Consider the following 72,089-nt stretch of genomic DNA (forward strand, 5'->3'; position numbering starts at 1 on the left):
GAAAAACCCACAGCTAACATCTTGTTTAATGGTAAAAGATTAAATATTTTCTCCCTAAACTCAGGAACAAGACACTCTGCTTCTTTTGAACATTTTACTATAGATTCTACCCAGGGGAATTCAGCAAGTAAAAGAAGTAAAACCTATCCAGATTAGAAAGAAAAAAGCAAACCTATTTCCTTTCGCAGATGAAATGTTATTTAGAAAATCCCAAGGAAGCCAGAGAATGTGCAAAATAGACAAATTCCTAGTGATGGAGGGAAGAATAATGTTTACCAGCACATGGAGGCAGTGTGACCTGGGGCTTTCTGCAAATGGGCATGAGGTTGTTTGGGGGGAAGGTGATGAAAATGCTATGGAATTAGACAGTGTTGACGGTTACACAACTCTGTGAATACACTGAGACCCACTGAAATATACACTGTAAAAAAGTTGCATTTTGTGATATGTTAAATACAGCCAAATAAAGTTGCTACTAAAAATTCCCAACATCAGGACAAGTAAGAAGACTAATTGTGATTCATGCCTATATCTGGAGCTAGCATCAGTCAAAAGCCTGCTCTTCCTATTACATGGTAGATGTTAAGAGGAAGGCATTATCGTCAATATTGGGAAGGAATGGTACTAATAAAAACAATGCTTAAAAGACCTGGCCAAATTTGCAAACAGAAAAGCTAGTAAAGGATGTCTGAAATGAGATCTTCCTGGATTAACAAAATCTGGCTACTTCCCTAAGTGACTATGCTGAAAAAAAGATTTAAGAGAACAGAATCTGAATTTTTATCAGTTAATATAATTTTACACATAGCATTCTTAGCACTCAGCACAGAATTTATTGGAACAAGCAATTGTCAGTGATAATTCTCTGGTAAAATTAAATCTGACTTTTTACTTTTCCATTACTTACATTTTTATAGCAATGTTCTATCTATTTTTACTTCTTTAATTCATCCATTCAGTATTTACATATTGAGCACCTACTACATGCCAGGAATTATTCTGGGCACTGGGCAAAAATGAAGTAATTTACCTTTATTTCCTCTTTCTCAAATGTTTCTAGAATCCAGTTATTATTTATGGCCTTTGCCACTTTTTCATTTTAATGATAGCAGTAGAGAGGTCTTACTATTGCACATTCTCAAATATTTTTTGGAATGTTAATACACTGTAGAAAAATATGGTACAAAGTAGCAGAACCATTAAAGAGAGATTCATTTTTAACTTTGAGAAGACTTCAACCATAGGCAGGTTTTATAAAATTAACATATGTACACAGAACACATATATACACACACAACTACAACCAAATTAAAATCAACCCCAAAACATTTAATTTCATATATTTCTTGAATCTGGAATTATTTCTTTTTTGATTAATTGTTCAGGGTAGAAGCCATACTCTCCTGGTTTCTTCATTACTCAATCTTGATTCAGCTTCATTTCCTTATAAGGTTCGTTGCAATTAATGATGTACTCCATTTAGCACAACAAAATAATTCTAATTCTCTGTATATATAGCTTGGTCTCTTGTGAATTAGCACTCCTTGGGTAACTAGACTACCATAAAATATGCTAGCTTTTGTTTGACAACACAAAAGCCCAAGGAAAGGTCATACTAAGATTACTTTGAACAGGTTATTAGATAAATACATTTTCTAGAGAGTTTAATCTCATCGTTACATGTCAGGGTTCTTTAAGAACAGTCTTTCAATATGTAAATCACTTCTCAATTATCTTTGCTAAAGGAAAGTAGCAGTGGTGTGTATAATGCAAATGGGTGAAAATACATACATATTTGATTTAGAATACCTCTATGTCATAAGCTCTAAGAATAAGCAAAATTCATACCAAACCATGATGTTGAGTTAGAAAAACTGAGCCTAATATGCTGTCTGTATTTGCCATTGCATAGTCCATTGATCTGCTACCCTTCTAACCATATTCTCTATTGCACTCTGATAGTAAACACTGTCATCTTTCAGATTTAAATAAAGAATACTAGCAAAAGCAAACGAGTAAATAGACTTCTTTGAATTTTCTATCCAAATGGTTTGTGCTTCTCCTTGAACAGGAGATAGAGAATAAACTTAGGCTGTAAGAAGTTTTTCATTACATTTGCTGAGCAGAGTACAAGCAGTGAAGCCTCCCAGAAAATCAGAATAAAGGTATAAGAACTGGATATTTTATTAAGAGCCTACTAAGGACTACCCACTGTGTTAAGGACTAATTAATTCCAAAACATCGATTGACTCCTACTATGTGCAAGACATTGTGCTAGGAGCTAAGTGTTCTATGGAGAGCTTAATGTGTGGTGGGAAAGACCCATATCAAATGAGTAATCATGAGTGTATTAAAAAAAGGGAAGTATTAGATTTATGGAAACATATAAAGGAGTATTTGCCTGGTATATACTGAAGAGAGATCAGGGAAGACCTCTGAATAAGTAATAGTTCACTTGTGAAAAGAAATACTTAACAAAATGAAAAAAAAAAGTAGAATAAATTGGGTATGGGGGATGGTGACACAGGAAATAACTTTCAGTGAAAGCCCAGAGACAGGATTGTAGGGCATCTTTGATCAATTCAAAGTTTTCTTTTAACATTAGCTTTCAGCAGAAGCAAACTGAAGGCCAAGCTGATAAAAATTTAGATTTAGGGCTCTTCACTTCCAGGTTCAACGTGAGTGCCCTCTATGCCTGGGTGTGCTATTCCAGGCCAGAAGAGGAAGCCCAGGTTGCAACCTAGGAGCACTTCAGTGTCTTTCTTGGGTTTTCCAAAATTTCCTTAAGAGATCTGAAAGGAGAAGAATCTATATCTCCAAGTCTCCTGTAATTTGTGATTTCTTTTCTCCTACTAATAAGTATTGACTTTGTCACCTAACTGTATGCATACTTATGTCTTTTTTAAAATTAAAGAGTACTTCTTTTATAAGCTGCAGATTCCACAAACCTATATATCTGCCCTGGCTTTAGTTAAGTAGAGTGTAAGTTGAAAACAAGATATTACAGCAATGAAGAATCAGTGTGGTGATATTTGAGACATAGATAGATAGATAGATAGATAGATAGATAGATAGATAGATAGATAGATAGATAGATAGACATAGATATAGACATACACACATATATATGGGTTTTTTTTTATCTTTCCAAAATTTAAAAATACTAAGAATAGTAATAAGCATGTTTAATTTTTCTCCAGGGTGAGAATTGTTGTAGTCCTTGTTACCTTTAAAATGAATGTACAGAACCAACAATGATACAGTTTCAAAGGTAACAAATATGGTTCTATTATCTAAAGAGAACACCAGGATTTAAAATATGCTTATCTCTTTGGAAAGATCTTACTCATTTTGCAAAGTTCTGAATAGTCTCCAGAATTCTATGGGTTGCAAAGTATAGAAAGATTAATTCAAGATGATCATAGGGCTTTAGAAGAGCAACAATTAAAAAAATGAGCAGACATCCATTAAAAAAAGAAAAACATTAACTATTTTGGAATCTTACTTATTTGGCTTATTTTGGGTAATAAAAAATAGATCAAATACTGTTATGGATGCAAAGAAAGCATGCCTCAATTGTGTTTTACCAAGTCTATTAAAATGTTTTTCATTAAGATACTTTTTTGGGTACCTCTCTCAATAAGTACAACATAGTCAAATTCAAAATGGGAAATGGACCTAAATTTGAGGAAGACAGTGCAACATTGTCATTAAGACTGTGAGTTCTAGAGCTACAGGGCTTGGGCTTAAATCAGAATCAACATTGTTCCTAACCTTGAACAATTTCCAATTTCCCAGTAAATAAAATGGGTGTAATAATAACAACTACCTATAGGGTTGTTGAGAGAATTGAGATCTTTCATGCAAGTTTTATATCTTCTAGAAAGTAGCAAGAACCCAATAAAAGAAAACTGCAGCTAGGTAAGTGAACAATTTGCAGAAAATAGCATATTAGACTTACTAGTATTCTACTATAGAATCATTGTGACTCTAGTGATGGAAGAAATTATATCATTGATGTGGAGACAGTGGCCAAGGAAGTTGCTGAAGTCAGGGAGCGGGGAAATGAGGTGTGATATGGGGGCATTTTTGGGACTTGGAGTTGTCTTGAATGATATTGCAGGGACATGCAGGACATCATATATCCTGCTATAACCCACTGAATGGCCTGGGAGAGAGTGTAAACTACAATGTAAACTACAATCTATGCTTTGTTGCAGCGCTTCAAAATGTATTCATCGAATGCAATGAATATACTGTACTAATGAAAGAAGTGGTTGATGTGGGAAAAGTGGGGGTGTGGGGAATGGGGTATATGGGAATCTCCTATATTTTTTAATGTAACATTTTGTGTGATCTACATATCTTCTCTGATAAAGTACTTAATCAATCACCAAAAATATCAGTATTTTGCACAGTATAAGAGGTCTTACTTCAGGGGGAAAAAACAAAATCCAGTAACACCTAAAATAGATAGTGCCCTAAAAGTACATGGATGTCTGTATTAATAGTTTTATTCTTTCTTTCAACAAGTTGGTCCCTACTATATGTCAGGCACTGTTACCAAGAGAATCCAGCCTACAATCCTTCCCTTATGGAGCTTATCCTTTTTATTGGTGGAGAGGTGGCCCAAGGATTGCTGGCAGCCAACACCAGAATGTTACAGTTCCCAGGGAAAAAGCAAGCCTTACCAATATCTTGATTTTAGACTTCTTTGATCTCAAAACCATGAGCCAATAAATTCCTGTTGTTAAGCCAAACCATAGTGTAGTATTTGTGATAGCAGCTCAGGCTATTTTAGGCAGTGGAAGAGAAGAGACAGATATAAAAGATACTTCAGTTACTCCTGAAAACAGAGCCTGAGACAAAGATTTAATGAAGTTAGCTTATTTGGGAGGAACAAAGAATGATAGAATAGAGAGGATGTAGTGTGGGAGTAGTAAAACCCAGTAAAGTGTGGAATATTGAGGTTGCTACTATAAGCAAGAGAGGCTTGACACCACAAAGCTTTCCAGAAAGCCAATGGACAAGCTTCCTGAAATGCCAGACAAAAGAGAAGGAGATTGGTTCATATGTCTACTGCTTAGCTGTTTGAGAAACAACCAGGAGACATATGGGCAGGCTTAAGGTGGAAGTATCCCAAAGATGATCTGAGGGAATGTAATAGCAGAGCCCCAAAAGCATCTGCTATGTGCTTGAAGCACATTTCCTTCCCCAGCTTAGCAGAAAGTTATCTCAACCTTTGCTCAGTGGAAGAATGGGACTGAGGATTGCCTACTAAGCTACCATGCTGTGGCCATTGGTGACCTGATAAGAACAAAGGGAAAGGGAGAAGTAAAAGCTTGGTTGGAGTAGGTTCAAATGGGAATGTGGAAAAAGAGAAAATGTAATTGACATCAAGGTGGTTTTGTTGATATAGAGATCAAAGAAAGAATTGCTGAAGTATTGTACCTGAGGAGGCAATGCATAAGGTATGCTGGTGAAATTTATCTGTTGAGTAGGGGGATTATGCAGTTCAAAGATTTGCCAGGTAGAAATCACAATCTGGTAGGAAAGGTGGTTTGGGTCTCATATTGAATCGGCATTGATATAGCACAAAAGGAGATTTTGTTTAATGTTTCAAGTTTCCTAATTATTATGGAGTGCTAAATTTCCCATAAGATACACCTTGATGCCACCACTGAACTCTGTGAACTCTTTTTGTACAAGAATAATATAATTGATATTCAAATTCTATTAGTCAGTAAATAACCAAATAAGAGTAAATTGAATTACGTCTTTTCTGGAAGTACACAAAGTTATGGTTTTCTATTTTATGACATCTTATGCTGTTTATGAAATATATACACAGTTAATTATAATAAAGAGTTACTGTGGAATACATGGGAAATGACTGTGTGTCATCTTAGTAGGTGGAAATAAATGACATTTTAAAAAATTTCATTGTTAAAATAAATACTTTTTATTTTAGATAAATATACTTCAGCAAATTCATTTTTCATTTTTCTCTAATTATCTTTAGTTTCTCTTTCACATTTCATAGTACCACATTTATAGATACAATATAATAGGTTTTAAAGGTCACAGTTATTTTAAACCAAAACGAGGACCTATAGAAATGTGCTAACCACTGTCTAACTCACAACAGATTGACAAATAATTATTGAAAACATAAATTTTCATATTAATATTTGAAAGCTTTATTTATTTATTCCACAAATATTACTTTTTACAATTTACTATGTGACAGATACTACATTCAGTCTAAAAGTTCCAGCCCCATTCTCTTTCCTTAATTAGCTTAACATATTAAGTGTGTGTTGAGGAGCTGGTGTGGATGAGGAGGATTTGGACATATGGAAACACTTAAGTTGAAATTGAAGAATAGAGTAAAAGGAAGTAGGAAAAATTCTATAGACTGTGATCTCTGACAAGAGTTTGTTCATATTTTAAGTGGAATTTTGATATCCACTTTATTTTTTCACCTGCTCCATTTATACTGAGGCATATCATTAAGCAGTGCCAATAATACAGAAAAAAAAAACCAGAAATATTTATATAAATCAGGCTTTGCTGATTAATCATGGTACTTGCAGGTTAATGTTATAATAGTAATCACAGAGTTCAATATTTTAATTTTCTTGAAAAACAAACTCTTATTCAGTACCATGCAACTATCTAAGAAAACATTTAAGTGTCAACAGAGATTAATGCATTTTTGCACTGATAAAAAGGCCATAGATAACTAGATATATTATAGGATCATAAAATTTATTTCTGCTTATAAACACCTATATGCAATAGCATCAGAATTTATTTATATGAGCTATACCATAAATAATTTCTTCAATATTATTATGTGCCACTCTCTAAAAATCATGTGGAATAAATAAGAGATTACTTAGCTCCTCATTATAAATTACTAGGGTGAATCTTATCTGATCATGTTTTAAAATTAAGTTGCATATTACTTTAGGTTTTCTAAGGCATTCTTTCTATTGTAAACTCTGGAATTTTACTTTATTCCACTGTAGTGAGTTCTAGAATGAAGAATGTTTCTCTTTTCTGGTAGGCATAATTGTCTAAAATCGATTTAATATGGGTAGAACTTGCAAAAAGATAATAAGATAAAGTTAAGGTAATATGGCAAGATCTAAGTGAGGACAGTTAAGGAAAGAATATTATACATGAAATATTGTGGGAAAAATCACTGTTTGGGAGGCTGTGTTAATTTGAGCATTAGTGCTTTAAAGTTTGAAGAAGGAGAAAAGTTTTAAGCAGTGTATTATAGTTCTTCCAAAGCTTAAACTTCTGAAATATGAAATGTCTAGTAATTCTGAGGTTCAAGTATTAGCAAAAATATCTAAAGTGTTTAGACATCTAAAATTAGAGTTCTTTTTTCTTGTATTCTGGTCTTTGGCTGTCACAGACTCAAAACTGATCATCTTATGCACCATGATCGCTAATATGTTTCTAGTTGGGAGTAGGTCACAGATGTGAAGTTCTCCTTAACCCCAAAATAATGTATGGTGCTATTTAAGAAGTTACCCCAAAGCCCTAACTAAGTAACTTTTCAGACAGCACAGGCTTCCACCTTAGCTGTAGACTTTTTAAAAATGAAGTTAGAAGAGTCTAATTCCAGGTATGGGCCTGGTGATTTAAACCTAGTTCTGGTGCTTAATTTGTGTCTAAACCTTTCAGGCACAGCCAGGGAACCAGGGGTTGACATGGGATCATATGTTAGCCCTAGAGTTTTCCACTTTTCCTGGCATTTATGCTAATGTTTCCCTCTGATTTCCTAAATCATATGTGAAATACAACCACCAAGCATGTAAGAACAAAAATGCATGCAAAAGAGTACTGCACACGGGACTGTGTGGAGCATATCAAAGCAGGATTAGTCACCCTTGGCTTTTGTTCTGGCTTTCCTCAGATCTTCTTTACATAGAAAGTTGAAATATTAACAGTTTTTCTTGTGGAGAAAGTTGGCAAAAAGAGACCTCACATATTACCAAATCAAGATTAAACTCTCAGTTTAATTTAGAAAGCAAAATAAATTTATCAGAGTAAGATGGCCATACAGGGCAGGAGCAAATGGGACATATTTCTGTGCATCTATTCTATGTTCTCTGAAGCACCTGATGGACATATGAACCTGCTAGAAAGTCCCACTGAGCCTAGGTTTGCATGGTTCTCTCTTTCCTCCAATGTACTTCTCTGCATATACTGTTCCTTTTGGTTCTCTTAAATCACCATTTATTGTTTTTTGTAATTGGTGACTATATCTCCCTAGTTTCCAAAATATACTCATTTTGTTGAGAAATAAAAAGCATAACCTTGCAAAAATATCTAACAAGCCACTCCTGCCCCCGCTTCTGTAAATCAACCTGTGAGAACATGGCCTTGCTGGAGAATATCTAATGAACAACCCCTGTCCCCCACTTCTATAATCTAACAAGCCACTCCTTGCAGGAGAATATCAAATGAAAGACTCCTGTCCCCCACTGCTATAATCTAACAAGCCACTCCTACCCCTCGCTTCTGTAAATCAGCCTGCAAAAGCACAACCTTGCACCTGCCTTCTGCTTCTGTAACCCCACTTGCAAAATTTCATCTAGCAACATGTTAGCCAATGAGCAAAAGTCATGCTGATTCCACATAAAATCCTGCATAAACCTATGAAAACTGAAAAATGGGGCTCAGAATTTGGAGACTGACTCTCCTCTGGGCCTGTGTGTAATAAATCTGTTCCTCCTCCTCTTTGAGTGCCGTTTGGGTTTTTCTGTCATTCAGAACTCTTGGCTTTGCTGCAACATTTGGTTCTAATTGGGAAACCCAACCATGCTGGCCCTTTGGGCCTCTGGTTTGGGATTGGTGGGTGCAGCCAGCAGAGATCTCCACATGAACAAGGCAGCGCCACCTGTCCTCTTGACGGGGCCTCCTTCAGGGGAAAGATCCCTGTGCACCGCATCTTCCACCCTGGCTTGACTTGGTGGAGAGGTGGATTGAACAATATCAGAAGATGCCAGAAAGGTAAGACCCCAGGGTTCTCAGTCCAGGTTATGCCCATCTCCAGACAAAAGGGGAGACTGATCACCTCCCCAAATCTCAAGATTAGAGATTCCAGGATAGGGTAGTCCCTTGGGTGGGACTGTGTAACCTTTGAGTGATTGAGAGAATGAATGGGGACTGAAAAAGCCTAAAAAGCCTCTGGGAAATTTTTATGAGCGACTCTGCAAAGCCTTCAAGATTTATAACCCCTTTAACCCAGAAGCCCCAGAAAGCCAGAGAATAGTCAATGCAGCTTTCATCACCCAGCCAGTGCCATCAAATGGAAACTTCAGAGGCTAAACGGGTTGGCAGAGATAAACATCTCCCAGCTTCTCAAAGTCACATACAAACTATTCATTAATTGGGTCAAAACTGCTGAAAGGGAAGCAAAAGTAAATAAAACAGCAAGTCTTCTTGTTAGCAGCAGCCTTAAAAAATTCAGACCCAACCAATTGAAGGGGGCCACCCCTAAAAGGGGGGAATATTTCACCCTGAAACACTCCACTGCTGCCAGTAAAGAGCCTAACAGGACCCCTGGTTCCTAACCCAGATATCTTAATGGGGTAGTTACTGCCTGGGGCCGCCTAGTTTATGTGTCTGGATTTAAAGAATGCTTTTTTCTGTCTGCAGGTAGCTCCCCCAGAGCCAATCTCTATTTGCTTTTGAGCAGGAAAATCCCAGGACTCAAGAAAAGACTCAACTTGAACTCAACTCCACAGGGCTTCAAAAACCCCTCCACCCTTTTCAGAGAAGCCCTGGCAGTGGATCTGGCTTCCTGCCCATGGGAAAACTTAAATTGTACTCTCCTCCAATATGTAGATAACTTCTTGCTGGCTAGCAAAACAGAAGAAGTGGATATCAGTCGCCCCAACCTCCAGGACAGGCCTCTTCTTTGCCCAGATTAAACTCTGTTCACAGATGGCAGCAGTTTTATCAGAGATGGAGAGAGGTTTGCTGGATATGTAGTCACCATAGCTAAATAAGTAGTGGAAGCAGCTCCTCTACCTAAAGACTCCAGAGTTCAGGAAAAGTAAAACACATAAATCAAACCCCCAAAACCACCCTAGCCAAGTTCTGTAAAAAAAACAAAAACAAAAAACTGGCCTCCCATGAGTAAATCTGCTTCCATTAGCTTTCCTTAAAGTCAGATATACCCCCTGGACCCTCAGACTATTCACCTTTTGAAATTCTGTTTAAACAACCACCCCCAATTATTCAAACCTTATAAGAGAATTCTCAGGCCCTTAGGAAAAACTACCAGGATTCTACCCTCCAACACTTAGGAAAACCCTGGCCCAAATACACAAAATTGTCCTGTCTTGGGATCCTATCCCATTAGGGTACCCAGTTCACCCACATTAACCCAGAGACCTAGTTTAGGTAAAAAACTGGAAGAAGGAGCCCCTCCAGCCCACCTGGATGGGCCCAGATACTGTTATCCTTGTAAACCCCACTGCTCTCAAAGTTTCAGGTATTACCCCTTGGGTTCATCATACTATAGTTAAAAGGGCACACTCCAAAGAAAAACAAGATGACTGGACGACTCACCCTGTACCTGACTCTCCCTTGAAAATCCAAATTGCCTGGAGCCACCAAGAATTGCCATCACCTGACTAGATGGACTCCTGCTTTCTGTGGTTCCTGCTCCTCTTTGGATGGCTTGGCTTACTGTTTGGGACTAGATTGGCAGCTACAGCTCCCAGAGACTGGAGTGTAGTTGAAAGGATACTGATCTTAATAATGTACTTGTGTCTTGTAGGATGCTTTGCTACCTTAAGTTGTTTTTCTTCACTTGGCTTGGGGCCACCACCAACCCCTACCCCTGCTGTACCAGGTGCTATAAGGCCATCATATCCACTGCTATACAGAGGCTAAAGTAGCTCAAGGGACAATGGTCTCCAGTCCCTGTCTTTAATTATTACGCCTATGTGCCAGCAAGATGTTATGATATCCAAACTATTATCCTATGTTCAAAAAACAGGCAAAAGTTCTGGACAGGCACAATGAAACACTGGGGCAACTGCAAAACCTGGGGTAACCCAAGGGAAGCTATATACTGGGCCTATCTCCCATGACTACCCCATGTCCAATGGGGGAGAGGTCCAGGACCAAGCTCAGGAAAAAGTCTTAGAACAGGTCCATGCCAAACTTGTCCAACTAGCTGAAGGTCCCAAATACCAGTGGGTAAACCTCACAGGACTCCACCAACCTACTCAGCTCAGAGTCCCAATTTGGCAGGTAGAGCCGCTAGTCAACACCACTTATACCCTCTTCCTTAACGCTTGCCCAGATGTCAACATCTGTTGGTTGTGCTTGCCCTTCTTGAGGAAAACCTTTATAGGCACCCCATCTCCTCTGGGGTGGCCCCCAACCAAACTAAAATTAAAATGAAGTCACTCCAATTGGCCCCACTGCCCTCAACATCTGGCTAGTTCTCTCAGAAGACAATAAAAACAATATAACCTGCTATCTGGGTAAAAACTAACTGGGTAAAAATCTAACATCAGAATTGGTCAGGACCATCCCTGCAAACTTATGTACTGCCAATAAAACCCTAGGAAACAACCTGACCCAGTGTAGCCTCCTAGGATTGTTCGTCCTGTTCGGAAGCACTGCATATAGAAGCTTAGAAGCCAATTGGACAGGGAGTGGCATCATGGTGTTCTTAACACCAGAAGTGTCAGTATACACAAAAAATGAGCTAGAGCAAACCCTAAACCTGCACCAAGAGTGTGCCAAATGAGCTGTGCTCACCACTGCCCTTATAGGAGCAGGTATAGTCATGGGAGTAGGAACTGGTCTGAGAGGATTGGATTCTTCCTTCAACTTTTATTACAAACTCTCCCAAGAATTAAATGAGGACATAGAATGAGTTGCTGACTTCCTAATTTCCCTCCAGAGCCAAGTCATTTCAGTAGCTGCAGTAGCCCTGCAAAAGAGGAAAGTCCTAGACCTATTGACAGCAGAAAAAGGAGGAACATGCATCTTCCTTGGGGAAGAAAGTTATTACTACATTAACCAATCAGGAATAGTTTATACCAAAGTAAAAGAGCTGAGAGACTGGACACAGAAAAGAAAAAGGAAACTAGAGGAGTCATGGAGCTGGAATCTGGGACAATCATCCTCTTCGCTCCTGCCCCTGGCAGTTCCTCAAATCACTTTACTCATGTTAGTCACATTTGGCCCCTGCATAGTCAATGCCCTTATCAGGTTCACTGAAACAACAGTAACACAGAGAGCAATAGCAAGAATTCTGGCCCTAAGAAAATATAAGCCACTTAGCATGAGTGATGCCCTATAAAAAATTTAAGGGCATCAAAGGGGGGAATTCTTGAGACATAAAAAACATAACCTTGCAAAAATATCTAATGAGCCACTCCTGCCCCTGCTTCTGTAAATCAGCCTGTGAGAACATGGCCTTGCAGGAGAATATCAAATGAACAAGTCCTGTTCCCTGCTTCTGTAATCTAACAAACCACTCCTGCCCCTGCTTCTGTAAATCAGCCTGCAAAAGCACAACCTTGCACCTGTCTTCTGCTTCTGTAACCCTGCTTGCAAAATTTCACCTAGCAACATGTTAGCCAATGAGCAAAAGTCATGCAGATCCCACATAAAATCCTATATAAACTTATGAAAACTGAAAAACAGGGCTCAGAATTTGGAGATTGACTCTCCTCTGGGCCTGTGTGTAATAAATCTGTTCCTTCACCTCTCTGAGTGCCATTTGGGTTTTTCTGCCATTCAGAACTCTGGCTTTGCTGCAACAATTTTATGCAGTTTGCCCTTTTTTCCTGCACAGTCTTCCTTTTTTTATTCTTAAAATTGATGCATAAAAATATTGGAAGTCCTTTCCCACATCCATCATGCAATATCAGGTATATAATCTCTCTTCCTCTCATGATAGTAGGCAGAAGAAATAAGACCAAATATATTCATCTTTTATGCAAATGAGATAGATTTATTTGCTGCCCTCTAATTAAAATTCAAAGACTTTTAGATTGAATTTAAAAATACCACCATAAATTCTTTACTTGAAATGACATAAAATAAATTCCCTTTATCTTCTGCCTCCTATACTATTTTATTTTGTTGAATTTTTTAATTTTCTTCAGGAACTTTAGAAGACTTTAGTCCTACTAAATGAAACCTTATCTTTTGAATCCCTCAATCCCTCTATGTGCACATTTTTAAATAGAAAGTTTTGCTCTCACAGGGCTCAACAGCTTTATTTTTCTCCAAACATGTCCTTCAAATATCCTTTGTAGATTTAGTTTTCACTCTATTACCTTTTGTTGATGTCATTAGTGTTTACTTTCAGGTTTAATGAAGTCCATATCAGACCAATTAAAAATTTTGTTGCCTGCATAGTTCTTTCTCAATAATAATTGTTGGATTTCTTCTTTCTATTATGGCAAGCATTCAAATCCTGGCTCTTTTACAAGCCACGTTTGTACATTCTTTGGAATCCCCATGTGTATCACTGTACCATGTTTTTGTCTGAACTAGATGATAAAACAGGGTGGCCTTTTGGGAAATTTACTTTATTTTGGTCATCAGAAGCTTGTGGCCTTTTAGAAGGGCCCCCATAAGGAAGCAAATGTCAGTCTCCATTCAATGTGAGCCAATGGACACTGACACCTCCTGGTTATGCCAAAGAGTTCAAGTACAAGCTACTCTCCCTGCTGCCTTCTCTCTTCACAGTCATTGTTAGACTGCTCCAGCCATTTTTCACTTTCATAATTTTTTCAGCAGAAAGCAGGCATCCTTTGAGAGCATCTCTTTATTCACCTACGTCCAAATTCCCGGTGACAGATCCTGAGGCAAAAACCATTTCACCACACTCTGCTTCACCACACCAGGAGAGACTTCTGAATATCTGAAGCATAATACTCTTCCCACCTTCTACTCAAAAAAATGTATAACATTAATTTGGATATCCTTTTTTTCCCCCTTGGACTCTATTTATTTTGCTTATAGTAGGATGGAGATTTCAAAGGAGCACCTCTGAGTTAATAACACATGACTCAGAAAAGTCTCCTCTTTCATTTAATTCGCTAGAAATTCTTTTATTTAGTTTTTATATGTAGACTGATTAGGGAATAGGGAAAAAGCCATCTCTTCATTTACTTTTTACTGTTTGAAGTCCACATTGCCTATTGTCCTCAGCTTGAAGCTCTAGCTGCATTCCTGAGACAATAAACAATCCAATTAAAAATACTGTGGTAAACACATTTCTCAGTTTTTGTGTGGTTATTGAACAGATTTCTCAGTTTTACTTCAGTCTGCATTTCCATGACCAACAAATAGCAGGCTTTCATTTAGTGTTCTGATCTACTCCACTACCTCCCTTTTCTGCTTCCTGCTCCCCAATTCTCTCTGAAACTGGGAATGGATAAAGAACATGAAATGTGCAGTCTTGTCATCTGCAAAGTCTCCTTTACTACTTCCTCTCTCATCAGCTGCCTTCCAAGATCTGGGTTAAAAATATATATCATTATTAGTCTTTGCAGTTTTCAAATTAGCACAGATAGGTCTGATCCATTTCCCAGAGATTCTGGTAATGAGTTAATGACAACAATTTGACAGTTTTAAATATTCTATCTACCTTCAATTATACACCATTGTTTTCTATATATTACAGCCCATGCCAACCAACACAAGCAATTAACTTTTCTAGTGATTTTCAAACACCTTAAAAACTTCCCTGCATGCTTTCTAATCCTTTCATCTCTCCCTCTTCATTAACAGAAGGGATTTTCTGGCTTCCTATAAAATGTTGATTAGATAACTGTACATGCATTTAAACTCTTATATTCTACTTAGATACTACCTCAACAATAACTTTTTTCTCTCCTTTTTACTCTATATATTCTTTTTATAATCTTCTTCAATACCCTGGAGTCTGTCCTATTGTCAAAATTGAGGCAAACAAAAATGAAACAACAATATTTCTTTTGGCAACTTTTCTTTCCTTCCACTGTACAACAAAGCCATGTTTCTTAAAGTTTTCCATAACTTGACACTAATTATAAAATTTCAAGGCAAATGGAGCCAGATTAAAATAACAATTAGTTAACTAAAGCTCAGTACTCTTCTTTTAAAAATAATAATCAACTGAAATCACAGTAGAGCAATTCATAATAGCCCCTCCAGCAATAAGTAGAGAGGGATGGTTTTCGCATTTCTGATTAGTAGAAGGGTTGATTCACAAAAGTCAGAAAGCAAAAGCTGGTGAAGATATTGGTACTCAATATATGCAAATGGAAACATGCTAAAGCAGCACTTTACTTATTTTATATTGACAGAAATTTATCAAAATAATAATACCTTGTTCAGGAGAGTTCTCAGTGAAAAGAACACTTACATTCACTTTTGATTTCTAATGGGGGAGACAATATATTTCTGCTCATCACTTGTTTCAATCTTGTTTAAAGGAGACACTTCTGGCAATAATTTTCTCCAATCACTCAATAATTATAAGAGCTTATTTCATTTCTCAAAACCTGTTAAGATTGATTGGTTTCATTTGATTGGGATGGGTTGATATCATGAGTTAAAACATACAGAGCCATGTCTTACTTTTTCTTTAACTTCCTTTTCTCCAGTTCAATTGTTTTTCTTGTGTTCTTGTTCTCATGATGTGATCATATGTGAAAAGGACCATAGGCCTACCTCCTGGAAGAACAGTGGTTCTCATGCTTTACTATGCATTAGATTTATGTGGAAAACTTATTAAAACACAGATTCTTGGGCTCCAGAATGTATCTGTCAGGTGTGGGGTATGCAGTGGGAGTGTTTCAAGAAGTTGGTGTGAGTAGGAACAGAATCTGCATTTCTAGCAAATTCCCAGGTGGTTCAAAGCCCACACTTATAGAACTACTAATCTAGAGCTCTGTTCCAGATACTTTCTGTTTACCACTGAGTAAGTGGACAAGCTATTATGCATAGGGCTGCAGAATGCACCTACTGTGCACCCCCAGGAGAGGGATTTATTCTCTTAAATCACAGTATAAAGTTGGTGAAGATATTGGTGACCAAATATGTGCAAATAAAACATAATGAGACAGCAGTTTTTCACCTCTTGTGTTGACAGAGATTTTTTTAAAAAATTAATTTAAAAATGAAAATGTGTATTCCACCTAGATCTGTTCAAACCTGCTTGGTCGCTTGCCTTACTTTCCTTCAGGAGCTGTTTCAACAATAGCTCATGCCATTACCTTTGTCACAAAGTCATGGCTCTTGCCACTGTCTCATCATCCCTGAACACCCCTGATAGTCTGCCTTTGGGTACACTCCGGGTTTTAGCAGAACCACCATCACAACTGCCATGGTAGCAGCTGCAGCAACTCCCTCCAATATAAGATCTGAGCCAACTGAACACATGAGGTTCTGACTCCCAGCAGTTGCCAGGAAGGTTCTGGTAACATCTGGAAGTGTGAGGGAATTATTGCCCCATTGGGTAAACTTTAACCAATGACAGACTGGCAGGAACTGCTGGATAAATTGCTTGTACTTTCTCTCCACAGTGGACTCTTGAGAAGTTCTGGCTTCTCAGTAACATACTACTTTGCATTTGTCCATCCTCCTTCCATGCTTTCTTTTCCTTTCCCCTCAACGTTGTTTTTTCTGGTAGTAAATTGCCAAATAAAGTGTTGGTGTGTAAGCTTTTCTATAGGATGTTTTCTAGAAAACCCAGAATGAGATGATTGTTACCAAAATTGGCCCCAGAAAGAAATACTTCAAAATACAATTTTGGAGTTGTATTGTGACTGTATAAAGGAAGTAGGGACTACATTTCAGGTAATAATCAGGGTGGTAATAACCTCTAGCACACATTGCTTTCGTGATAGTAGACAGGTTAATTGGCTTAGGTACAGGTGGAAGTCAAGGTGTAGGAGATCAAGTGCCTACCGAATTTTATCAGGATTGGAACAAATATAATTGTAGGGACTGTGGTGCAGAATATCTTTTTCTGGTGGCCTTGAAGGCTTTGAAAGAGAAATTTTCATCCCAGGCCAGTCATCACCAACTTAAGGAAAGCTGCAAAAGCCACAAAACCTCTACAGCTTTTTGAAGGGAGATTTTTTCTTTCTATTGTAGCCCTCCCTGTAACAGACTCCTAAAGTTCAGATTAAAGATGTTGATTATAAGTTTGGAAGAGTTACAAAGGCCAACAAATGCATAGCCTTATAAATCTATCATGGCAAAGATAGGGTCCTGAAAAGGAAATTGTCAGCACATGTGTCTTGGGAAGCCTTATATTGCTGTGTCCCCAAATTCTCTTGAAACTTTTTTGCCTACAGATGTCCCTTCTTCCAAGAAAGAGAAGAACACTTGTCCCCTGCCTGGGGATCATGTAATGACCTCAGCTGAAGCAGGTGCTTCACACGGCCATCCATGCAAACCTCAGAATCCATCCCTAACACTTCTCATTGCCTCCAGGTCAATAAACAGAGTCAAGTCTTACCACAATTTGAATTAAAAAGTACAGATCCTGATCTGGGAAGAAATAGTCTTTATGCCAAAGGAATCGCAGGAACTGGATACTACATGCTGACAGGAATGGAAGAACAGGTATTAAAGCAGTATTTGGGCATGCTAGACTGAAAGTTGCAGAATATAAACTAGATAGGTAAGAATCAATGGACAAATAATCACAGATAAGATTCTGATCATCTTAACATTCACTAGAACATCACATCAGTCAGTTATATTGGTGATATTAGGTAATTGAATCCCATGGGCAGCAGCTATAAAATATATTAGATGCCCTATTAGGAGGTAAGGAGGCTTGAATATTTAGGGGTCTGCTACAATAGTGAACATTTTAGGGGGTTAGTAGTTGCAGCATTGCAAAGCCTTCCCTCTAAAACACAGGATGAACAGCTACATTATACAGGCTTCTTTGGACTTTGTAAGCAGCGTCTATGACATTTGAAAATCTTGTTCTGACCTATTCACCAGGTGAGGATGACTGTTAAAATGAGAACAAGAGAATGTTCTATAGATCTAGGATAAAGATTTATCTTCTGTGGATCTGAAGGTGCTTAAAGGATCTTGGACAGATAAGGTTGTTAAATGAAATCTCTGGCAAAACTTAATAGTTGAGTTACAATATCTTTCTCTAAGGTTCTGGATAAGTGATGGCTCACTGCAATCATGATGTCATGGTCTTCTCCTGTGTCTTTCTGTCTTCTAGATTTCTTTAGAAGACATTCAGGAATATGGATTAAGACCCACCTCATTCAGTTGGGTCACACCTAAATAAGACCTTAGAAGATCCTATTCACAAATAAGTAGACACCTTAACTGATAATACATCATCAAAATGTCCTATTTACAATGCGTTCATATCCTCAGGAACATAGACTAAGATTAAGATCAAGTATTTTGTTAAGGTACATTATTCAATCCGCCACAGTGACACAATGCAGTTTGTGCAACTACCAAGAGGGCATACATTTTTTAAAAGACTTGTTTATTTATTCCCCCCACTGTCCCCCCATTGTCTGCTCCATTCACTGTATGCTCTTTTGAGTCTGCTTGTATTTTCACTAGTAGGCTCTGGGAACTGATCCTGGGACCTTCCAGAGTGGGAGAGAGGCGATCACTCTTTTGCACCACCTCAGTTCCCAGTTCTACTACGTCTTCTTATTTTCTCTTCTCTGTGTCTCTTGTTGTGTCACCTGGCTGCTTCAGTTCTCTGCACCAGCTGGCACTCCTGAGTGAGGCAGCGTTCCAGCATGGGCTGGCAATCTGTGTGAGCTAGCTCACCGCGCAGGCCAGTTTACCCTTACCAGAGGCCCTGGGCATTGAACCATGGACCTTCTCTATGGTAGATGGGAGCCCAACTGCTTGAGTAACATCCATTTCCCAAGACGGCAGACATTTTATATATTTTTATTTTAATTAGCAATTTGTAAAATGTGCTAGGTGGCTTTAACAATTGATGATGATATGAACTCAAGTTGACAATGAAGAAAAGAGCAGGTGGGTGAGTTCTACGGCTTTATTTTCAGATAGATAATCAGGTTATATAGCATCAAGATATGGAAAAATACACAGTCTCCAGTAGTTTCTAACTCCTATTGATCATTCTTTTCTTCAACAAAACTCACCTTCATAGTGTTTTAGGTGAGTGGAGTCCATGAATCCTCGGACCTTCCTGGGTAAACAGCCTTTGGATTGAATTTTGGCATAACAATCCCTGGAGGCTCTTGGATTTACTCATGCTTAGAATTACAACTTTATGTGAGCTGTTTTAACCTCATATGTAACCTCCAGCACACAAGCAATGTAGCATTCCCAGATCAGCTGTTCAGGAAGAGTGGCTAATTATATCCCCTTTGTTTTGATATTATTTAAACATGGTTTTCATGTACTCATTATAGTTCACTATCCCTTTGTAAAGAGAAAATAGTGCTGATCACATTAGTGAGTTTGAGTTCCTCAAAAGAAATGGTCCATATAAATGGAAGGTATTGCTATGAACATTACATACACAATATAAATGCAAAGATGTAGGAAGTAAAGTCCTGGAAAATCTCTGCATTCAGCTCTGATTGAGCAACAAACAATCAATAATTATATGCAAATAAGTGTTTTATTCAATATAACCAGTCTGCATAACATTTTCAATGCAAATCAGCAAGTACTATAGAATTAAAAACCTTTAGGGTAGCTAGTGGCCAGAACAATTCTTGTATGCATGATGACTCAAGAAAGTACATTTAACCTGGTTGCACCAGCAATTGCTATTTTGTATAAACTGCCAAAAAAAAAAAAAAAATCCATCCAATCTCCCTACACTTAATTTCACTTAATTTTAATCACAGTATACTTGCGTGGACAGGTTTCTTTTAAATACTGATTTATTCTCTAAATGGAGAGGCATAGTTGTTATTTAAGATCTAATGTTCCCTGCTGGTCACATTTGGGAGGCTTTCCAACAGCAGGGCACAATTGTTATTTAAGATCTAACGTGCCTCACCGGTCACATTTGGGAACTGTTTCTGACTGCCCTGATACTCTTGCCTGCCTGGTAAATAATGTACCAGTGCCAAAAATATTTCATGAATTCCTTGATATCTTTGTGCACCCTTCAAAAATTCAGTTAAACTCTTGCTTTCTTCCTGTTGTACTTAAAATGCTGAACAAAAAGGACAATATATATGCTTATTTCTTTTTGGTTCAACAAACCTTTATTGCCTACTTATGTTGGAAAAACATGAAAAATTAATATTATCCTGAATTGCAAAACCAAACGTCATAAGGCACAGATTAAAGTGGTACTTGAGCTCTGGGTTCACCTTATGAATGAGAACATGACAAGCACAGTCTCCGGAGTGATTGTGTAGCATTCCAAACTCCTGAAGTGGATGATATTCATGTGGAAGTTAGCATAGCAACATCTGTCATTGTATTTTATCTGTTTTTACAAAGTCATCCCTATGCAGCTAAGAGGTCAGGGAAGTAATCATTGTCAACTCTCTTTCTAGACCTTTCAAACCATGTTCTAGGCTCAAAATAGCATTAAAATAAAAACATGGCATGAAAAGTTAAATTTGCTAATTGTTTTTTTTAATTGGGGTATAATTATATACAACAAAATGCACATATCATAAAGTATTCAACTTGATGAACTTGACAATTCTATACACCCATGCAACTCCCACTCAACAAAGGATTAGACAATTTCCATAACCTAAAAAGATTTTTGTGCCCCTTTCAAGTCAATTCCCACCACCTTCCACCCAGTAGGCAACAACTTTATATTTATCACATATATTTGTGATTTCTTTGTTCTTGGAATTGAAAAATGGAATTGGATAGGATGCATTACTGTATATTTGACTTTTTCCACTCAATATACTAAGTTTAGGATAAATCTGTATTGTTTTTACATATCAGTAGTTTATTCCCTTATATTATTATATTATGAGTATACAAAATATATGTTTACCCAATCTCCTCTTAGTGGTTCTCCTTTTTCTTTTCATAATATGATGAATAAGACTAGGATAACATTCTTGTAGGCATTTGCTACATTTTCCTTGGTAAATATCTAAAAGTAGAATTGCTGAATCATCAACAATGTTTTAATGTATAAGGAATCATCAAAATATTCTCCAAGATGGTATTAATATTTTATACTCCCACCAGCAATATATAGGTGTTCCAGGTACTCTAAATTCTTGTCAATATTTGGTACTGTCAGGTCCTTATCTTATAGCCTTTCTATTGTTTGTGAAATGGCATATCTCTGTACTTTTAGTTTCATTTCCCTAATGACTACTGGTATTGAATACTTTTTGAAATGTTTATTGTTAATTTGCATATCTTCTTTTATTAAAATGAATTTAATTGGAAACATGCTTTCAATATACTGAAAATATCTAATAAAATATATATCTATATATCTAAATCTGTGTCTATCTATTATCTATCTACCTACCTACCTATCTATATCTTTCTATCTAATCTATAGACACACAGGCATATATTAAGAGAATTGATATATTCACAACTAGATATTATCTATAATGTCTTTAAAATACATCTAAAAGAACCACCTGAAAGGTAGCATTAAATTTAATTTAGTATTGCAAGGTGGAACAATCTTAAATGTTGACTATTTTTTTCAAAAGTGTTTACAAGTGATGTCAGAGCTTTTTCAGAGCTCTGGATTCTACTTAAACACCTGCAGCACCTGTGGAAAGGGCTTGATAAAGAAAAGGATGACAAATTTCAGTGAGTTTAGTGTCTTCTAAACTCATCTCCTTGAAAGACAGACATGGACACAGCCACGAGCAATCCTATTACAGCTAGCTGGTGCCATGTAGGGCAATAAGGACTTGCCCTTATTTGGGGTTTGGGGTTGTGAATTTTGATTTTCCTAATGGTTCATTGAGGGTCAGCACAGGGACTGGCTATTGTTTTAGCTCTTTGGACTGAAGCAACTTCCACATGGACATAGAGGGAAATTAAAAAGATAAAACATTTTTTTTTCTATTTTCTTTATTTGGATTCAGACATTCAAAGTTATCTCTATCAGGTCACTGGTAAATGATAGTGGAGATAATGGAATAGAGACATCAGCGATCACATACAACAAGAAATATAGTCCTTGCAAAAGTCACTAAACCAACAAGATAACTAAAATCTTCAACAAGCAATACAACAATCCCTGGGAAGGGGGAATATCTGATTTCCAGATTTACCACATTACAATATTTAAAATGTTCATTTCTCAAGGAAAAAATTCAAAGCATACAACAAAACAGGAAAGTATGAACCATTCACAAGAAAAAATAAATCAACACAAACATCCCTGAGCAAGTTCAGGCATTGAACATAATAGACAAAGACTTTAAATGTGCTCAAAAAACTGAAGTAAGCCACAGAAAGAAATAGCTAAAGGAAATGAGGAGAAAGATGTATGAATGGGTAGGTAATATAAATAAAGAAGTAGAATTTATGGAAATGAACCAAATAGAAACTCTAAAGCTGAAAATTACAATAGCAATTTTGCGTCCCTTGCAATAGATATGAATTTGAGGATAAACTTCCCCATTTCTGCTAAATAGGCTTCTAGAAATTTTTATGTGTTGAATACATAGATCACTTTGGGTAGTACTGATATCTTAATTATAGTAAGTTTTCAAATCTATGAACATGGGATATTTTGCCATTTAATTAGGTCTTTTGTAGTTTTCATCTTCTTACAATTCTTAATATTCTTTCACCTTCTTGGTCAAATTTATTCCTAGATATTTTTCTCTTTTAGATGCTATTGCACTAGAATTATTTTCTTATTTTCCATTTCAGATTTTTTATTGCTAGTATATAGAAACACAACTGATTCTTACATGTTAACTTTGTATCCTGAGACTCTTGAATTCATTTATTAGCTCTAGTACTTCTCTAGTGGATTTTCAAGATTTTTTACATATAGGTTCACATCACCAGTAAGTGACAATTTTACTTCTTTCTTTTCAATTTGGGTGATGTCTATTTTTTTTTTAATGCATCTTTATTTTCACCAGTATCTAACTGAAATTTAGCATTTCCTTCAAATACAAACATAGACCACAAACCACAGTAGCAATAGCAGGACCTAGGATTTCATCACTAATAGAAATCACAGGTATATTCATATCACATTAATTGTTGCAGATATCTTGAAATACCTTTATGCTCAGTGCTACTTTGAAATTATGGAAGTTATAGGGCCTGATGATAAATCTTGTTCTTTAATGCATTAAAACAGAACTCATTGTGATGATTAATTCTTTAGGTCATCTTGATTAGGCTATGGCACCCAATTATTTGGTCAAACACTGGGCCTCCATGTTGCTATGAAGATATTTTATTGATGTGATTAAAATCTGCAAACAGTGGACTTTAAGTAAAGGGATTATCTGGATAATGTTGGTGGGCCTCATCAAATTAGTTGATGGCATTAAGAGAAAAAACTAAGGTTTCCTGGAGAAGAAGAAATCGGCCTCAATACTACAACATCAACTGTCATCTCCTCCAAACCCAATTTTCCAGCCTCCTGGCATGCCCTACAAATTTGGAATTGTCAGCTCCCACAACCTCATAAGCAAATTCCTTAAAATAAATCTCTTTATATATATATATATATTGCTTTGTTTTTCTTTCAACTATTTTTTTTTTCTGGCTAAAACTTCCATTACTGCTCCATTGAATTTACTATTTCTAGGCTCATCGATGGTTCAATATTTTCAATATCTAACAGTAATTATACCAGTCAGCATCTACCTCTTTTGATGCTAAGGATTCTGAACATTATGTGTTAATCTAGAATCAGATTCTTTGCTTCCCCAGAGGTTTTGTTTTGTAATTGTTGAAAGCAATTAAAAATGTGTTAAGTAATTTTTCCAAACTATTTTTGCAGACTGTATTCTTTGTTGTACATGATCACTGAAGTCTCAGTTCCTTTAGCTTCCTTTCAGCTGGTGCTTTCACAGAGATTGCCAGGAACTTGAATGACTGGAGCTCAATTATTTTTTTTAAAAGGCCAAACAAAAAATAAAATCTTTTCCATTCTTTGCAACTTGGCTCTGTTCTAGGGCTTTTCTTTAACACTTAGCTCAGCTTGTCCTAAACCTATGGATAAACCCCAAGTGTATGCTTAGAGTCTTCTCAAGTCTTCTGAATGTGCATCTTGCCTGGGTATATGTCTGATTTAAAAAAAAAAAAAAAATTCCCCAGTATACATGAAGGCCCTTGAAAGTCCCAATTTCCAATGGAAACTTTCCCTACTTTTCTTCCCAGCACCCAGGTGCTAAATTGTATTTCTCAACCATTCTATTTTGCCCAAGGCAGTAGTGGGTTTGACTGTTTCCTTGCTATTTTGTAAGAATGCCTGCTTTTTCTCTAACCCTAATGAGTTCTGGTTTAGGCAAAACAGAAAGGAGCACTGTGAAGGTTAGGCTAATGTGTCAAGTTGGCCCGTTAATTGTGTCCAGTTGATTGGTCAAGAAGCACTGGGATAACTGTAATAAGAGGACATTTATGACTTAGTCACCAGTGAATTTACTGCATAGACTGCTGATTAAATCTACATCAATCAAGGAGCTTGCTATTAGCAATGAGTGGGAGCTTTATCCAATCATTTGAATGCCTTAAAAGGGGAAATGATTTCAGCATTCAGAGAGAATTTCCCAGCTCATCTTTGTACAGACAATGTGTCCTGGAAACTCATCAAGGACCTTCACTGGACTTTCATCAAAGCCCCTGGTTTGCAGCCTGCCTCCAGAACCTGGACTTGTACATCCCCACAGTCATGTGAAAGACTCTTATTAAGTCTTATACTAATGACAGGTATCTCCTGTTGATTCTGTTTCCCTGGAGAACCCTAACTAATACAAGTACCTTACATGAGTCTTTCAGGTTACCACTAAATGGGTTGGAAGAGACTTACATACACACTAACTTGGTGAAAAGTGTGTGCTCTCTTCCCTCTGTAATCGGGGACCAGCGACTTGAACAGGGAACACGGCTGCTTTCTTGTTTTTCTAGAAAAATGCCAAGCCAGGAAGTGGGTAGGGCCAGGGCAAATAAAGTTGCTACATAGACTTCCTACCATTATTAGTTTGCTTTTTTCTTATTTCAGCATTTGATTGGTTGCAGTAAACTTTTTACTCAATTACCAACTTTTGAGAAAGTTAGTTCTGATAGTTTCTCCTTGTTTTTTTTTACAATTGAGGTGTGTGTGGGTATTTAGAACTTCTTACTCCTGTGTCTTGCTCCCTCCATCTTCTTCTTTGGAATGGTTTAATGTTTATGCAGTGAAGCCCCCTCTTTGAGTTTTGATAAAAGTAATTTGTTTTTGCTTTTTTCCCTTCCTGATGAGTTTTTCTAGGTGCTTATTAATTTTTGAGATTTTAAAGAATCACCTTCAATTTTGTGGTTAATCTCTATTTTTGACCATTTCCTGTTTCATGATCTTCATTTTATCTCTATTACTTCATTTTTAAAAATTAGTGTTTCAATTGCTCTTTTTTCTAGCTTCCTAAAATTCAATCTTCTTCTAATGTAAGTATGTTAAAACTGTTATTTTCTCCTAACCTTTGCATTGATGCATCTCAGAAATTCTGTTATGTGTTATCATCATTATCAATTGAAAATATTACCAATATTCGTTTTTTCAATTACTTTTTGGACAATGGATATTTAGAAACATATCAATTTTCCAGGTATTTGATTATTTTCAAAATAATTAATTTATATTTACTTATAATTTAACTCCATGTTGGTTAGAGAACAGTCTAATATTTATTTAGAAATTTTTGAGTATTATGTATGTTTTATGCTGGTGAATATTCTAGGTATATTTATAATCTCTAATTGTTCTGTATAGTATTTTTTAAACATTCAGTATGCCAAGTTGTTCAAAATTTCTATAATCTTCTCTAACTGTATTTCCAAATAAGTTTGGATTTCTGAATTCTGTTATTCCATTCTGTCACTTTTATTTGAAGCTCTGTTTTTAGACATATTCATACTTAGAATTATTACATTTTCTTTATGAATTTACCATTGTTATGATGGAATTGCCCTTCTTTATCTCTGATTATATTCTTTAACTTGTATGTGTTTTATCTAACATTAAATTAGCCATATATGAGTTCTTATGTTTAGTGTATGGATAGTATATCTTTTCTACCTTTCTATTTAACTCATCTCTGATTTTGTATTTAATGTGTTTATTTTTTATTGAGAAGGTTAACTATCTTGACAATCTCTATTTTTGACTGGAGTGTGTTCATTATCTTCATTTAATGTAATTATCTATATGGTTGAGTTTAAATACACCATCTTGCTATTAGTTTTCTATGCCCTATCTTTTCTTTATTCCTCTGTTCTTCCTTTTTAGCTTTCTTTTGAATATATAAAGAATTTCATTTATTTCAAATGATTTCTCTATTGACTATTTAGCTGTACCTTTCTGTTATGTTTTGGTTTTTTTTTTTTTACTGGTGGTTGAAGGGTTTTAAGTATGAGTTTTAATATTTTTATGGTTTAAGCTAAACTAATATGATACTATCTTATAAACCATATACTAAATTTGCAATCAAAAATTTCATTTACTCTCCTTCTACACATTTTCCTCTTCTTTTCTTATGTTTTATTGTAAATAGGTAGTAAAGCCAATAATACATGGTTATTGTTTTTGCTTTAAACAGTCAATGTCACTATTGAGAAACCCTGAGCTAGGGTACCCTAATCTTTTTAATGGGCAACAAGCAAACCTGCTTAATCTTTGCCCCTGAGGGAGGAATTTTCTTTATTATACAGAACCTCTTCTCTGCTCCAGAGAGTGAAAGAGAGAGACAGACAGAGAGAGAGAGAGAGAGACTGTCTCTATTTTCCAAAGCTTTTTTGCTACACCAATATTATTGAAAAGATATTCCAGAATAAAAGCTGTCAGTACATCTGCTCACAAAATACGAAGTATGGGAAACCCATGTAGAATTGATTCCCATTAATATTCACTCCTAGTTTATATATAGTCTTGGACTCTGGTGAATTTTCCCATGACATGCCACTCTATCAGTCACTCTAATTAATCTGATTGACATAAATTGGGACCAATTCTGTTCAATTTATCTCATAAAGCATTTGAGAAAGGCAATTGTCAGCATGTCTCTAGGCCAACCTGTGGCATTAACTACAACCATACCACTCAGGGTCCCAAACCCAACTGGTTGAACAAATTCTGAAATAACATGGTTTGCCTTAGAAAGCCAAGAGCTTTCTCCATAGTTTCTGTATTGTCCTTTTCATTTGGTCCATGGTATTAATGTAGAAACAACAAGGTTTGTTAGCAGTTGTGCAGAGTCTACCGGAGCCCAAAAGGAGGAAATGTAGGACAATTCTATTATCTATAACAATCCCAGCCAGATAACATCTCCTTCCAGGCTAAAGGTCAGCCAGGTTTTCTTGCAGGCTACTATTCAAAATAAAAGATCAGTATATCTTTTTTGCTGGGAAAAACTAAGAAACATTTAATAGGTTAAACTTGAATTTGATGTAGAAGCACCAGCAATAGTGCTGTACCTAATATGGAGTAAGTTCTGACTACATGGAATCCTCTGTTACACACTGAATGTAGATACTAAACAAAGAGAAGACATTCTGTTGCCATTCATATTGTTTACAGCTTAAGTTGTATACATATATGGGATTACATAAGATGCCTGAGAAAGTTTTGTAACATCCAGTAACTGTAAGTTTATTTCTATAATGAATGTGTCTTAAATCTCTAGAGAATATCAGAGCAAGGTGCACGGTTTTCTTGAAGGTCTCAAACACTTTATCTAGCCCCATGCTCTTACCTGAGGTCCCCATTTCTGAAGGTTACACTTGCTTATTTTTTTAAACACATTTTCTATCCATGTTTTTTGGATATCAAGATAGTCAGTACCTTCCAAAAATTACTTACAAATAAAAGAGAGCATCTCATCAGAGAGAACTTTAAGAATAATTGGCTGTAGTGGAACAGAGCAGATTCTGGAGATAAAATACCTTAATCCACACTTAGGTCTCCACTTACTAACTGTGTTAATATGAATAAGTAACTTATTGCTCATTTGTCTCATATCCTCATCTATAAAAGGGGATAATTACATTACCACCAAACTCATAGGATGGTTGTGAAAATAAAATCTGTCAATATAAATAAAATTGCATAAAACAAGGCATGGCATATGATAAATGTTATATAACTGGTAGCTCTTATTTTGTAAGGGCTTAAATTTGAAGAAACTATATTTTATATGTCATATCTAAAACTTATTGATAAATACAGTAAATTAAAATATAAATATTTTCATTCCCTATCATAAACTCTTAAATAATTTCAGTATATTTATCATTTAGATCTCATATCTAAATAAAGCCCAAAGTGTTGTTTATTAACATTAATAAAATGTGAATACTTCCCTTAACCTATTAAATGTTTCTTAGTTTTTTCCAGCAAAAAAGATGCACTGATCTTTTATTTTGTATAATGGCCTGCAACTATTGCCTCTTCCTATTTTTCATGAAGCAAAACTCACAAGTCTGAATATATTCTGATGGATGCAGATTTGTTTCTACAATGTAAGGGGAATGATAAACTATACATGCTTTTCTAAGGTCAATACATAAAATATCTATGGAGTTGCATGTTCAAAATTTTACCTTCTATTTCTCATAAAGTGACAGTTTGTCATTTGGTAACACCATTGCAAATATTCTTTTACTTCTATTGGGAATTAAGAATTTGGCATCCACAGAAAATATTGGCTAATATCTATGTTCTCACCCTGAGATTTTATCTTTATGTGACTCTAAATGGGGTAAATATTCACTAAAAGTGAAGCAAGATAATGTGGAGTTGTGATAATCCATTGCTAGCCACAATGCTATATTTTATAAAGGTAATAAATGACCCCAAACTTTGAAGGCCAGAGAAAAGTGCATATTTGTTTCTTCTCCTAGCTCATACACTTTAAAATCTGTAGAAAGTGCTTTTTGTAGATAACATAAAGGACACTCATATATTTCTGATTTTATATAGAGCTCAGCTTCGCATTCTATAAATACAAAAGTATAACGTGAACTACATAACTTAGAACTTTGCAAAGTCAGTTTTGAGCTGTTAACTGTAAAATCCCTGATGCATTGTTAGTGGGGACATTTATAACTACACTTTGCAAGTTTATTTGGCAATTCACTTGGTAGTTTTTAATGGGAAATATGTTATTAAGATATTAATAAGAGAAGCAATTATACTAATATCCAAGCTAGGCCTAGAAAATGCCTAAGAACATAGCAAAGGGATACCTGACTTTCAAATTATCTGTAAGTTGAAAATGAAACAAAACTTTGACAATCTGAAGAAAAAGGTTCATGATTTATGAAAACAAATCTTCAAAATGTGCATTGGTTAATACTCAGTATGTAGAAAAACATGAAGGAGATCCTAAAGGCAAATATAAACCCAAAATCAAGAAATTCTAAAATACTCCAATACATGAAAAATCACTAATTGGTCCTCAGAAGCATGACAAAATTAAGCAACATATTCATATGAAGAACATCCAACTTCATCAACCTGAGAATTAGGAATTATCCATTCTGCTTTGCTATTACCTGTTATGTTTTACTTGCGGTAGCCATCTGTTTTTAGCAGATGCCTAATCCCATCACAGAGAAATTGCTCTACAGTCATCTGTAATCCAGGGAAAGAAATAGTGGCCTTGCTTTTCAGAAGTGGATTCCTGTTCACAATAAAGCATTGGGATAGGCAGGCAGCTTTGCTTTTAGAAGATGACTAATACCACATGCTCCATCTCCCTTAGGGCTACAAGGATCCAGGCTTTGGGTAGCATCTTATTAAGGTACTTATTAACCAATCTTATTCTGATTCAATAGGTATGGTTATTTGAATGCCAGATCTGGATTTGCTGGTGAATACTCCATCTGTGTTTGACATGAAGAATCAATATTCTATATAAGCTCACTCTCTTTATGGTAAAAATGTTTTCATGACTCTCTTGACTATATAAGATGCTTTTATGAAAATTACTAATATTGACTCAGTAGAAAAGGATACAAAAAGCCATTTGCTTAAGTGTTTTGGCAATGCGCCCATGAAGCATTTTGAGGAATACTATTAAATCCTTCCATTCTACTTCTTATTGCATTACAATTCAAAAATATATACATATGTTCCCTGCTGGTTTATCAAAAATATGAGTTTATAACATTTTACAGAAGGTTGTTTAAACATCTGTTAGAACACCTAGGGAGAGATTACCACTCAAAATATTTTGAACTTCTCCATTAAATTATTGTGTGCTTTAAAATTGTCTTCAAAAGAGACAGGATGAATAGACCAAAGTAAACCATGTTTGGAAACATAAGGCACAGCTCATATTTGCATTGATAATATAACAAGGAAAAGGAAAAAGAAATACAACATGAGGAAATCACTGAAAGGTCAAAAGTATTTGAAAGATCAGAGGTCAAGATTAAGGGGTCATTTGTTCAACCAAGAATTTTATCAACAACTACTATGTGATTAAAAATAGCCTAGAAATTGGATATGAATACATGAAGGCTTCAGTTTCCCTTAAACTCCTAAAACTTGCAATCAGGTTGGGAAGAGCGATATAATTAACTAGCTTTATTAGAAATTTGTATGAAATGAGGCTATGAGAGCATTTTATTATGCCTTATATATAAAGGAACAAAAATTAATTTTAAAATTTAAAAGTTAAGACCATTTTTAAAACAAATTTTATTTCATTTGCCAGGTTTCCTAAATACATGAGTATAATAGAACTATATATGTTAGAACAATGTTCATCCAAGAGATTTCAGCTATCTATTTGAGATAACAAATAAAAAAGTAGAAACATCATTATTTGAAAATCTAAGCTGACAACCTTTCATTGTGATATACTTTCTGGTCTGCAACTCTTCCTGGCCCATAATACATGCTAAATGTAATCCTTCTTGAATAAATTTATGATTTGCATGTTCTAGAAAACAAAAGTAGTGGCAAAAATAAAATCATAATAGTACTATGATTTCATTTTATATTTCAAAAATCCTAATTAAGGTTCCTAATAATTTCGTATGTTTCAGTTCATCTTACCCTGAGACTATTTGAAGACCAAAACTAAAATGTAGAAAAATGCCTTCTTTAATATTGAAGGGTTCTTGCCCATTCCCCTATTTTCCCCAGATCAACAATGACAAAATGAAGGGAAGTAGAAGACTTAGATAGTAATTCTGTGCTACTGCTAAGGAGATAAGTGAAAAACTCAAGACACTTCTGAAATTCCTAGGCGAAAGCCATCCATTAAGCTGATTTGTTTTGTGATGACTTGGTTTTAACTTTATGGCTTAGAGTAGGTTGAATGTGTCCCCCAAAATTATTTGATCACATCTAGTTCCCAGTTCCAGTGAAAATAACTTATTTGGGAATGGGGTTAACTTGTTAAGATGAGGTCATGTAGGATTAGGATGGGCCCAAAACCAATATGATTGGTGTCCTTATAAAGAAGAGAGAACTTTGAACACAGAGAATGAGACACACAAGGAGAAGATGTCCAGGCAAAGGAGATGCAGAGACTGGATCTACGCTTCCACAAACCAAGGAATGCCTGCGTTGGAAGAAGCAAGGAAGGATTCTTCCCTTAAAGACATTAGAGGGAGTATGGCTCTACTGAACCCTTAATTTCAGACTTTACCCTCCAGAATTATGAGACAATAAATTTATGTTGTTTAAAGCAAACAAGTTTGCAGTGAGTCGTTACAGCAGACCTAGAAAACTAATGCATGGCCTGACCTACATATAATATATGACAAATTAAGAGCTAAATAGGAGAGCCTAAACAGTTAATCCCAGATGTTGGGTTTTTTTTTTTAATGCCCTTCAAAATAAAATAATAGTTGAAAATATATTCAGGCACCTCAGATTAAAAATTTTGACTGGGCCATTATTTCTACAAGCTCAAATGTTATTGATTTAAAGATGAGAGACTCCAAAGAGGTTAAGTGAATTTGTGAATTCAGAGTTAATTAGAGGAAGAATTGGTGAAGACTTAAGTCTCCTAATTTGGCAATATTGATCCTTAAATCATTAGAGTCTAAAGCATAACCAGGTTTATTAATATAAAAGAGACATCAATATTTATATTTTAGCCAATTAATTGCAAAAAAAAAGCTGCAACAAATTTAATTTAGCAAATAATATTTAACAAGACCAAAAGTCACCCCTTCAAAAACTGTATTTCCTTTTGATAGTACTAATGAGAATGTGTCACCCGTGAACATCCATTAGTATGTAAGAATCTACAAGCAGAAAAAGTTGCTTGGGGGCCCAAAGAAAAACGGGAAAAGAGTATTATTGAACATTTTCTGAGTCTGCATTTGAATTTTTCCCTTTAACTTTCTGTTACCACCTAGCCTATCACCAGATATGTTGAAATATTGACATTGTAACAGCTGGACTCCTTTTGGAAACACCTGAGCTGTTCTGCCAATGTTTGTCCGTGACTCTTTGTGACTGCATCTGGTCATGCCTAGGTGTTTAATTTAGTTTTGAGATTCTTTCGGCTGCTCTTCTTTCAAGTCACAATTAACATTGTCCATGAACTTAAAAAACAAGATGTTTATTCATTCCCAACAAATCTTTTCTTTTTTTTTTTTTTTTCAACTAAACCACAGGGAGAATGTTCTTTTATATGTTAGCCATTTAGAGACAGAACAACACAAAGTGGGCTTAAGCAAAATTTATTGTGCTTTGTATGATACTTACTGTTTTTGAACTAAACTAACAGCTTTAGTTTTTGAAATCATTTCATAGGAAGAAGCCTGTAAAACAAATTGTTAATGCACACTGGGGTAATTTCAATTAGTTTAACAAATGCTTCCCAAATTGTGTAACTTTAAAATTCTGCACACATGCATTGCCTTTTCCAGTCCTTCACATCCAATTACGGAAATCTGCTGTGGTCCCAGCCTTTCCCAGGATTTGCAACAACCTTGTTTCAGGGGTGCCAATTTCTCAGGGCTTGAGAGACATCTGAAATTATTTTACTGCCACTCTTCTCATACTAAATGTACCCACGAGTGTCCTAGATGTCCTTATAGCACAAAAAGGCTGCTTTCCTTCTTCTTTCTAACTGCTGTGATTGGCACTGTTCCTTGGTGGAACACAGATTCCTCTTGTGACTCACAGCCTCCTTGGCCTGAGGCCCAAACAACTGACTGGGTTCTTGAAAACTTCTATTTTTAAGGGATCAATGCTTTCCCCTTTCCACACCACTGACTAGAATCCACCTAGGAAACATCTATAGCCAGATTAAAACACAATGCCACAGATTATCTGGTTTTGAGTAATAATCAAATTCTATCACCTGTGTCAAAAAGCATTGGGTAGAAAATTCCATATTAGACTTTGTCTTCCATTCAGTGTTTTGCCTTTTCACTTAATGTATTTTGCTTAGTTTTACTGTCCAATGTATCAATTTGTTATTTATGGTCCATGCTTCCTGTTTTGTATTTCTTTTCCCTTCTCTGAGAAAATGATGATATACTCCCATGTTTTCTTTCAAAAAACTACATTGTTTTTGTTTTTTTTACTGTTCACATTTAGATTTGCAATAAATAAATGGTGGGATACTTCATACAGATGCATTGTTATCATATTGGTATTTACATAAATCCATATCATAATGGTGGATGGTAGAATATAGTTGCTTCCATGCACTAAAACTATCATCATGATTAAAATATTATTACTCTAATGGTACCATTACTATAGATGTTAATTTTAGGCTAATTTTCACTGAATTGTGAAGAAGTAAATATTAAGAAACTGGAAATAATTCAACAACATGATAACATAGTCTTGCATTAAATATTTTCAGCTGAGAAATATTATAGGTTTCTCACATCTTTACAGAATAATCTCAGAAAATGTTTATATATATACACGCACATATATGTATACATGTTTAGAAATATGTACAAAAGTAAATCTAATCAATAAAACCTTCTCATAAAGATTTCCTTTTGGTTCCTGTGGGTGAAAAAAAAATGTAGTTTTTGGTGCGTTACACCTTGAAACTACCCAAATGTTTTGGTGAAATTTATGATAATAATGACCATTCTTTACTTGTATACAAATCTTTATTGCCCAATTGTCTGATTACGTGAGTATAGACGCACGCATGCGTACGTGCATACATACAAACATCTACTTATATACTCATACACATTTGTATTTTATATACCATATTTGCCTGAGTGATCATTTATTCATGATTCTAATGTGGTATCTAACAATATTTACAAAATTATAGGAATAAACTTATTATCTCAGGTTATAAATGATGATGAAAACTAAAAAAAATCTTCTAATATATCTATATATGGGGCAAATATATGTGACTGGAGAAATACATGAATCGATGTATTTAATACCATATTAATCACCATTTAATCAATAGGTATATAGGACACACTTTTTGCATTGTGTATATACAATAAAAATGAAGAGCTGTAATTGAGGTTGGGTGAACAAATATGTATAAAGTAAAATATTTGTGGATGAAGCAGCTTTCTTTATAATAGCATTATACTATATTGAAGTGTTGCAATGTGTGATACCAATGGAATATAATGGAGATTAATTTTGCATAGACTTTCAGTGAATAGCTGGAAAATTTTGCAGACTTTCAGTATATAGTTTAAGTATTCATTCTGATAATTAGGAGTATGCTGATAGGCAAATCTGGATGTAAAATTGAAGGTTTTGTTAAAGAGTATATCTTAAAGAAATTTGGGGCACTTAAATGAAGAATGCCACTTCAGAAAAATCAAGAGCCTTACAAGGTGCTTATGCATTTAAATGCTCCCACAGAACATTATTAATTTCTTCTATTTATATAATATTTTTAGGTTTGGGAAAGTAGATGTGCTTCATTATATCCATTATTATTACTATATTAATTTGGTAAGTAATAAAATAATTTATCAAGTTGTGACATTTTCTTCTGATATTTCTATATAGCTAATATATTTTAAAATCTATTTTGAAACATTTATTTCAATTGTATAGTTTTGTAAATATATTTACAACATACCTAGCTCTAGAATACTTGTCATATTAATATTAAATTGTGTGTGTGTGTGGGTATGACTGTGTATGTCTGTTTGCCAGGCTGCTATGACAAATACCACAAAATGGGTTAACTTAAGCAACAGCCTTTATTGTTTTGTGGTTTTGGAGGCTTAAAATCCCAAATAAAGGTAATAGCTTTTACTCAGAAGTCCATAGCATCTCAGTACTTGCTTGTTGAGATCCTTGAGGCTCCTTTGCTTGCAAATCTGCCTCCGGACATATGGTGGGTAGGTCTACTTTAGTCTCCTCTTCTGGTTTCTTTTAACTTCTGGCTTTTGGTTCCACTCTATATGTGAATTTATTCTGCTTATAAGGGACTCTAGTGTTAATGGATTAAGTGGCACTCTGATTCAGTTGGTCACAAATGAGTCCACACTTTAACTGACAAAGCACCTTCAGAGGGTCTTACTTACAAGTCAGTTCATACCCACTAGAATGCGATTAAGAACATGTTGAGGTTATGTAATTCAATCTACCACAATATTTATGATTTAAGACAGTGTATCTTATACATATGAACTTATATACATATCTCTGTACTTTATTTTGGCATGTATCAAATAATGAACACATATAAGGCTTAGATATTTGGTTTAAAATCACAAGCCTTGCAATTTTTCCTCTTTCCACTAGCTCAGAGAGATTTATAATAATATAAAATGAACTCACTGAATTAGGTTGGGGGTTGGGTCTCACTTCGAAGCAAGCCTTGAATAAGAATTTGATTGTAAGTGGTTTGTTTGGGAGTTGATATGAAGAAACACTTGATCCTGATATATATGACAACATGGATGAACTTGGAGGACATCATGTTGAGTGAAATAAGCCAGGCACAAAGGAAAAATATCACATGATCTCACTGATTTGAAACAATTAGAATAAGCAAACTCATAAAATCAGAATCTAAAATATATATTACCAGGGGATGGGGTGAGGATGGTAAATGGGAAGTCAAGGCTTAAAATGTACAGGTTTCCTATTTCAAATAGTGGATATGTTTAGGTAAAGGATGGTGGTGATGGTAGCACAACACTGTGAACTCAATTAACCACACTGAAACATATATGTGAATGTGATTAAAAGGGAAAATGTTAGATTGTATATGTAGTAAAAGAATAAACTTATTAATAAAAAATCTACATATGTATGCTATACAGTAAACCCTACATTAAACCATGGACTTTAGCTAATAGTACAGTTATTAAAATATGCCATTGCCGCGGCTAGAAGCGCTCTCGAGCTCACTGGGAGCTGAGGGTGGCTGTCGGGGACCAGGCCTACGCCACGGCCAGGTCGGGGCGACAGCCGGCGGCCTTCAAGCTTGGTGGGACGCGCGGTTAGGTGGAACAAACCACGGAGACCAGGTCTATGCGCAGGTCTGATTTTATTAGGGAAGTAACAGGCTTATATGAGCCCGGGAGGGGGCGGAGGATGTGGGGGTGATGTTGGGGTGGGCGATTGGCTGCGTGAGCATGGGCAGACCCGGGACTAATGCCGTAAGCAGTTGCCGGCAGAGGGGTGCTTTATGAAGGGCTGTTTGTTGCACAGGATGTGGTGAGAGAGTGGGAGGGGGGAAGGGCGGGAAGAGGGTGGAGACGTGCAGAGCGGCTCACGGAAGATGGCGGAGGGTAAAGGGGAGAAAAGGGGGAACATGCTATCATCAGTTGTAATAAATGTTCCACACCAATGCAAATTGGTGGTGCGATGGTGTATGGGAATCCTGTCTTTTAAGTACAGTTATTCAGTAAACTCACAACTTCTCTAATGAAAAAAAGAAAAAGCACCTGAAGTGAGGTGAAATGAGACAGAAAAGGTAAGAAGGCCTATGGGGTATAAGGAAGTTATCTCTGTTAACAACTACAGTTCAACTCCTCTAGGCCTCTATGGGAGACAGTATAGAACATTGAACATTAATTATGTTTGAGGGCCAAAAAATATGGGTATTCATCATTTGCTGAGAGCTGCAACGGGGGCAACTAATGTCTAGCACTTCTGTTCTATACAGCATGTGGGAGAGAATCTTGGCAGAGAAGGTGTTTGCAGTAGGTCATCCTCTACAGTTACTACTGAATGCTGAGGGGATGTAGGAGGGGCACTGAGAGTGTCTGCAACAAAAGGCAATCATGGTGTGTTCAGCAGAATTCAAAGATGGCTGCCAAGATCCCCACACTTTGGTGTAGATAACTTGAATAATTCCCTCCCCTTGAGGGCAGTCAGAACCTGTGAACATGATGGATGTCATTCTGAGAGTATGCTATGCTATATGTTCAAAGATTTCGTAGATGTAACTAGGATGAAAAGTCAGTCGGCTTTAGTTACTCAAAAGGGACCTTATCTAAGTACACCTGACTTAATAGCAGAGAATCCTTAATGGGGGCTTCAAACTGTTAAAAGATAATTTAAGAAAAATGAAGTGCCATTATGTATTTTGTTTATATTTTAATTTCATGGTCCAGTAAAATCCATACCCTGTTATACCTATATCAATGTAGATAGATAAATAGTTCATAGAAAATACATGGATAAAAATGTCTATAAGTAGTTGAGAGGTTAGCTAGGCCAAAAAGTTAGCTAGGTAGGTGGACAGATAAATTGACAAGTAGACAAAGAAAATGCAGTAGGTAATTTTCCTAATTGTAGATATAAAAAGGCCCATGTAATGATTACAGGATAAAGATTCAGCCCCTGGGGCATCACTTTACCCATCAATGATCAGTGGTTACTTCTGGGATGGCTATTTAACAGCCCTTTACACAAAGCTATGAAATATATTTAAACAACTGAAGCCTCAGGCTGGAATTGGGCAGGGAGTTCACAATAGCCCAAATTAGTATGAGGCCAAAAAGTGAAGTTAATGTCTCTTCAAATTGTACAGAAAAGTTTGTCAACTACCATGAAACTAGGAAATAGTTAAGCTTCTAATTAACAATAGTCTTAAAATGCCATTAAGGCTAAAAACTCTTCAGCTCTATAAACTCTTACGGACTGACTTTAGCAACATGCAGGCTTTTTCATAGGCACTATTAAAAATTTCTTAATATTATTTGTGTCCTCATAATTTCCACCCTCATCAATCTCACAGTCAAGAAGGACAGGGAGTGCATGTCCCCATATAGTTTCACTATAAGACAGAACATAATCAAGAATTAAAGTAAAAACAAGTCAAATTATACAAAGTACACGTGTAAATAATCATCCCTCAAAACATTGTGTTCATCTGAAATCTGGCATAGGAACAAGAGTGATAAAGACTGACAATTTAACATCTACGATTTTAGAAGGATCATTATTCTCTCTGAACCCTTAATTTCCTCATATTTAAAATGGAGTTATTAATATCACCTCTCTCATGTGGTTGCAGGGAAAATTTAAAAAGACCATCTACATATAGTACATTTTAAGTTCAAAATTGTTTTGTTAAGATTTGTATGGTTATATGTTAGACTACTTTATCAAAACTGTTAGGATACTTTGACAAAAGAAATATTTTAAGGCAAGAAGTCTTGATCATTCAATAGGGGAAAATGAGAGGGAATATGTTCCAATTTCAAGAAAGTGTCAGTAGAAATATAATTGAAATACTGGCTATTACAGGCATTTTAGAACTAGAATAAAAATGCTAACTACTCTGTAGAGCTGTTGAAGTGGACTTGGAATTTTGGGAGTTGTTGAGGAAATCAACCAAAGCAACATGATTAATATTAATAGATGTTTTTGGTGGGGGAGAAGGTTATATATGTGAAAAGGGTAGATTTAATCATGTCAGTTTGACTAAATGAGGAAATCTGCTCCGGCCGGCGGGGGCAAATCCAGGGACCTGTGGAAAGAAGCAGGGTGGGGCAGGAGTCAAGAGAATGGAGACAAGACAGGATTCTGATCAAGTCTCATTTATTGGGGGTAAAACAAGGGAATTTATAGGGAGGGAAGGGAATGTGTACATAGATGATAGGCTGGTATTGTGGGTGGCAGACGTCCAAGGAGGGGATTGGCCAACAGTTCGCGTCGGGTCTGTGGAGTCTCGTGCTTTGCACATGGGTATTGCTGTGGTTGCCAGAGTTGTGGCGGGAAGGGGAGAACAAAGAAACAAAGAGAGTTGCCTCGGGAAAGGGGGAACAAAGAAACAGAGGAAGAAGAACAAGGAAATGACAGGGCAGATTTGTGAACTCCGCCATGTTGTGAGATCCGCCATTTTGTGGCAGGTTGTAAATAGGTCTCACAGTGGGTGGCTCCCCACAGGTCCCCCTTTTCTGTTTAATGCATAATGAATTGAAGAAAGGAACAGCTGGCGACGGCTCATGTTAGAGCAGGGCTTATATTCAGTAGTGGCATGCGGTTGCAAGGTGCTCCCGTGCTGAAAGGGGGGCTGTGCCTGTCTTAGGTCGGGCCTGCACCCGGTAAGCGATTCGTCTTACCTGGTATGTGATCAGTCTTAGCTGTCATGGGGAATCATGGCAGCAAAAGGCCACGTCCCTGTCTTAGGTTGACTGATGGGTCAGCCCAGTTGCCCGTCATTGGCTAACCAGTCCAGCGCCTCAGCAACAAATAAACTATAGCGGGGAGCTCTACACCGCGTATGACATGCATGATGTACTGAGATTAGTGGGTGAGGTCACACCCGCCCTGGTCAGTTTAGGCCAGGGTGCCCACTGCTCATATGAGCCACTAAACTCTTCACTGAAGCTGTTTTCCTTACCAAAGCTGTTCAGCGATATTAATTAAACAGAGAAGGGTTAGCTGCGATGCTGTGACTGTGGACAGAGAGGACAGGCAAGAAAACGCCATTAGGGTACAGGTTGGCTATAAGGCAACACAAGAGATTTGCATATTTAAAGATTGGTTGTTTGTTCTTCCTATATGGCACTCTTGCCATCCTTCTTTATCCCTACTATCTTTTTGCAGAAAATCATAAGTAGGATTTTTGGTCATGAATAAATTGGAAGAGGGAAATACAGTCACAATAAACTGAGTATTATTATTTTTAAATATAATTATGGCCCAATTTTTAACCTACATACAGGAAGGATGGTTACTAATGCCTAAGGGTTGATAATCAAATGGTAATACGAGATTATCGATTCTTTGTCCTTCTTTATAGGGTGTAATTGGCAATCGATTATCAGTTGGTATAGGGAATGTATGGGTTTTATTCAGATATATATGAAAGAATGGATTTTTCCAGGTTAACACTAAGTAACTCTAAGTAATGGGGGGTTAGGTATATAGGCCTAATAAGTGTAATTACTGGCAGCTTCCTTATTACTTACGATTACCATCATCAGAAGTTGTAGAAGACTCCATCTCTTCATTCTGGGGTTTAATCCTTTTCGCAGATAACTAAATTTGTTCTCCATTTTCTGAAATGATAAGAGCATAGCCTCACCCCCTTACTTTAATCCTGCCTTTTTTTCCATTCATTGCTTAAAATATCCTTCTACAATATTCGTTGATCTTCATTTTCTGCGTTCACTGTAGATGTTTGACATTTTCCAAAGTGACATCCCACAGGTGTTAATGAATTATAAACATTATGAAAATGTAAAGTAAATAAAGCTTTTGCTAATTAATCTTTGGTGTTATAATACCATCATCTCCCCCTTTTTGTTTTAAAATTGTAGTTTTTAGGGTATGATGGCTGCATTCAACTATGGCTTGACCTGTAAGATTATAAGGAATGCTGGTAACATGTTCAATACCATATTTTAAACAAAGATTCAAAGGATTTACTAATGTAAGAAGGTCCATTATCAGTTTTAATTTTCAGAGGGCATCTCCTTACAGCAAAGGCAGACCAGAGGTGTGAGCGAACATGATGAAACCGTTCCCCACCTTGAGAAGTAACCCACAAAAAATGAGAATAAGTGTCAATACAAACACGAACATATTGTAATTTACCAAAGGATGGTATGTGAGTAACATCCATCTGTCATAATTGATTAGGAGCCAGGCCTCTGGGATTAGTCCCAGCCTGAAAAGGCACTGTAGTTAAGGGTCCACTGGTGGGACAGGTACAAATAATTTCTTGAGCTTGGTGTTTTGTTAATTGAGGAAATTTATGTCTAAGTCCCTTAGTATTAATATGAGTTAATGTATGATATTTAATGGCATCCTGTAAACATCCTACTAATAAATCAGCCCTTGCATTATTTGCTGTCATAGGACCAGGCAAAGAGGTATGAGGGCGTATATGAGTAATGTAAATAGGATGCTGTTTTAACCTAATAAGATGTTGCAAATCAGTGAAAAGTTGAGATAACTCATCAGTAGCAAAGATATGAGCTGTTTTAATATGCTTGACAGTAAAATTTACATATTTAGAGTCAGAGACAATGTTCAAGGGCTCTTAAAACATTTGTTAAACTTTAATGTAAAAACTGAAAGCTCTGTGCATTGAGCAGACAAATAAGGAGTTTGTCAAACCTGTTCTTTTTGAGAAGTAACGTATGCTGTTTTTCCATTACTATTACTATCAGTAAATACTGTACAAGATGGTTGGGCTATGCACATAGCCTTGAAAAGCACTGCAAAAGTTTATTGTTGGGTTTTTTATGGATAGAGGAATGTAGCTGGCTTGATTTGTGTAAAAAGACACTAAAGAAATTCTTAGCAAGTTTTAAAACAAAGTGATAGCAATACTGCTGGACTTTAACTTTTTGCAACAAACTAGCAGTGTTTGGGATTGCTGCATACTATGTTGTTACTTTAATCTATGATAAGAGGTTGTTTCTGTGACACATACTCTTTTATAATTAAAACCATGAATAACCACACTGTACCTCTCTTTAATATTATGCTGAAATATTGGTAACTTTATACACTTTTAAGCATTCATAGAAACCTTTTATTCATACGACTTTAATTAATAGAGGGTTTAAGGGAAAGGAAAACTTGTTAATTTTGTAACACTTTAAAACACCTTTCATTTAACTTATAACATATTAAATGAACTCAATTATTACTTTAATTTTTCTTTCAAGGTAAAAGAACAAATCTCTTATAATTAGTTTGGAATAAAAGGCTACTATTCAGGATTTGGTTTTGAGAAAGCAGTTTGAACATTATGTCCCTTTAAAAGAGATAAAACTTTCCTTCTTGGAACACCGAGGAAATGATAAGTACAAGAAGCTATTTTGATAAGACAGACTTTCTTTGTATACTGACTATTGAGGATAAGAACTTTTACCAAAACAGATTAATGATGAGAGGCCTTGAGAAAGAATAAAAATTGTTAACCTTGCATCAGCATACTACTTGATACTAAAGCCTTTAAAATTTTATAGATAGACCCATCAAATCTTATTCAACTTTAAGTATAAAAATTTTTTTTTTCACGAACCTTTTGGACTTTTAGTATTTACTTAGGTTTTGTTGCACACTCTACTCTTTCCAAAAATCAATCATTTTATCTTAGGACAAAAGTATTCCCTGTTTCCTTAATAATAAAAACACTTTTCATATAGCCTACATACAAAGTTATCAAGCAAACCTTTTATAACATAATACTGTGAATACTAAACAAGCTTGTTAAAATAATGAGCTTTTCTTTAAATACTTAGTAGCATGCAATATCAGAAACAGTTTTCTAGAAGCAAGTTGGCAGGGGAGGCTGGTTGCTGTCAATCTTTCCTGTTATAAAATTACCTTTTATTATTATCATCATCAATTCAGTTTTATATATATTTAATAATGACTTTTTGGAATTAGCCATTTAAACACCTTAATTTAAACAATGCTTCATTAAACTTCTTATAATTACTTATAACCATATAGGCTATAATTATATCATTTTAAGACAAATTTTATCTTTACAGAACACATTCCCTTACTTAAAGTTATCACAATACCTTCTACAACTTGCCACATGCAAATTAAGTTTCAAGAGTTTATGAAAAATTAGCCATCCTACTTTAGGACAAAATACACCTTTTTGCAAAACTTACTAAATTTCAGTTAGCATTTTCACAAACTTTTAACCAAATATTCATTTAAGTTTTGCATCCTTTATATTATCCTGTGAAGAAAGATAAGTTATTCATTTCAATCTAGGCAAGAACAACCTTTTATGAAGACTTACAGTTAATTTTGCTAATCAAGACTTACAATTTTTATTATTGTAGATACCTTATTAACATTTAAACTTATGTAGTAATATAATAAACTTAAGTATTAATATAAGCACTTATTTAATTTTTGGCCATTTGAATAGAGCTCTTTTATAAATTTTTATTAATTTATATTTACCATCCGGCGGTATCAAAATACACACTGACATTGAACGAACAGACAAACACAGAACAATCACAACACAGTAACAGAAACATACAATTTATTTACAATCAACTCATAATTCTTAGTTTCTTAGTATAGCTGCTTTTAAATTCTCCATTATATGACATTTTATATATTTACAATTAACTCATAATTCTTACTTTCTTGGTATAGATGCTTTTAAGTTCTCCATTTTATGACATTTTAAATATTACTTCTTAAGATTTCTTCTGAAATTCATGTTGCCTGTAACATGCAAGCTTGTGCTTGGAAACATTGTTATTAGTTTAGTTATGATTAAACATTGTTCAAAGTGGGGGGGAACAGCTAGCCTGAACTTTTGGAAGGGTTTATTTCTCTTCATGTTTGAAAACGCTTGGGGGAATGACTGTTATTCCATTAGTAATGTTGTGGGTACCTACACTTACGGCTGCATTATAATAGAGAGCTATTTAGGTAATGTAATTTCCGGGGGTTAAAATAGCAAGGACTAGGCTTTTCCAATCAGTAGGTGTATTGTGAGCATGAGAAATGCTGTTTAATAACATCTGAGCACAGGGGTTATTAAGACTATATTCTTGAACAGATTTACAAAGGTGAGTAATGGTTTTATGATGCCAAGGAGCCTAAAAGGGAGGAGAATCTCATTGTGGTAATTTACTGGAAAGAAGTGAAGAGTAGTGAATGGGTGGTGATTAAGGACAATTGCAGTAAGTGGAGCTGAAAGAGGAGGTGTAGAAGGCGCGGCAGTGAAAGAGTTAATAAGCGGAGCTGAAAAGGGAGGTGTAGTAGGCGTGGCAGTGAGAGAGTTAGGCTCTGGCGGTTTTAGCCAGTGTCTAGTGGGGGATAATGAGTTATTTGATTGTCTAAAGGAGCCGGAGCTTGGGAAGCAGGGGGAGTACTTTTTGAGGGTGTAGTCTTAGGTTTTGGACATAAGTTTGAGCTATTTTCTTTGTTGTCAGAAGGGGAACTTTTGGAGCGGCTAGAAGGTCTTGCAGCCTGAGGAAAAGGAGGTGAGGGCTGAGGGCAGAGGGCTTCGTTATCTTGTATAGGACGGGAAAGAGAAAGTGGTGGACTAAGAGCCTTCTTGGGGGAACCAGGGACAAATTTCTTCAAGGAAAGCAAAAATTTAGAGAGGTCTTTAATATTAACCTTTACTCCTCTCGTCTTAAGGCCTACAGGCCGAATAGGAAAAGGGAACTATTACTAGAGGGGCCCTGCCCCATTGTAGCCAATCACTTACCGAGACGTCTTCCAGGGAATAGGCAGTTCCCTGAAGGTTTCCTCTGCCCAAGCTGAAAGCTCAGGTCTTCTGCCCAGGCCGATGGCCCAGGTCTTCCGCCCAAGCTGATTGCTCAGGTCTTCCGCCCAAGAATTCTCAGGTTTTCCTTATTTACAAAAACCACCTGCGCAGGTTTTCCTTTGTGTATCTGCTTGCTTCTTCCCCCAGGTCCCGTAAACAACGGTGGGCTGGGCCCCACGACATTGGGCGCCACTTGCTCTGGCCGGCGGGGGCAAATCCAGGGACCTGTGGAAAGAAGCAGGGTGGGGCAGGAGTCGAGAGAAGAATGGAGACAAGACAGGATTCTGATCAAGTCTCGTTTATTGGGGGTAAAACATGGGAATTTATAGGGAAGGAAGGGAACGTGTACATAGGTGATAGGCTGGTATTATGGGTGGCAGACGTCCGAGGAGGGGATTGGCCAACAGTTCATGTCGGGTCTGGGGAGTCTCGCGCCTTGCACATGCGTATTGCTGTGGTTGCCAGAGTTGCAGCAGGAAGGGCAGAACAAAGAAACAAAGAGAGTTGTGGCGGGAAGGGGAGAACAAAGAAACAGAGGAAGAAGAACAAGGAAATGACAGGGCAGATTTGTGAACTCCGCCATGTTGTGAGATCTGCCATGTTGTGGCAGGTTGTAAATAGGTCTCACAGTGGGTGGCTCCCCACAGAAATCTATAGATTTTAATGATGAAATGAATGATTGACTTACTATTACTGGTGAAGGAATAAGGTAAGGAGTGTATATGACAGAAATAAAAATGAGAGGAAGAATATAGGGTTTAGGGTGGGTTAAAAAAAGTGACAATGAGTCAAATATACCAGAACAGTTGTCAGAGAATTCTCAATGGTATTGAACATAATTTATGGGAAAGAAGGGAAAACTATGCAAATAGAAAGAAGAATAAAAGTGGTAAGAAATTCCATGGAGAGCAAGGAGAAATAGGCACTTTCTTCCATCCATAACCTGGGCCAAAATTCATACTGACTTTTTCCTTTTTTTTACTTTTACTAAGATTATTATATTTTTACTTTTTGTTCTGCAATACTTTCAAACTTACAGGATATTTACAGAAACAGTACAAAACCCATACAAAACTCTCCAATAATCCCCATCCCTCCAGATGTTCACATCTACCAGTTTAATCTTTTGCCACTTTTACCATATCATTCTATGTATCCATCAATCTATTGACCACTCTATCAATCTATCAATTTATCCTTCTTCCTGTCTATGTATATATTTATCAATCCAATTTCAAAACACTTGAGTTTATGCTGTATACATCATGCTCTTTGAACTTTACAGTGCCACATATATTTCCTAAGAACCAATGTATTCACTTAGGTAAAATGCTGTATGTAAGATAGAACACTTGTATTAACATTAAAGGAAGGAGAAAACTGTAAGTTCTCACCAGAAGAGTGACATTAAGTTTATATGTTGTGATTTTCCCATCTCATTCACACAGTTTGTCAAAAATATAAAAATGACCAAATAAAAAGGCACACCATTCCTCTGGAAGCCTGATAACTCTGTTGGAACAGAATCAGAATACTAATTGGGGTTGAATTTATATAACTGCTGTGCTTAGTTCTAGTAGAGATAAACAATATCATTCTGTTGGATATAAGGGATTAAATTTTCTACATGAAGTACACAGAAACAAGAAAATTTCGTGAAAATTGGGACATAAGAAGTGACTCTCAAATCCATAAATTAGAGTGATAGAAACACTGGCATTGGCCTAAGTCTAGAAGCTATGAAATGAGAAGATAAGGAGAAGAAAATACATTCTTCCATCCAAAACCTGAACCAAGTTTCCTACTGTCATTTCTTTTCTTTTTACTTTTCTCATCTTGTCTTTACTCTTTTCATTTCTTCCTTTCTTCCTTTCTTTTTCCAAATCAGATACATTGATAAGGTACTAAAAACACAATTCACCTATTTAGTACCTTTTTGGTTACTTTGTCTCCTGGAAGGACAGATAAAATCAATACAGAATCTCTCTATATGTAAGATTAAGGAAAATAATAAGTGGTAGAGAGAGATAAAAAAGAAGGGGAAAGAGAGAGCAGAAACCGTTAAAATATTATTCATCTTAAGAAAAAAAAAACAAAAATTATATAATAGAAGAGGAATATAATGCTAAGAGATCAGGCTTTGTGATGATTTACCCCAGGAAAAGTAAAAAAAAAAAATTAACTTTGAAGTTTATGATAAATAGAACTTTATCCTATAAGAGATTTTAAAAGCCAACATCTAGGATAGAAGCAAAATCATTCAATGTTTTAAGAATCAGGAACATGATAAGAAAATCAATACACAGCAACCCAAAGTGATAAAGATGCCTACATTATCCGACAAGAATATTTAGGGAGCATTATAACTATAGTCAGTGAGATAAAGCAAATTATGCCCTCTATTAATGAAAAAAATAAACAAAAAGAAATTTCATCAGAGGAACAGAAAATATAAGAATGATTCATAGGGAATATATAGCACTTAAATATATAGTATCTGAAATTAAAAACAATTATTGATTATGCTTAACAACACAATAGAGATGATGAAAGAGCCAGTGAACCTGAAGAGATCACCAGATAAGGAAAGAGATAAATAATTGTTAAATGTAAACAATATCAAAAGTGTTAAAATATGTGTAACTGGCTCAAAAAAGAGAAGAGAGAGTTGGGAAAACATTATATTTGAAAAAAAAATGGCCCCAAAATCCCCAAATATAGTGTACCTTAAGCAGGATGATTACAAAGAAAACCATGCTTAGAAACATCAAATAAAACTGCTGAAAAAAAAAGATAAAGGTCATATCCTGAAAGTAATCAGAGAGAAGTGACCACTATTTGGAGGGATGACAATGATTTAATAACTGATGACTCTCATCCACACTTTTGGAAGCCAAAATATAGTGGAATATTTTTACAAGGCTGAGAGGCATAGGGAGAAAAAGCAAAAAGTTGTCAAGCTAGAAGTATATTGTGATGGATTGAATTTTGTGAATCCCAGAAATGATTATGTTCTAGATTTTTTCCATTCTTGTGGATGTAGGGCCCTTTGATTGCATTAAATTCAGTGAAGAGACATAGGATTAGATCACTTGATTTGATCACTTTAAGGCTTTTGATTGGACTATGTCAGTGAGGTGCAACACCGGGTTAGTCTCCACCCTCTTCTTGGGGTCTTAAATAAATTGAGAATACACAGCGAGAAAGAAGAGACACACAGAAAAGGGAGCTCTGCCATTCTGGCATGGCCATGTGAAACAGAAGACTACAGGTTTGCCTAAAGCTACAAAGACAGAAACTCCAAAAGACTCAAGGAGACAGACCTAGGTAGCAATGCCTGATTTCCCACAGCTGAGCTTCAAGAGAAAGTAGAGGACAGAGACTAGCATATCTGCCATCTTCCCTTACCATGTGGCAGGATTCCAGCAGTGGCTTGAAACTGGCCTTTGATGTGAATGCATCTCTGATGATGCCTTGATTTGGATTTGTTCACAGTCTCTCCACAGTAAACTTCTACCACAAATAAATTCCCTTTATAAAACCCAATTTATTTCTGGCATTATTACATTAGCAGCTTTTGGCAAAGAAAGGCATATTTATCCAGGAAAATATTCTACAAGACAGAAGATGAAATGGAGGTATATTTGGATAAAAGGACAAAGAGAATTCATAGCCAGTTAATCTGCACTAGAGATTTGCTAAAAGGCTAATAATTACAGAGTGGTAGTCAAAACATTAGAAAGAAATAAAAATCATTGGAAATGTAGGTATAAAATTCTACTCTATTTCTTCAAAGTACACAACTCTTTAGAGCAAATTATAACATTGTGTTATGGAATTTATAATTTATGTGGATGTAGTAGAGATGACATTATTTAAATAAAATAAGCATAAGGGAAGAGGATTCAGACTAGAGAGTTACAATATTTTTGCATTTGCAAAAAGTGGAATAAAAGTGATATATTCCTATGAAAATCAAAAGGTATATATTACAAACTTTAATGGAACCATTTAAAATAAATACAAAGAAAATATTAGTCAACAGATTAATTTAAATAGAATTCTAGAAAGATATACCTTCAAATGATTCAAATAAAAATTAGAGAGTTAGGAGCATAGAACACAAAACAGAAGGTACTAATAGAAAACAAATACTAAAATGGTAAGCCTAGATGCAAAAATGCCAATAATTAAATTAAATGTTAGAAGACTTATAATACCAATTGGAAGTCTGAAATTGTAATAAAGGTTAAAAGAAGAAGACTCTATAAGAGATGCACTTTAAGTATAAAGGTTGAAAGTAAATGGAATATGTATCTCTATATCATGCAAGCAGTAAATTTAAGAAGGCTGATAGCTATATCTCAACATTAGATGACATAATTATTGAGGCAAAGAATAATATCAGTTATAACAAGGGGCATTACATAATGTTAAGTGGGACAATCTAATAGTAAGACATAACAATTATGTATGTTTATGCACCAAATAACAGAGATTCAAAATGCATAAGCTACAAATTAACCTATGGGAGAAATGAACAGTTCCATCATCCTAACTGATTTTTAACACCATTCTTTCAGACATTGAAAGAACAAATAAAGAAAAAGATTAGTAAAATCAGATGATATGGACCACACTATAAACTGCCTTGAGCTAATTCAAGTTTTTTTATTTCATCCAATAACTCCAGAAGATACATTATTTTAATAAACACGATATGTTCACAAAATACACCATATACTTGGCAATAAAACAAGTCTCCATAAATTTTTAAAGATTGAAAGCATCTAGAGTATGTCTTCTGACAGATAAAGTGACCTATATCTGTAGAAATAGAAATAAAAGGAAATGAGTAAAAAAAAGAAAAATGTTTAAATCCTGAGAAAATTGTTGAAAACTCAATATTAAATTCTAAAGTAAAACACAATTCCACTTTTGCCCTACAAAAGAACAAGCTCCCCCATCCCCTATATTTTTTTGTGAACTGATTATCATTTTTCCTATAAATTATTTCAAGGAAAAACAAAAACTAAAGTTACCATACATTTTATTCTATGAAGAAGTATGACTTAGATTTCATAACCAGGCAAGGACATTAAAAGGAATACATGTACATGTATGCACAAATATGTGTGTATGTACATATATATATATTATATATCAAAATAGGTAGTGAAACTATAATTAGTAAATCAAATAAAATACATAACCAGTTAGGGTTTATTGCAAGAAGGCAAGAATGGCTCATGATATGATATTCTACTAATCCAATTTAACATATTAATAAAATAATGATAAAGATGACATGAAAAATCAATGGGAAATAATGAATTATTCAATGGGTGGGACTAAGATAATTGGCTAATCATATGCAAAATTAGAGTCGATTCTTACTTCACCCCCTAAAAAAAATACACAGAAGAGATCATTCATTAAAAATGACATCTTTATCTCTAACTATAATCCTTCCTCTACATCTCTCCTTGCTTCAAAAGTATATAAAAAACTAGAGAGAAAACAAAATCTCTTCTGGCTTGGGCCATCCGGTCCTGAGAGTAAATCAAATTTTTGAGATCCTTAGTCAAGTAACCCTTAGTCCCTTGCTCACTTACATTCCATATATAGAAAAGCAATTCTATATGGGTAAATATGTCTAAAAGATCCTGGGACAATATTTGATTTATGCCATCTTTTAGAGAATTACCTATGACAAGAACTCTAGTAAGGATTTGGTGCATGTTCCTATGAGACTCCAGGTTAATGGGAATGAAGAGAAAGGTAAAATTAAGGGATTATATTGGATAACTGAAGCCTAATACCCCAAATTCTGAACATTCTGGATGAATACATTTAATTTAACTAGGTATAATTTAATATGGATAAATGTAAAGTTCTGTTCTTGTAGTTTAATTATTCAAACGCAAAAAAAGCAGGAGAGGGCTGTGCTCCTCCATCATTTTGTAGATGCACAACCTGAACATTGGGCCTTTTGGTCACCATAGCAAAGGAACTGGCTCTTTTATGCCTCGGCCCATAAGTGACGTACTTTGATTCTGCCTGTAGCTCATTAGTCAGAGCAGTCACATGGTGTAATGAGGAGTCCGATGCCATTTTTTGATGTTTGACTACTAAGAGCTTTTGTGTCTCAGTTCTGCCTTCTCCTCTGAACAAACCTGGCTTACCCTTCTTTGTCACTTCCAGAAGATTCACACCAAGCAATCCCATGACTGTGCTTGTGGGAAAATCTCACCCTAGCATCGCTCCCTAACCACAATAAAAACCAAGGCCAGCCTATTTTCCTTGCTCTTTCAGGCCATTTTGGACCTGCTTGGGAGGCCTTCTCTGCTCTTTGCAGAGACCTCAGTTATGTACTTAATAAGCATTTTATACCCTCTTGGTAAGTGTGTGCCATTGTCAATATGGGCATTTGAACCAAATTTTGGATGGGGTTCCCTCCTCCTTTTTCAGAATTATCACAATATATAGATACAAAGCTACAAGAATACTATGAAATGTGAGCCAGAGATATTTAGAAGAAAGAGTAAGGTTATCTCTCTCTCTATCTCTCTATCTATCTATCTATGCATAAACTTTTCAATAATTTGAGGTGACACTAGAGTATTAGAAGTAGAACAGATTATTTCATTGACAAATTCTTTTAGGGGATTGTCAAGGAGAAGATTATATGGCCATTAATGAAATATGTGACAGAAAAATTTTATGGATCCAATCTTTTCATATTCTTTATAAATTGCAGATTCTATTAATATAACACTAAATTTGAGAAATTAATAAGTTTAAATGAAATTATCACAATGTCAACTATTTCAATTAATTTTAGGTGAATATTGCATTAAGTAAAATAAAATGTTTCCCAATACACTATAAAGCTATATTTACAATTTACTTTATCTTATTTAGTATAATTATTAGAAATAATTTCTCTTTCCTCTGATTTTTTTCTTTCATTTTCAGACACTCACTAGTCTAGTCTCGAATCATCATATAGAATCTAGATTATGAACAAAAGCTTCCTAACTTGCTATCTTCAGAGAAGATGATTAAGAGCTAAACATCTTCATGAAGTTTCGTGAGGCTAAAATACTGGTTATCTTACTGGTTTCAAAAGTGGTTAACTGAGGGATTGACTCTATTATAGGTGATATTTGAGATTTGCTCTCCAGTGAATACACTAAAATCACTTACCAATCATGACACACAACCAATGTAGAATTAGAAGAAATATTCCATCCATTTATTTTGCCTAGTTTGAATTAAAGTACAATTAAATATTTTGAGGGAGAATATTTATTCTTTATAATGTCTAATGAATTTGAATTAAGAAAAGTGTCAAATAAATATTAAGTAACATTGTTACACATCTGTTATTCAATGAAAGACTAACTTGGAGTTTATAAATACATATGTTTATAAATACACATAAAATTTATAAGCATATAAATATACATATATATATCATTATCCTTAATATTATACTATTGGTCTACAAAATCAGTGGTACTCATTTTTAAATATTTACTCTGTTCCACTCTTCAGGATGCATGGATTTTGTGTATTATAAAAAAATATGCTTCCATTTAAATAAAAGCTGCACTTACTAAAATTTAATTAATCAAACGTGTTTAAGCAGAAATGATCATGTTAAAGATATATCAAAATCAGTATGACAAAATAAATCATAAAAAATAATTATGGGAAATGTATGCTTATTGATATATGTCTTCATCCATTGGCTATTCCAAACTATGTAAAAATAAAAATCATTGTAAAATATTGTAAGAAATCCTTACTGTAATATTAAATGAGGGCTTATTTGTAAAGACCTAAATTATAGCAGGACTGAATTTAAAGAGTCAAATTACATGCCAAAATTTGAATTTTCTGAAATTGATTTTGCTAAAATTCCACATACTACCCTTAGAGAGGATTCTGATATTTATACCTTCACCCATTGTAGTGCTAGGAACCACTTACATGATTAAATTATATTTCCAATTCCCAAAGTACTCAGATCTATAATTGGGGCAACAATAAGAACATTTTCTCATTTGAATCATATGACTTATCAACAGGGATCTGAATTAATAAGGATTAAAAGAGAAAACCATATTTTACAAAGGAATAATCATACTGTAAACTATATTATTTGTAACATAAATAACTGAATAGTTGGATAGAATTCTGAGAATCAGGGCTTGACTGTAACTTATGCGTTTTCAATGGATTTTCAATGGTTAATGGCAAAAAAAAAATCAATCCAATTCCATTCAAATGTCATGTAGCTTCTATTGTAGAATAGCATTTACTAAACCATGTTAAAATTCACATAGGTTTTCTTTGTGGTTTCTCTAGCTTTTGCTAACTGTTAAGAATTGCATTCTTCAGAAGTGACTGAAGAGCTTTGTTTTCTTCTATGGCCTTTATTTTCAGACATTATAACCTCTGAAAAACCTCTGCAGCTATTTTGTTAAAGAATATATCTGCATGAAAATTTCTATCTATCATCTATCTATCATTTATCTATTCATTCATTCATTCCTTTAATTATGTTTTAAGCACTTAAACTGGGCATGGTACTATGCAAAACCTGAGAGAACAATGACTAACAAAGAATGAAGAGATCCTGTAAAGACTTCATAAGAATGGAAATGAAGCAATAATGCTAAATCTATAGCAATTAATTGTGAAGATTTAGTTGCAAACTAAAAAACATTCCAGTCTATTTAATATATTCCACACCCTTAAATTATGAGAGGCGGTGAGAGGTTTATTAGACTTGAATAAAGGCAAAATAGATATTCAAAGAGAAATACACAATACACAATACACAAATGTGTATTAAAACAATCTACTTTGAACTTAGATACTATTTTAAATTAAATTTGAGGGTATTTCTAGCAAATACAGTTGGTTTCTTATTCCTTTGTAATAAGAGCTTGGCGAAATTTTTTCAAAAATACTGTAATACTGGGAAACAGATGTGGCTCAATCAATTGGGATCTCGTCTACCAAATAGGAGGTCCAGGGTTTGATGCCCAGGGCCTCCTGGTGAGGGCAAGCTGGTCCACGCAGTGAGCTGGCCCATGCATAGTGCCAGCCCACACAGGAATGTGGCCCCACACAGGAGTGCTGCCTTATGTGGGAATTCCTCCCTGCATGGGAAAGCTGCCCCATGCAGGAGTGCCGGCCAATATGGAGAGCTAGCACAGCAAGATGATGCAACAAGAGACACAGAGGAGAGAAAATAAGAAGACATAGCAGAACAGGGGAGCTGAGGTGGTGCAAGAGAGTAATCGCCTCTCTCCCACTCCGGAAGGTCCCAGGATTGGTTCCTGGAGCCGCTTAATGAGAACACAAGCAGACACAGAAGAACACACAGCAAATGGACACAGAGAGCAGACAATGGGGGGAATGGGGGAAATGGGGCAGGCAGAAATAAATAAAATAAATCTTTAAAAAAATACTGTGATACTATTATATTTTTGCAAAAGTATTTCCAGTCCAAATATGCATGTATTATTTGAAAGCATAAGGCATGTTGGAGTGACAGGTTTGAGAGAATACATATCCTTCAATCTCAGAGGTAGACAAGATCAGAAGTAGAAGGGGAAAAGGAAAGCAGAGAGTTAGATCATCGAGCAGATTAAAATTTGAGTAGTATTGATAATTGAATGTCTTTTATGGTGAGATGACAATGCTAATTATGATTGCAATCTTGATTCCCTACATAATTACTTTCATATCCTATTAGCCTGCTACTTCTGTGTGTATTTTACTACCAATCTATATATCCGTATTTGGACTGAAAACAATTGAATGTTTTTGAGTAAAAGAGATGTTTCCAAAGCCAGTTCTTTGCTGGGGAAGTCACAGACAAGCCTAACAGTTATCTCTCAGTCCTTGTCTACCCCTCACTTTCTTTCTAATTGTTTCAGTCCGTTTCCATTTCACAGCCCTGGGGGGATGTTAAGTCTAATGAAAAGGCCAGATGGACCATGCCTTGAACCTGGAAACTAGGAGAAAGTAGCCTCAGATGCTTCTCAGGGCAGGAATTCTCAGTGGAAGTTTCCCTACCAACTGAGTTGTGTAAATACCCTGCTCTTGGGCGCACAGATTTGTTTTTCCTGTCTGAGGTGAAGTGGTACATGAGGAGCTTCCATCCACTGGCCTTGACTCTAGCAGTTGGCCTCCCTGAGAGACTGGCCCTGACGAATCTCTTCCCCTGCTCTTTTGTACCCTCTGTGCTGTGTACCTAATAACGTGGCCATTTGCTAAAAGTTTACATTGTGCCTTAGCCTGTGTTCCATCACACAACATATAGCAACTCACCCCAAATCATTATTTTGATAAAAATAACTGTGCATTTAGTCATCGTTTTAAATTATTTTATATGCTTTGTTCTTTCCAACATTTTTTAAAAGCCACTGATGCCTTACTATAATTCTGTTTTATGAGATATGTAATTAAGTGTACAGGAAATCTAATTTGGTGCCAAAAGAGAAGCTGAGAGAAATGGAGCACTTTAACAAAAGAAATAGAACTTTTAAATTGTGGGATGACTCCTGTATTGCTATTGAATCATAAATTTGTAATGGATCTTAAGTGGTATCAAGTTAGCTATGTATCTAACATAGGGATCATTTAAAGTATTGTATATAAAATGCCTTTCCATACAATGCTGAGAATGATACAAATATTTCCAGTTTTCTTGTTTTAATACACAGCATAGCATTGAGATCCCCTGTTCCCATAAAGTTGGCATGACCATGTGTCTTGCTCTGGCCAATTAAATGTGTGGGATATATGCATGAATGGTTATTGTCACTTAGAGTGGAAACATATAAGAGGGCTAAATACCCTATCATTTTGTTTTCCTTGTTGAGGCACTCATAACAACATGTGTTGAAAGAGAGATTTCATCAGTTTGGGTCCTAGGAGGTAAAAATAAACACACTCCTCTGCCAACCAGCTTTGTCTATGTAGTGATAAACTCAATTAAGTCACTGAGATTTTGTGATTGTTGTTACAACATAACCTAACGTTTCTTAGTTAATAAATTCATTATATGGCATTTTTTATAGACTCCACTTAATTTTGTGTTCACCAAAGCCTGACATAATGCTAGTATCTACATCCTGAGTGAAATCAGCCTGCTAATGAAGATCAAATCCATCACAATTGACCTATAGGTACTTGTGCCAAATCCAGCCTCAGCTCAGAATAAGTCTTTTTTCCTGATGAGTGACACTTTGAAATCTTTGGTGTTTTTTTTTTTTCCCCTTGTAGAAGGAAATCTGCACTTCTAACAGATTTTCTTAACTTCAGATCATAGAAAGCAAAGTCTGTGTTATCAGGCCTTTCTCTTCCTGAAGGTCATTGCTTTTGTTATACAAATTGATCCATCTTCTTGGCATTCCAAGAGGTCATAGGAAATACAGCCTTGATCAAATTACAAAAGACTTCCTTTCAGTCCTTTTAATAGCCTAATAGGGCATTTTCTCATTTCACTTTTTCCTGATTAAGAGGAACATTTCAAATTATTTCCTCCATAGTGAAGAAAACCTGCTCAAAGGTGTCTTCCACCCCCTTCTGCATATATAGAGAAGCACTATTATTTTTTAATTATTTACCAGGCATCTGAGATATACCATTCATCTAGGTACAGATATTCCCAGGGTTACTTTGGGAAAATGTTGGCATTATATTACCCAAGGTTAGTCAAGAAAATAATTTTCTGAGAAAAGTCATGAAGATGGACAAAAGATGATAGTACTAAAAAATTCCCTTCCCAAATTACAGGAATCTCACTTCTCCATATACTTTTTTTTTTTACTATAGTTTAGACATTTTGGATTATTTTATATAAAAAAACACTAAAACTAAACAATAGATAAAGATAATTAGGAACAGTGCACTCTGATGGTTAGAGTATTGCATCAATTTGGCGAGGTTATTGTACCTAGTTGTTTGGTCAAGCAAGCACTGGGCTAATTGTAATACAAGGATTTTATGGACATTAGTCACCATTGACTTTACTGCAGTGGTAAATCATAAATAGTTGGTTATAATTACATCAGTCAGGGAGATGGCCATTTGCAATGAGTGATGCCTTAACCTAATCAGTTGAGTGCCTTAAAAGAAGTGATTACAGCCTTGAGAGAGAATTTCCCAGCTAGTTTTTAAACAGCCAACATCTCCCAACATCAAGAACCTTCATTGGACTTTCTTTGCAGCCCCTGGTTACAGCCTGCCTGTGGAACCTTAACTGGTGCATCCCCACAGCTGCGTGACAGACTCTTATAGAACCTCATACTATTGACAGATATGTCTTGTTGATTCTGTTTCCCTAGAGAACCCTGACTAATACATGCACCTTGATAGTAGAAACTAGACAAAAGAAAATACAAAGCAGCAACACGAAAGACATGCCAAATTTTTGTATTATCATTTGAACCCAATAGCAAGTAGTTCCAAATGTCAATTATGTTATTCATTATTTGATGGGTTTTCCACTATTCTTATTATCTGACAATGTTGAAGAGGATTTTAGAAACAATTGAGTTACAAGTTATATCATGCATTTGTTACTGGAGTAAGGAGGGATAAAGGAACAGTATAAATGATTAAAAGTAAAGACCAAATACATAAATGTAGAAAATTGTGGAGCAAGTTGTTACACAGTATGACCTGGAAACACATGCTCAAGCACAACAGAAACTTTCGGCAAATGACTATTTATTTCTTATATAGCACAAAGGATCCAAAATGCAGTAGAAGAGATCTCATCATGGCCAAGTACATCTGGGAGGCCAACTGCTTGGGTTAGAGTCAGTGGAGGCTCTACCTGTCCCATTTTGCATTGGAGATGACGGATCTTATGCTAGGTTTCTGCATACCCCAGAGGGAGGGTCACTGTTACTAAGCAAAAAACCATGTATCAAGCAACCTCTGTGTGGAATTCCCTCCCTGGAAGGCAGCAGGGGCTGCTTGTTTCTGGGTTCAGTTTCTGGTTCAAGGTATGGTCAGGAAGTTCCATTTCTGGGTAGCTCGTTTTTCATGGTTGAGATAGTATCTCTTCCAGGCTGTGAAAATAGAAAAATATCGAAACATCTGCATGCTAACAAGCAAAGGGAAAAGGTGGCCTACGGGTATGTCTCTGACTTCCCCAGAAAAAATGAGTGATAAACAGAAGAGTTCTACAGAAACACTGAAACTAGAGTTAACAACATGATTAAAACATTAAAATATGATACTCTCTGTTCTCATCCACAGAGTACTTGCAAAGACTAAGAAAAGTTCAAGTCCTTTACAAAGGATGAAGCAGGTTAGAACAGGGAAAGAGGGAAGGTGGCTAGGACTTAGCAGAGAACTTGGCTGGCCGAGAACTTGGCTGTGAGACCCCCATGCAGAAACCCCCTACTACTAAGGACAAAGCTGGAAAGACCCCACCGAGACTCTGGCTGCGAGGTTACATTTGGAACTTTTTCCAAGGTCAAGCGGAAGCGCCGGGTCGGGTATGTCTAAACTAGAGGCCTTCTCATTGAGCCCCTGAAATTTAACAGGTTGGGATGCTATGGCAATCAGAACAGCAAATAGCTGGGCCCCTGCCCAGCATTAGGAAGTGGGAGGAGGAAAAGTCCTAAAAGGCCTAACTGGGGTCCCATGTGCATGACTCATCCTATAGCAAGCCTGCAGTCTGTGTCTCAGATTGCTTACTTACCTCTTTTCTTGTTTCTTACTAAACTCTTTACTCACTTCCCTATCCATGGCGGGTCCTTAAATTCTTTTCTGCAACAAGCCAAGAACCTAAAAGCCCAGAACCTAGATCATTCTGCTAACAAGGGGAGAGAAGAAATGTAACAACCACAATAAAATGTGAAGTATAAATATTTTTAATCAATAAGCAATAAATAAAGAACAACAGGGACAAGAATTCCTAACTTTACCAAACTATATATAATACAACTCTCAGGTGTAGTAAAAACCACATGAGAAGAGTTATATGTCAAAAAAGACTACTTTTTATTGGTGCATTTAAGAAACTATTCCAGAAAAATATTTGACTAAAGAAAACACTTTTGATTAAATAAACCACAAATTTGCCCAAAATGATAAGGTATCCCAGCTAGACTGATCAAGTACGTGAGCTGTATTTTACATTAAAAGGTTGAAAGAAGTTAAAATGAAAACTACTTAATCTCACGTAATTTGTTACCTGCAGACACTCAATAAACATGCAAATCATTTAAGAAAAGCAGATTTAAGAAAAGCTGATGATGGAAGAGTCTTTTTTCAATCTCAGGGTTTATAATAGCATCTTCATGAAACAGAAACATAGGCAAAATATTTAATGTATGTAACATATAAGCCAGATAAGGTTTATTATAAAGTCATGAAAATGTAAAACACAGATGAAAAGGGCATTATTATAAAATCAGCAACATATTAATGGGCAGTTTAAAAGAAGAAAAATCTCACCAAAAGGAACTGGAAACACAAACAGGAAACACGAAAGATAATACACATTGGGATTAGCATTTGAACCCAAGGTCAGGCACTTCCTATTTTATTGTTCACTATTTGATCTGTTTTCAACCAAACTTCTTAGGGCATGTTGATGAGGATTTTAAAACAATTGAGTCATGAGATAAGTCAGGAAATACCTATGGAATAAAAGACAGGGAAAAGAAAGCAGGTAAAGATGTCTACAAATAGCAAATTACTAATTTGCTTATGTTGAAATAAAGTGAGACAGGAAACCTCTGCTGCAGTGAGAGGTTTTAAAAAACTGAATATACTAACCATGGAGAAAAAGATAACAATGAAAGGTCAAAGTTGATTGCAAGTTAACTCGAGTTATAATAGGAAACACATAAAAGTATCTTCTAAAATATCATTGAAAACCATACTTAAAAGAAATAGAATTGATTAATTGGAAAAATGGGATAGCAAAATCACCTTAAAGCAATTGTAGGAAATACAAGAACTTGTATTTATAAAATGTTATAAAATGTTATAAATGGTTGAAAAAATAAATGCTTAAAATCTCAGGGCAGAGATACATTGCTGTACAAGAAATGTATAATGGAAAGAGTGGCTGAATTAAAAAATATCTCTAATTTAACTACCAGAAATTCTTGAGTCAATGAAAAAATATAGGATGGAAGATAGTAGGTGATCTGTAGTTTAAAAGTAGTTTCTAAAGTCTAATCAAATGGAAAAGGGGGAATAAGAAACACAATCTTAAAGATAACATTTTTCTGGAAATGTAGAAATGCTTATGAATGTATGTGTATTTTTAAAAGACCAGGAAAATGGTCTCAAGAAGAAAATGACTTCTGAAAATGAGATTAGTGAAAGAATTGCATTGAAAACAATGAACATTGGAGATATTTGGATTTATTAGAATTATTTTGGGTGGAAGAAAAATGATAATATATAAAAAATTTCATTAGTAAACATTTATTTGAAATGGAAATGCTTTTAAAGTTATAAAATCCTGTTCAAATACAAGAATTTATTGTTATTGTCACAAATGGATTCTTTTAAATTAGAGTTACAACAGTAGAGTTATCAAATATTTTGGGGAATGAAAATGAAAAACAGAATAAGATGAAAAATCCTAAGTGAAAAATAATGTTACAGACAAACTTTGCAGGATTAGTTGCCATGTAACATGTCAAAATAATTGAAATATTAAAGTGTGGAAATGCAATGGAGAAAAAAATTAAAATGTAATCTTATATGTTTCTGTAGATGTTTAAATGACATAGAGTAATTCTTATAATTAAAATGGAAATGAATTGATATTTTCATTGTATAAATATTTTTATTCTCTTCTTATTCTCTACAAATTTTGTTATTGATTTTAAAATATTTGTTAATAATCCTCAATTCAAACTTTACTATGCTGTATATGTACTTGACGCATTTCATAATATTGACTTGTCTTAAATAATTTCAATCATATTTAAAAAAGCAAAATTCTAGTGGATTGACAAAATTAACTCCAGAAAACATATTTTAACAATTATTGTTTTATGACACAATAATCCACTTTCGACATCAATTTATATTGTAAATTTAAGTTATAGCTATGAGTTGTTGACGTGAAGTCACGAATCTATTGAACATAGAACCAGAACTTTTCCCCACTGTTTCAGATTCTTCATTAATTTATCTTTCTGCAACACTTTCTGCAATGTCATTTTTTCCTGAGATTTCAATGGACAAATGAGTTTGAGTGAACTTCATATTACCTACCGCTGTGTAGAAAGGCAAAAAGCCTTTAATTCAAAATTCATCTATTTTTTATATACTTGCTAAAAGATTAATTACTTAATTCTTGCTGCTGTCACTTATCAAAATTAGACTATTTCTTTAGCACTATGATGGCAGAATTGGATGGAATAGATGATGTAATGAACATGGTATATAATTTATCTCTTTTTTGATTTTTACATAAAAATAACTTGACCCAGATACAATTTTTATCTTAATTTTTAAAATGAGGGAAATGTAACTGAAAGATATTAGTTCAGACCAGTAATTCTCAATCTGTTTTTTAAGTGTTGAACATCAGTGAGGAAGTATAGGTAGAATCTTATACCTATGAAGCTAGTCTCCCCTTTGAAGCCGTCCACACAGAGTATCTTTATTAGCAGAAGCATATTAAAGTCATTAGTGCCTCACAGTGGGTACAGGGTGTCTTTTGTTTATTCCTCCATATATACTCTACACCCTTCCCCATTTTGCTCTGTGCTCTGGGAGGATGATCACTTGGGTTACATAAATGGATATCCTTGCCTTCTGGCTTTTCACTGGGTTCAGCCAATGGGGAGCAGCCAGGAGATCAGAGGGAGGAAGGAGAGACAGGTTAGGATATTTAGTCCTCCAACATCTTACATGCAGTGTTATTGCTTGTTGGCTGAGTCCCTTAATGAGAGGGCACAGCTTCAGCCAAGCAGCACTCTCCACATGGCTCTCTCTAATTCTGGGTTCCAATAACTGCTCTCTCTCCTTACCTTGCGTAGAGTGTTAATGGCCTTCGGCTCTTACTTAATTATTTCTGGTAGGTTCCTTTCATCTTGCTCAAACCTCTGTAAATAGTTATTTTATGAAAATCTCCTTAAAATAATCAATTTGAGCATATGTCTACGAGGAACTTACTGATACAGAATAGAGGAAAAAATAGTCTTGAAGCTCTGTAAGGGCATAGAACATTCACATTTTATCTCTGGGGTCCAGGCTTCCATACAGTATCTATTACACAGAAAGGAAGCAATACTTTTGTATTTGCATTAACTTCCTAAGGCTTCCATAACCAAGTACCACAAACTAGGTGGTTTAAAACAATAGAAATCTATGGTCTTACAGATCTGGAAGTTAGAATATTTCCATTCAAGTTGTCAGCAAGGCCATGCTCACTCTGAAACCTGAAGGGGAGAATCTTTTCTTGCTTCTTCTAGTTTCTGGTGTTTGACAGAAATCCTTGGCGTTCCTTGTATTACAAAAGGGAATATTGTTCAACTGTTAGCCATATTTTTGTTGTTAAAAGTCATACCTTTAGAGTGGATGTGGCTCAAGCAGCTGAGGACCTGCTTTTCACATAGGAGGTCCTGAGTTCAGTCCCCAGTGCTTCCTAAACAAACAAACAAAAAAGACAACAAATGAAAAAATTAACTCAGGGAAGCTGATGTGGTTTGGTGGTTGAGAGCTGGCTTCCCAAATACAAGGTCCAGGGTTCAATTCCCGGCCCCAGTACCAAAAAAAAAAAAAAGGTAAATAAAAATAAATAAAGTCAGATCTGTGACTGGGATTTAAGTGGATGTTCAAAATATGGAGAGTAAACCTCTTAAAGTAAATTCATTAAAGACCATGATATCATTATAATTATTATGTAAATAACATAAAGTGAACATTTTACAAATATACAGATCAAGATTCCAAATAACATATAAATACATTATCAGCATTATAGTTGAGTCACAGCATACTGATCATCTGATTATTAGCTAGATACAGTGCAAGGTTAATTTCTTTCTTATATAGGTATCATGGAACTTTTAACATAAATGCTTCTACAGCTTCGAGGATAGGGTCTGGCAGAAGAATTGAAATTGTTTTCCAAACCATGTTTTATCCTATTAATATTCTCAGGTAGTGATAGAGCTTATAAAAATTTGGGGTATACTTTGAAAAGAAAAATATTTTGAAACCTGCATATATTTGATTAGTATAGAAAGCTTTTATATCTTCCATGCTGACTACCAATATAACTAAGATTTTTAAGCCATCCTAATGTTCATACATTCTTAAGTTAAAATATTTTCTATTCAGAACACTAAATCACTTTCTTTTCTCCATTTCTGTTCATTTTGAAATACTGCTTAATCCAATCCACCAAGATCAATTCCCTTTTCTTTTTACTGACAAACACTCACAGGAAGTATATACTTTTTGAAATTCATAAATGAATACATTTTTACTCTAATTTTTCCAGAGATATTTATCATGTATTTGACATGAATTTTCATATACCTTGATGGGAAATTAGAAACATTTTATGGTCTACTTCTAACCCAAATATGTAGCAATAATATAGGCACACATTCTTTTGAAAAATGGAGGAGTGAGTAAACATTTCCTTCATTATATGAGACCAGTATTATTCTGATACCAAAGCCAGACAAAAACACAAAAAAAAAGGAAAAAAAGGAAAATGATAAATCAATATCCTTCATGAACATTGTATACAAAAATTCTTAACAAAATATTAACAAACTTACAAAATTGATTGATTTACAAAATGGCTTATAACTTATTTACTGAAGAATTTCCATTAATTATGAAGTACTCCCTGTCCAGGAGGTAGAGCTTAATTCACACCCACCTCCTTTGAAGATGCACTTTACTTATGATTTGCTTTAAAGGAAAGACAACAATATTAAATATAAAGTGGAGAAACCTGGCAAACATTCCCTGAACCAAGTGATGAGGTCAATATCATCAGTGATGTCCCATTTATAAGCACCTAGTCTTTGATATGATGTGGCAAGAATGGTACCTCACATCATATTAAAAAGTAGCTACTAATCCATTTTTATCTGGCTAATTCCTATGTTATATTAATAATTTGAAGCACCTCTTGATGTACTAACAAATAATTCACAAAATGCAATGTTCTAACATAAAATTTATGTTTACTTAAGAAAAGTATGATATAATTAAACAAAAACAACAACAAAAACCTCTTTATACCAACTGTGACTGCTCTCTCTAGAGAAAACCAGGCTCCATTAATTTCGTTATTCTGCCATTTACCATGAGTTCTTTGAGATATCTATAGAAGTGAAAGGAAAAATATTATCTTACACTAGCAATTAAATATTTAGTGAAAAACACCAGCATGGTTCAAAGTTCTTTGTCCTATTGTTACAGCCTATATTTGCAATAGGGAGAGCAAACTTTTTTTTCTATGTATGCACCTTTTATGTGACTGAGAGTAGATGTTTGTGTTAATAAAGCCCACTAAATTGTATGCATATATAAATAAATGGCCATATAAGATACGTTTGCTATTTACTTTTCTCCCAGAAATTTTTTGTTGTCTTAAAGGTTTCTGCTCTATATAATTGTGTTAGCACCATGCATAGGCTGATCTCTTACTAGTGTCTAAAATTACTCTGGTACTTGGTACCTTGAGTATACTCTGCTGGAATTCATTATTAAATCTTCCTTTTTTTTTCTGATCCTGACATCACACATCTTTTTTTTTTTTTTTAAACATCTGGATTCCTATTTTATCCTTAGAACAATTGCGGGAGGATAATTGTATCAATGATGCTAATTTTTCATGTATCATTGTATTCATCATATTTGGTAATGGTTTTCCCATTCGTTCTGTGATTGGCCAATTGATTTGCTCTGGCTGATGGGACTTGTATTAACCAAAGCATGCTGATGCAAAATACCAGAAATTGGTTGGTTTTTATAAAGGGAATTTTTTTGGGGGGTAGGAACTTACAGATACCAGTCCATAAAGCATAAGTTACTTCCCTCAGCAAAGTCTATTTTCATGTGTTGGAGCAAGACGGCTGCCAATGTCTGCCAGGTTTCAGGTTTCCTGAGTTCCTCTGGGCTCAGTTCCTCTGTTTTCTCCACAAAGTCAGTTGTAGACTATCAGGTGAATGGCTCTGTCTTTCTCCCTGGGGTTTCTGCTGTGTCTAAGGAGCCATCTCTATTCCTCTGTATTCTATTCCTGGCTCAGGTCCTCTCTTCCCAGCGCTTGCTTCTCATTCCTCTGTGTGCTGACTTCCAGGGGCTCCAGCTTAAGGCTTCAGCATCAAACTCCAACATCAAAACTCTAACATCAAAAGCCCTCAACTCTGTCCTTTGCCATGCGTTTTAACTGTGATTCCACCCCCCCCCCCCTGGCTGGGGGGGCACTCAAAACCCTAATGACGTGACCCAACCAAAGCACTAATCATAACTTAATCATGCCCAGGTACAGACCAGATTACAAACATAACCCATATCTATTTTTGGAATTCATATCAAACTGCTACAGAACTGAAACCAAATTTACATAAGCAGAGGCTTAAAATAGCACTTGTGAGTTTCTGCTTTTACTTTTGAACCTCTACAATCACAACGAGACTAAGGCCAGGCTTTCTTACTGGAGAAACACATGAAGGAAAATCAAACTTTCCTGGCTAGGGCCATTCCAGACCATCCTGTCTCCAGGCTATCTGCCAGCTGACTGCAGATGGCTGGAAAAGCCCAGGTGAAATCAGCTGAGATAAAAATTACCCCCTGACATATAAATAAGTGATGAATAATAAATAGTTGTTAATTTAAGCTACTAAGTTTTAAGAATGATTTATTTACAGAATGAACTACCTAGTACACCCAGTCCCCACTTGTGTCCCAGTACTAATAACAGCTCATATGATATTATTTTTAACTTCCAGAAATCCAAGTTTCTTCAAAGTTGTTTAAATTTCTATTCTATTTACAAAATTCATTTTGATCTTGTCCAACTTAACTAAATCACCTAATGCATCTTTTTAAGTATGGTCTTGATTTTGCCAAGACATATGAAATATAAGCTTTCTAAGAATTGACTTACTATTTTTGCTCAGAATACTATAATTTCGCAAATTAAGCATGAAGTTTAAGATTCTGAGGGGTAAAAAAAAAGATTCTGAGGGGTGGTGGAGGGAAGAATAGGTGGAACATAGGGCATTTTTAGAGTACTGGAATTGTTCTGCATGAGTTTGCAATGATGGATATAGGCCATTATACATTTAGTCAAAACCTGTAAAATTGTACTGTGCAAAATGTAAACCATTATGTAAACCATTGACCATGGTTAGTAGCAATCCTTTAATATTGTTCATCAATTGTAACAAATGTACCATAATTATATAAGACATTACTAATGGGAAAATGCAAGGGGGGAGGGGTGAAATATACGGCAATCCCCTATATTTTTTATGTGACTTCTCTGTCACCTAAAGCTTCTTTGAAAAGAAAAAGAAAAAGAAAAATGACACTGGGGAAACAAACACAAGATATTGCAATTATACATAAAAGACAACAAACTTATGGTGATGAAAGGCACAATGCAATAAATTTGTTTTTGGCTTTGTTTTTGGATACAGAAAATTTACATCTATGGCAGGGGAGGATCACTGGCATGGGGTGTGGGTGGTGGGGTCATGTGTAGGCAATGATGCACCCGGGGCATGCCTCTATGGAATAGGAGTGTGTTCATGTGGTCATGGGATATTATCTAAGTGAGTGGAAACCCACACAATAATCAGCAAGATATTAAATTTCCATCCTGAGGAATCCTCCTACATTCTTTAATAGAGTGGCAAGAATCTCTAGAGCATTTAGTCAGTGCCTTGTGAAAGAGGACAGACCAATACACCAGGTCCTTGATACTAATGCTTGTACTTATGAATCTTATTCTTGCGAAATTAAAAGTCTAGTAATATATATTGCCTCAGAGCTACTCCTGAAAACCTTTTGGTTACTGAAATGTGGTCACTCTCTAAGCCAAACTCAGCATCCAGATTTACTACTTTCCCCCCAGCATGGGACATGACACCTGGGAATGGGCCTTCCTGTCATTGGGGATGCCAACTAGTGATGCATCTGGAAAAAGACCTTTACAAGAAGGGGAAAATACTAAATACAAATGAGCTTTCATGGCTAAGAGATTTCAGAGTGAGTCAGGATGTCACTCCAGAGGTTATGCTTATGCACATCTCAGGAGGCTCTCACTGACTGCCACAGTAAACAGTGCCTCAAGAAGATTGCTCCAAGGGCTCCAGAGATATCTAGACACTATAGGCAAGGCAGACAATCCCAGCCTTACCTTGGAATATATGTTAGTAGACCTCACCAATGTAGCAAAGTTAGAATCATTTATAATTTTCCTACATATGGCTCTTCTGCCCCTTTTATTTGAACCTATAATTAGCACTATGCTCATTAAATACATGTCCCAGAGACTTAAATCTTCATTCTGTTCATTTGTTAGTTGAGCCCTGAATCTCAGCAGATTTGCAGCCAACACCTCCTTTCTAGTTCATTAGACTAACCCAGGACTAACAAAATGATGGTGGATAATGCCCATCCAAAAAAAACAGAGTTTCTACAATCTCAAGCAAGACAGTTCCATCCATGTTCTGCATTGGATCTAAGCCACTTCTCAGTCAGAAGCAGAGTATGCATCACTGTCCCAAAATACTCAAGATTGCAGATGAACAAATGTAAGTGGGGGAATAAAACAATGGAAAAATTAGACTTATTATTATGCTAGTAAAGGAAGAACTTGCAACATTGATGAAAAGGCAGTGGTCACCAGAGTTTCTAGGGGGGGGAGAGGGAAAAATAGGTGTAACATGGGGCATTTTGGAGACATTGGGATTGTTCTACGTGATATTGCAAAGACAGATGCAGGTCATTATACATTTTGTCAAAACCTATAAAATTTATGGTGCAAAGCATAAATTATAATGTAAACTCTAGGTCATAGTCAGTAGCAATGCTTTAATATTTGTTAATCAATTGTAACAAATGTACCACACTAATGAAAGATGTTATTAATAGAGGAAAAGTGAGAAGGAGAGGGGGTAGGGTATATGGGTATCCTCTATATTTTCAATGTAGCTTTTACATAATCTAAAATTTCTTTAAAAATAAGAAAAAAAGACATTTGGATAATTTGCTATTAAATAATCACTATGAACCATACTTGATTTATTTTTAACCACCACACTCTATGCTGATTGAATCTATCATGTTCTCTTTTGTTTGAATCCATGTTGAGTCAAAAACAAAACCACAACACCAATGTCTGCAACCAAAACCTACCTGCTTGAATGCTTTAATAAATAGAAATACATACTGTAAATAAAATGTAGGGATTTCACACTTAGTTAGCTTCTCTATAAAAGTAACTATAAAACCAGGTTAATCTCCTATGTAACTCCAGATAATGGGTAAGCTGAGTTACACTGGACAATTGTACTATAATTTTTGATGGTATAAATGATAACCAACATCACTAAATACATCAAGACACAGCTATCAGAGCATTTGATTCAAAAGATTTCTCAGGTTTCACTGAATTAGAAGACTTGGAGAGTAGCTGGATAAGCCTAAGTATGCAATATTATTGCAAAGGTATCACAACTTAGTTGAAAATAATAATATACAGTACATTTGTGTATGTGCAAGTATGGTGTATAAATATATTTTATATAATGTTTTGTTACCTTTATAACACAGAGATTCTTTGGAGCAGGGAAGGAGCAATATTTCTGTACAGAAAATATAGGAAATGGAAACTGCAGTAATTATACTCTATTGGAAGAATGAAATGATTCCAAAGAATCTAACAAGGTATTTTTGCAAAAAAAAATTTATTATAGGCAAAGGGTGACCAGCAGCAAGATCAGGAAAGGCTAAGACAATGCTAGAAAGTTCTGGAACATCTAGGTGCAGCTTCCAGGATACCCTCTCTTTCAAAAAGAATGTGCTTCATCTCCAGATCATGGATCACTTAGATAAGAGCATGAATATCAGTCTCAGGACTGCAAAAGTTGAAGTTACCGAGCAGTCATTTATATCCTAAAACCAAGGTTGTATGTCTACGTATAATAATCCAAACTAGGTCAAATCATTCATCTATACATTTTGGATAAACAATGTTGATAAGCTGGTACAAGACATTTACAGGGAAATTTTCAAAGTTTAAACAGAAGAGTGTAAATCAGTAACTAGCGCCTTCCATTTCTATATTGTCCAAGATTTTGCATCCCGGCTAACGTCATCCCTTCAGTAGACAAAGAACTCCCACACAGCAGGTGTAGAGTAACCCTGTCCTTTTGGAGTAGTTGACTTTTGTGCAGGGCACCTTCCCCCCTACTTTCCCAGTAGATATTGACTTCTCATAAGATCATATAGTACTGTATCTTTTCATTATGCCCTTTAAAACTAAGTTTAAATATGCACAGAAATAATTTAAAAACAGCTTTTAATGCTTCTTACAGAAGTTCTATTATATAGCCTCAGTTCTGCATTTTTTCACATTCCAAGGAAGTATTGGATTATAAATGGCTCCTGGCAGTGCAGCAATTGACACTGTTGATGCTTAAGTGGATCTGTGAATCAATGGCTTTCTCTGTGTAAGGTTAAGTTTGTTTGATGGTTTGAATGTGATACACACACACATACACACACAAAGGGAGGGTAGAGAGAAAAGGAAGAGAAAGAGAGAGAGGAAACAGTTGCAGGGACTGGAAAAATCTTAAAGGTGGACTGTATTATAAAAGCCCCTTGAGCCATGCTGAAGAATTTTGAATTTATTCTAAATAGGCAAATATTAAACATTCTAAAAGAGTAATTTAAGATGAATAGAAGGTGTTACAGAAAGATGATTTCAGATACAGTGTAATCAATGAATTAATCTGAGAAAAAGCACATTAGAGGAACCTACAAGAATATAGGTCTTTGTAATTAATTTTGAGCAGTTTCTCCTTGAAAAATAATCAAAATTGAAAGACGTCTATGAGCACGAGAAAGCCAATATTATTCAAACACATAAAATTGTTAATCTCCTTGGACAATACACCTCAATTAATTATAAAGGCCCTATTTAGATATCATTAAATCAAACTTGGTTCTGAAAATACAATATCTTGTATTTGACCCTTAAGAAAATGATCTAAATACCTTCTTAATGTGAATGTAATATGTTATATATATGAACAGTTGAGCAAGCAAGAATAGGTATCTTGGTGAGATCCAGAGAAGGAATTTCTGTAATGGCTTTTAGAGTCAAAGTGGCTTTATTTTTATTTGAAAGCTATTTACTTGATGTGTGATCTTGGGCAGTTTATTTTACCTCCTTAAGTCTCAGTCTCTGCACACATAAAAAGGGAATGATAACCTTATTTAAAAAGATAAAATGAGATACTCTATGTTAGTTATTACATATACCCATATAAATACATTTATTTATTAATTTTACACTATTTTCATAGTAATATCATAAAGTAATTTTCCTATTTGTTAATTTGTTATAGTTACACACGATTCTTTTAAAACATGCAAGATGTGGGGTGCTATAAAATTCTAACCAGTAATGACCATAATAGTTGTACACGAGCAATTACAATTTTAATACTAAGATAAATAGAGTTCCATAGGTTGGCATTGTGATTACTTTTGAAATAATGAGATAGAAATTGATTTTAGGCTAATATATCAATAAAGCTTTCCTACTAAAATCTCAGGCATGGTGTTCCTCTCCCTTTGTAACATTTATCACATTTTGCTACACGTTTGCAATACTGAGCACACATTATTGAACGCCTTCTGTCAACCCTACTCCAAGAGAACAAAGGCCAATTTTACCTTGTTCACTCTTCAGCCCCCAACACCAAGCAGGCAGCCTGGCATGTAGTAGAGAAACTTACAGAATATGGAAGGAAATTTGTAAGAAGAAAAGTTCTGATTAATCAAAGACTAATCACAATAAAACTGTTTACTCGAGTATTTCTATACAGTTAACATTATGTTCAGACTTCCTGGAAATGGGACAGTGTAAAAGTCACCCTTGAAAAAAGCTCAGTGATTATAGATCCATTTATAAAGACTTTAATCTTATATGGAAGCCATTAAATTCCTCAGAGATGTATTCATAAGAGTATGATGTTTATAAGGGCTGCCTTTATTCAAAAATTCAAAGTACCCTACCCACACCCTTTGGCCATAGTTTATCAGTTTGGGAGTGAACAAATGACACAAGATGGTCCCCAGACCTTCTCTGTGATTTTTAAAACTAGACCTAAGGGAAGAGATATAAGCCATTTCAGATGGTAGAGCTTCAATCTGTCAAACTCTAGCCCTGTCTCTCATGATGTGAAGGAACTTGCTGTTAAAGAATGATGTTGACATCCAGAGAGAAACATTCAGGAGACTTGAAGTTAGGGTGTCTAGTGATGTTCACTTGTTGAAAGGTCCAGGTGCAACAACCTCATCTTCATCGTAGACATGTACCAGCATACTTCTAATACTTTCTGTCTTGTACCTAAGCCATTATAAATTATGCTTGCCACTGGAAGTGAAGGTTCATAGAGCATATTTATTCTTTTTAAAAAATATGCTTTTAATTTATTGGCTCTCTATTTCATGCATTGCCCATTGCTCATCTTTACTTTCAGCTCCATCCACACAGAACTTTGCTTGAACATGTTTTTGTTTCAGGTCTTTGCACAAACTGGATTTTATTTGCCTGTAAATCTCTTTTCCCTATAGCTGCATAGTTCATTTCTTCATCTTCATCAGGCCTTTTCTCAAATGTCATCTTCTCAGCAAAGCCTTACCTTAGTATGATAGATGAAATTGCACACTGCTCACCAGACCAAAAGAAAACAAATAAAAAGAATTGTCTCTCCCTTTTCACTATATATTAATCTTTGTTTATTAACTTTCTGTTTCACTACAATATAAATTCTAGGAGGTCAGAGCTTTTGTGACTATTCTTTGCACAAAAAGCACCTAGAATAGATACAAAATAGGTACATAATAAATATTTCCTGAAAAAAAAATAAGCAAGGAAATTGATTAGAAAATAACATATATTATTCTAAGTATAGAAAATAAAAAGGTCAGAGTGGAGATGTAAAACTTTCCCATTGTCTATATTAC

This window comes from Dasypus novemcinctus, chromosome 14 (assembly GCF_030445035.2).
Source record: "Dasypus novemcinctus isolate mDasNov1 chromosome 14, mDasNov1.1.hap2, whole genome shotgun sequence".
Taxonomy (NCBI): Eukaryota; Metazoa; Chordata; class Mammalia; order Cingulata; family Dasypodidae; genus Dasypus; species Dasypus novemcinctus.